The 72,089-nt window shown below is 38.3% G+C and overlaps 2 protein-coding genes, 2 non-coding genes and 1 pseudogene across 4 annotated transcripts; 2 read left to right on the top strand and 3 right to left on the bottom strand.

Moving 5' to 3' along the window:
- Window positions 1–6,864: 6,864 nt before the first annotated feature.
- Window positions 6,865–7,944, bottom strand: LOC130981268 (uncharacterized). The gene has a single exon (XM_057904873.1). It carries the CDS (start codon window positions 7,942–7,944, stop codon window positions 6,865–6,867), a length of 1,080 nt encoding a protein of 359 aa, XP_057760856.1.
- A 5,050-nt stretch (window positions 7,945–12,994) lies between these two features.
- LOC130981258 (uncharacterized) lies at window positions 12,995–17,812 on the bottom strand. Its single transcript, XM_057904865.1, has 8 exons — window positions 17,729–17,812; window positions 16,610–16,952; window positions 15,852–15,917; window positions 15,613–15,656; window positions 15,473–15,519; window positions 14,759–14,849; window positions 14,519–14,594; window positions 12,995–13,523 (listed from the first exon to the last, which is right to left on the bottom strand). Exons 1-6 carry the CDS (start codon window positions 17,810–17,812, stop codon window positions 14,837–14,839), a joined length of 597 nt encoding a protein of 198 aa, XP_057760848.1. The 3' UTR covers window positions 12,995–13,523; window positions 14,519–14,594; window positions 14,759–14,836.
- Window positions 17,813–32,010: 14,198 nt separating this feature from the next.
- Window positions 32,011–41,985, bottom strand: LOC130981233 (ABC transporter C family member 13-like; annotated as a pseudogene).
- Window positions 41,986–52,838: 10,853 nt separating this feature from the next.
- LOC130951563 (small nucleolar RNA R71) lies at window positions 52,839–52,942 on the top strand. Its single transcript, XR_009074023.1, has one exon. It is a non-coding gene; the product is annotated as a small nucleolar RNA R71 (small nucleolar RNA).
- An 18,354-nt stretch (window positions 52,943–71,296) lies between these two features.
- LOC130956046 (small nucleolar RNA R71) lies at window positions 71,297–71,404 on the top strand. Its single transcript, XR_009076992.1, has one exon. It is a non-coding gene; the product is annotated as a small nucleolar RNA R71 (small nucleolar RNA).
- Window positions 71,405–72,089: the final 685 nt, after the last annotated feature.

The raw sequence follows: 72,089 nt of genomic DNA, 5'->3' as shown, positions 1-72,089 counted from the left end.
ACATCCTCTACAAGTCCATAAGCATGTTTCCTTGAAGTGTCTGCCATCTCCAGTGGGATTCTTACAGCTTGTACCTCAAAGATCCCTAGTTTCTCTATTACAGAGAGTGGCATGAGGTTTACACTTGACCCCAGGTCACATAGAGCCTTCTCAAAGGTTGGTGCACAAAATTTTGATCATCAACAATGTGCCAAAAACTTGGTGGCGCTCTCAAACGTGAATCACACTTTGTCACAACTTCGCACAACTAACCAGCAAGTGCACTAGGTCATCCAAGTAATACCTTACGTGAGTAAGGGTCGATCCTACTGAGATTATTGGTATGAAGCAAGCTATGGTCATCTTGTAAATCTCAGTTAGGCAGATTATAATGGTTATAAAGGTTTTCAAATATAAAAATAAATAAAACGTAAAATAGAGATGGAAATACTTATGTAATTCAATGGTGGAAATTTCAGATAAGTGCATAAAGATGCTAGTTCCTATTGAATCTCTGCTTTCCTACTTCCATCCTTCAATCCTTCAAACTCCTTTCCATGGCAAGCTGTATGTAGGGCATCACCGTTGTCAATTGCTACATCCCATCCTCTCAGTGAAAATGGTCCAAATACTCTTGTCACAGCATGGCTAATCATCTGTCGGTTCTCGATCATGTCAGAATAGAATCCATTGATTCTTTTGCGTCTGTCACCACGCCCAACAATCGCGAGTTTGAAGCTCGTCACAGTCAATCAATCCCTGAATCCTACTCGGAATACCACAGATAAGGTTTAGACTTTTCGATTCTCAAGAATGGCCGCCAAAGGGTTCTAGCTTATACCACGAAGATTCTGATTAAGGAACCCAAGAGATATGCGCTCGGTCTAAAGTAGAACGGAAGTGGTTGTCAGTCACGCGTTCATAAGGATGGATGATGATGAGTGTCACAGATCATCACATCCATCAGGTTGAAGTGCAACGAATATCTTAGAATAAGGATAAGCTGAATTGAATAAAAGATAGTAGTAATTACATTAAAACTCGAGGTACAGCAGAGCTCCACACCCTTAATCTATGGTGTGTAGAAACTACACCGTTGAGAATACATAAGTGATGGTCCAGGCATGGCCGAATGGCCAGCCCCCATAAACGTGATCAAAGGATCATAAGGTAATCCAAAAATAATCCAAAGATGTCTAATACAATAGTGAAATATCCTATTTATACTAGACTAGTTTATAGGGTTTACAGAAATAAGTCTAAATGCAGAAATCAACTTCCGGGGCCCACTTTGGTGTGTGCTTGGGCTGAGCTTGAGCTTTACATGTGCAGAGGCTTCTTCTGGAGTTAAACGCCAAGTTGTAACGTGTTTTGGCATTTAACTCTGGTTTGTGACGTGTTTCTGGCGTCTGACTCCAGAATGCGGCATGGAACTAGTGTTGGACGCCAGTTTTCGTCGTCTAAGCTTGAACAAAGTATAGACTATTATATATTGCTGGAAAGCTCTGGATGTCTACTTTACAACGCCTTTGAGAACGCGCCATTTGGAGTTCTGTAGCTCCAGAAAATTCATTTCGAGTGCAGAGAGGTCAGAATCCAATAACATCAGCAGTCCTTTGTCAACCTAAATCAGAGTTTTGCTCAGGTCCCTTAATTTCAGCCAGAAATACCTAAAATCACAAAAAAAACACAAACTCATAGGAAAGTCCAGAAATGTGAATTTTGCATAAAAACTAATGAAAACATCCCTAAAAGTATCTAGATCCTACTAAAAACTACCTAAAAACAATGCCAAAAAGCGTATAAATTATCCGCTCATCAAAGGTCATGGTGCCAATGGTGCAAGGTATTAGGAACCTTTCGGGATCCGGTTTCTTTTGAGGTATCTTCAGCTGAACCAAGGTGTTTATTTCGTTAATGAGCAATGGAGGTTCATCCTCCCAAGTCTCATTACCAAATAATTTGGCATTCAGTTTCATGATTGCTCCAAGGTACTTAGCAACTTGCTCTTTAGTAATATCTTCATCCTCTACAGAGGAAGAATACTCATCAGAGCTCATGAATGGCAGAAGTAGGTTCAATGGAATCTCTATGGTCTATGTATGAGCCTCAGATTCCCTTGTTTCCTCAAAGGGGAACTTCTTTTCGTTCAGAGGACATCCCATGAGGTTTTTCTCACTAGGAATCACGTCCTCCTCACTCTCTCCAGGTTTGGCCATGTTGGTCATGGTTATGGCCTTGCACTCTCTCTTTGGATTTTCTTCTGTATTGCTTGGGAGAGTGCTAGGAGGAGTTTCAGTAACCTTCTTACTTAGCTGACCCCTTGTGCCTCCAAATTTCTAATGGAGGATCTTGTTTCATTCATGAAACTTAGTGTGGTCTTAGATAGATCAAAGACTATGTTTGCTAAGCTAGAGAGGCTCTGCTCAGAATTCTTTATCTGTTGCTAAGAAGATGATGGGAAAGGTTTGCTATTGCCAAACCTGTTTCTCCCACCATTATTGTTATTGAAGCCTTGTTGAGGCTTCTGTTGATCCTTCCATGAGAAATTTGGGTGATTCCTCCATGAAGAATTGTAAGTGTTTCCATAGGGTTCTCCCATGTAATTCACCTCTTCCATTGCATGATTCTCAGGGTCATAAGCTTCTCCTTCAGAGGAGGCTTCTTCAGCACTGCTAGATGCAGCTTGCAATCCAGTCAGATTCTGAGAAATTATATTGACTTGCTGAGTCAATATTTTGTTCTGAGCCAATATGGCATTCAGAGTATCAATCTCAAGAACTCCTTTCTTCTGAGTTGTCCCATTGTTCACAGGATTTCTTTCAGAAGTGTACATGAACTGGTTATTTGCAACTATTTCAATGAGTTCCTGGGCTTCTGCAGGCTTTTTCTTCAGATGAATAGATCCACCTGCAGAATGGTCCAATGACATTTTGGATAACTCAGACAGACTATCATAGAAGATACCTATGATGCTCCATTCTGGAAGCATGTCAGAGGGATACCTTCTACTCAATTACTTGTATCTTTCTCATGCTTCATAGGGGGATTCACCTTCCTTTTGTTTGAAGGTTTGAACTTCCACTCTAAGCTTACTCATCTTTTGAGGTGGAAAGAATTTAGCTAAGAAGGCATTGACCAGCTTTTCCCAAGAGTTCAGGCTGTCTCTAGGTTGTGAGTTCAACCATATACTAGCTTTGTCTCTTACAGTAAAAGGGAAAAGCATGAGTTTGTAGACCTCGGGATAAACTCCATTGGTCTTAACCGTGTCACAGATTTGCAAAAATTCAGCCAAGAACTGATGAGGATCTTCCAATGGAAGTCCATGAAACTTGCAATTTTATTGCATCAGAGAAACTAATTGAGGCTTAAGCTCAAAGTTGTTTGCTCCGATGGCAGGAATAGAAATGCTTCTCCCATAGAAGTCGGGAGTAGGTGTAGTAAAGTCACCAAGCACCTTCCTTGCATTGTTGGCATTGTTGTTATTTTCGGCTGCCATGTCTTCTTCTTTTTCGAAAATTTCTGTCATGTCCTCTCCAGAGAGTTGTGCTTTAGCTTCTCTTAACTTCCTCTTCAGAGTCCTTTCAGGTTCAGGATTAACTTCAACAAGAATGCCTTTATCTTTGTTCCTACTCATATGAAAGAGAAGAAAACAAAGAAATAGGAAATTCTCTATGTCACAGTATAGAGATTCCTTGATGTGTCAGAGGAAAAAAAGAATAGAAGGATGAGGTAGAGAATTTGAACTTATAGAGAGAGAGGGGGTCCAAATTATCAAAGGAGGATAAGTGATAGTGATTAAATAGAAAGAGATGAGGGAGAGAGTTTTCGAAAATTAAAACAACTTTTGAAAAAGTGATTAGGTGGTTTTTTTTTAAAGATAAGAAATAGTGATTATTTGAAAAAGATTTGAAAATTATTTTGAAAAGATAATAAGTTAGAAAAAAAAAGTGAAATCAAATTAGAAGAGATATGATTGAAAATTTTGATTTTAAAAAGATGTGATTGAAAAGATATGATTGAAGAAAATTTTATTTTTAAAAAGATATGATTGATAAGAGAGGATATGAAAAAGATAAAATTTTGAAAAATTAGTTTTAAAACTTGAAAAATTGAAAAAGATTTGAATTGAAAACAAAACTTCCTCCTTGGTGCTATCCTGGCGTTAAACTCCCAGAATGGTATCCATTCTGGCGTTTAACGCCTACTTGTCTACCTCCTTGGGTGTTAAACGCCCAGCCAGGTACCCTGGCTGGCGTTTAAATGCCAGAATTCCTTCTTCACTGGCCGTTTTGAACGCCCAGCTTTTTCTTTGTGAATCCTCTGCTATATGTTCTGAATCTTCAATTCTCTGTATTATTTACTTGAAAAGACATAATTTTGAAATTTTTTTTGAATTTTTAATGATGAGAGAGAAAAACAACAAAATGAAACTAATCATAAAAAACTAAGATCAAATAAACAATGCATGCAAGAACACTTTGAATGTCAAGATGAACATCAAGAACATATTTTTTTGAAAGTTTTTAAGAAAAGAAAGACATGCAAGACACCAAACTTAGAAATTTTCATACTATAGACACTAACAAATTGAGAATGCACATGAGAAACAACAAAAGACACAAAATAAGAGAATTTAGAGATCAGACAAAGAAAATCATCAAGAACAACTTGAAGATCATGAAGAACACCATGCATGAGTTTTCGAAAATTTGCAATAAAAAAGAAAATATGCAATTGACACCAAACTTAAAAATTGACATTAGACTCAAACAAGAAACACAAAATATTTTTTATTTTTATGATTTTATAAAAAAATTTGAAAATTATTTTGAAAAGAAAATAAGAAACTAAAAATTTTTTTTCATAAAAATTCCAGGAATCATGCAATGTTAGTCTAAAACTTCAGTCTAAAAAGATTAGACATGGCCAGCCAAGCTTCAGCAAGATATTACATACAACAGCCAAATTGATGGGAATCAACTAGCCCTTGTGATGATAAAAGCATCATCTGAAACTCTAGAACGTTCTTACAAATTCTGAAGAACAAAATAAAAAAGAAAAATACATAATCTAAGCAACAAGATAAACCGTCAGTTGTCCAAACTCGAACAATCCCCGGCAACAGCGCCAAAAATTTGGTACACAGAATCGTGATACACAACTCCGTGCAGCTGACCAGCAAGTGCAATAGGTCGTCCAAGTAATACCTTACGTGAGTAAGGGTCGATCCCACGGAGATTGTCGGCTCGAAGCAAGCTATGGTCATCTTGTAAATCTCAGTCAGGCGGATTCAAATGATTATGGGGTTTTAATAATTAAAAGCTGAATAAAACATAAAATAAGATAGAGATACTTATGCAATTAATTGGTGGAAATTTCAGATAAGCGTTTGGAGATGTTTTATTCCTCCTGAATCTCTGCTTTTCTACTGCCCTCATCCAATCATTTATACTCCTTTCAATGGCAAGCTGTATGTAGGTGGATCACCGTTGTCAGTGGCTACCATCCACCTCTCAGTGAAAATGGTCCTCTACGGTTTCCCGCATGGCTAATCAGCTGTCGGTTCTCGATCGTGTTGGAGTAAGATCCATTGATCCTTTTGCACACTGTCACTGCGCCCCACAGTCACGAGTTTGAAGCTCGTCACAGTCATCCCATCCCAGATCCTACTCGGAATAACACAAACAAGGTTTAGACTTTCCGGATCTCAAGAATGCTGCCAATTGATTCTAGCTTATACCACGAGGACTCTGATCGCACGGAATGGAAGACTCTGTTGTCAGGAGAGGCAACCATGCGTCATGAACCAGGAGGCCAAGAGATACACACTCAAGCTATAGCATGTAGAACGGAAGTGGTTGTCAGGCACGCGTTCATAAGGGAGAATGATGATGAGTATCACGGATCATCACATTCATCAGGTTGAAGTGCGAGTGAATATCTTAGAACAAGAATGAGCTTGAATTGAATATAAGAATAGTAGTAATTGCATTAATTCATGAGGGACGGCAGAGCTCCACACCTTAATCTATGAGGTGTAGAAACTCCACCGTTGAAAATACATAAGAGCAAGGTCTAGACATGGCCGAATGGCCATGCCTCCCAAATAACATGAAATAATCGAAACAGCTTTCAAAGACCTGATCCCAAGATCAAAGATGATCAAAAGATGAGAATACAATAGTAAAAGGACCTATTTATAGTAAACTAGTAACCTAGGGTTTATAGAAATAAGTAAATGATGCAGAAATCCACTTCCGGGGCCCACTTGGTGTGTGCTTGGGCTGAGCATTGAAGCTTTCACATGCATAGGCTTTTCTTGGAGTTAAATGCCTGCTCTGGTGCCACTTTGGGCGTTTAACTCCAATTCTGGTGCCAGTTTGGGCGTTTTACGTCAAAATTTTTATGCTGACTTAGAATGCCAGTTTGGGCCATCAAATCTCAGACAAAGTATGGACTATTAGACATTGCTGGAAAGCCCAAGATGTATACTTTCGAAAGCAATTGAGAGTGCACCAATTGGGCTTTTGTAGCCCCAGAAAATCTATTTCGAGTACAGGGAGGTCAGAATCCAACAGCATCTGCAATCCTTTTTCAGCCTCTGAATCAGATTTTTGGTCAGGTCCCTCAATTTCAGCCAGAAATTACCTGAAATCATAGAAAAACACACAAACTCATAGTAAAGTCTAGAAATGTGATTTTTGCATAAAAACTAATAATTATATACTAAAAACTAACTAAATCATACAAAAAACTACCTAAAAAGAATGCCAAAAAGCGTATAAATTATCCGCTCATCAAGAGACCACACCGTTTCTCCTGTCGCTTGACCTCATCCATGTCATTCTGGAATCTAGTAGACATGGGTCACCTAGTCGTCTTCTAGCACATGAGTGGGTTAGGATGGAGCATTATCCCATACCACTCTGGCCACAAGGACTCATCCGGTATCGGTGGGAACTCCATCTTGTACACCTTGAAAACTGCTTCCTGTCTATAAATTGGATGAACATATGGGGCCCACTCGATGCTAGCAGCGGCACACCCGGCAAGAGCATGGCGGCACGGATAGTGGAGAGACTGAAAGAGGCCACAGTCACACGTACCCGCTGAAAGGCTGACACAGAAGGAACTTTGCGACCAACCCATGAACGACTCTAACTCCTCCACGACAAACACAGAAGCCTGCCTATCACAATGAGTAACACGCATCTTCGAGATGCCTTCTCTGTTCTTCTCAATGGATGCCATCAACCTCTGAGAGAAGCAATTTCCAGCAGCCAACTGTGACTGTGCCTCCCTGCCCTTTGTGATGAATAACTTCTGCAATCGTTCGTACGTGATGCACACGATGGCAGAAATCGGCAAGTATCGTGTACCCTTAAGAACTGAATTGATGTACTCAGATAGATTTGTAGTCATGTGACCAAACCGCCTATCACAATCGCAGTGTTGTAACCATATCTCTTTGTTGAAATGACCAGCCCAGTCTGCAATCCCTGGGGACACTCCTCTCAAGGCCTCCATGTACCACTCATACCTAGCCTTGCTTGGACTGTAAGTGGTGTTTAAAATGACTAACTTAAAATGAGTCATGAAGTTAGCGGCCATGTGTCTGATACAGTAAGCGTGGAACGCCCTAGGAGGATGCCAACCACTATCATCAGCACTGAATGTAGCCTTGATGGCTTGCGATCTGTCGGTGATAACCAGCAGACCTTCTTGTGGAGTGACATGGCACCTCAGATTAGTAAGGAAGAACGACCATGACTCGATACTCTTAGACACCACAATGGCAGAAGCAATAGGCAGGATATTGATGTTGCCGTCTTGTGCCATCACTATAAGCAACACGCAATCGTATCTGCCATACAGATGCATGCCATCGATGGAAACAAATGGCTTGCAATGCTTGAAAGCCTCAACACAGGATGGAAAAGTCCAAAATACTTTATCAAACATGCTACAGACGCGTACCAGAAGGTGACCATCATAGTACAGTACTGCCCTTGCTCACAAATAGTTCCCGGGAAATAACTCTGCAGCGTTTGAAGTAGTTTTGGAACCTTATTGTATGACTCCTCCCAATCCCCGTAGATTTGAGCAATTGCCTTCTACTTCGCCATCCACATCTTTCTGTAGAAGGGTTTGAAGTGATAGCTCTATCGAACCACACCTTGCAGGACAGGGATGCTGACGGAGGGGTTGGACTGTATCAACAGCAAGATGACCATGTAGATGAGACTGCTAGCCAGTTGTCGATGGTCCTAGGACATGGTGGGTGCTAAACAAGTGTGCGCTCCACCAACCATCCGGACCTCCCTGCCGAAATAAAATAGCTATGTTTAGGCGTCATGGATCAAAAGTACTTAATATATGGCAACCATAAATGAGTAAGTACGCCTCAATTAAACTTAAACTCACCAGTATCCGAGGTTTTATGAAGGGCAACACGGAGACTCCATGGACAGCCATTTGCAGCTTGACGACATTGCACATGGTACTTTAATCGGTCTGATTCGATTACCTGGTACTCTGCACTCTAGCGAATACTGTAGTTCTTCACACCCTACATCACTGCATCTCGGCATTTGAATCTGTGGCCAACTCGAAACTCTACCCTACCGTCTAGGTTGTAATCCTCCTCCTCTCCCATGTTGGAAAATGGAGTTCTCTCATGCATGGCGTCGAGATCCAACGTATAATATTGACTTGGTACATCTGATAACGTTGGAATTGGGTGGAGGGGAGGCAAAACATAGCACACAGCTGCTGATAAACCACTATTTTATGGTTTGTCTTGTGCTAAATTGAGTGGTTTTTATCAGCTTTTCACCCTCTTATTCATATGAATTGCATGATATTACAATTCCTTCCCAAAATTGTTCTATGATTGAAAACTTGCTTCCTAAAGATCTTTTAATTGTATATTTTTATTCTCCTTTATACCATTCGATGCCGTGATCTGTGCGTTAAGTGTTTCAGGCTTCATAGGGCAGGAATGGCTTGGAGAATAGAGAGGAAGCTTGCAAAAATGGAAGGAACACAAGAAACCAAGGAGATGACCAGCGAGAAGCGACGTGGACGCATGGCTCACGCGACCGCATGAAATGGAGGAAATCGCAGTGACGCGCTCGCGTGCCTGACGCGAACGCGTGGATTAGAAGCTGCACGAGTGATGCGAACGCGTGGACGACGCGTACGCGTAGCAAGGAAAAATGCTGAATGACGCGCACGCGTGGACGACGCGTACGCGTGACTTGCGCGATCTGCAGAAATTACAGAATACACTGGAGACAGTTTTGGGCCGCATTTTAACCCAGATTTTGGCCCAGAAACACAGATTAAAGTCAAGGAACATGCAGAGACTCAGGATATCAGATCATACACACAATTTTAGGTTTAGATGTAGTTTTTAGAGAGAGAGGTTCTCTTCTCTCTCTTAGGATTTAGGATTAGGATTCCTATTAAAGGAATTAGGATTTCATCTTTTCAATCACAGGTTCAATGTTCCTTTTATTTATTTTCCCAATTTGATTTATGAACTTTTCCATGTTAGAATTGATATCTTCATTTAATATAATTTGAGGTATTTTTGAATTATGATTGCTTTCTTTTATTTATATAAATAATTTAGATTTTTCCCTTTTGGCTTTGGTTGAGTCATTGGAGACACTTGAGTTATCAAACTCATTGTTGATTGAAAATTGGAATTCTTCAAGAATTAATTCGAGTTCCAATAACTCTAGCCTTTCCCAAGGAAAGACTAAGACCTGAGGAATCAAATCAATTCATCCACTTAACTTACCTTCATAGTTAGAGGTTAACAAAGTGGGAGAAAAATCCAATTCTCATCACAATTGATAAGGATAACTAGGATAGGATTTCCAGTTCTCATACCTTACCAAGAGCTTTATTAGTTATTATTTTTACGACTTGTTATTTTACATTACTTGTTCCTTATTTTAAAAACCCAAAAATACTATTTTCCATAACCAATAATAAATCATACTTCCCTGCAATTCCTTGAGAAGACGACCCGAGGTTTGAATACTTCGGTTATAAATTTCATTGGATTTTGTTACTTGTGACAACCAAACGTTTGTACGAAAGAATTTTCTGTTGGTTTATAAGATATACTTACAACGCGATTATATTTTAAATTTCTTTACCGAAAGAAAATCCATTCGTCAGCTGCCTCGGCGGGCGTCTCTGCAACAAACTCCTCGTCATCACCCCCTCAGAAGAATCACTGTTGCCACTATCGGCAATGTACTTTTCGTTAGAGTCTTCCTCACCCATCTCCATGTCCTCCACTGGAATGGCGACATGAATGGGTGGTGGTGCGAGAGGTTGGTAGTCTTGTACATAGGTCAAGTGTACAGAACCACCACCACCAACATCTCCAACCTCCGCAGAAAGCTCCATCACTTGCTCCGCCATTATTCTCCCATGGATGTCAAACATGAGTCACACATGCTCATCCCCTAGAAGGCGAAATAGTCGAAACCGGAAAACTCCATTACCCAACGATGCCAGCAACCTATACCCCCACTCTTCCGACCACCTTCGTTTCTGTGCCACCAAGGTTACTCAAAATCAAACTCTTCAACTCGGACAACAAACTCACACGCTAAGTGCGCAACAGAATCGAATTCTCACACTCAAATATCACCCCATTGTCGTCATTTCTCATACGACAATTGTTGCCATTTCTCAAATATTACTGGCCATTGTTGCTTTCTTTTTGTGAGAAAAACGGGACAGAAGAAGATATGAGATGAATATGGAGAATGTCAGTAGTTAGACATCCTTTTATAACGGGTGAAAAATTGTCACACTGTATCTCGTTTACAGTGTAAACGAGATATACACGTGTCACTCCCACGTGTCTTATCTCGTTTACACTGTAAACGAGATACGTGTCAAATTATCTCATTTATAGTGTAAACGAGATAAGAGAAGGTGACGAATTTCGATAATAAATTTTAAAATTATTTATTTCAATAATTATTATATTTATTTTATTAATTAAAATAAAAAATCCTCCATAACATGTGTTTTTTTATTTATCTATTGTGATAACCGGCTAAAAAGTACAATAAACTCTTTTGGGAATTCGTGATTTCTTCTATGATCTCTATTGTGGTGTGTACATTTTTTCGTGTATTACCGGAGCAGCTAAGAAAGGCATATCAATTGAAATACCATGATGATAATGTTGATCGGATATAGTCAAATAAACATCATAGCATTTTTGGAATGCTTAATGCCCTGTAGTTACTTTTTCGTGATAGCATTTTTAGAATGGGTTATGTTTTGGACGATGGATTAATTGAATAGATTATGAGGTGTTTGTAAATTTCCATGGTTAATGCTTATTTTTGTGTATGCTTATTTGCTTTTATGTGTAAATAACTGAAGATTAAGAGATGGAGCTTCATTAAGGTTCTGTAATTGTGTGCTTGACTCAATGAATGAAATATAATTTAGTTACTATAGTATAATTTTTTTGTTGTTCTGTTTTTGGAGTCATTCAAAAATCTGTATACAATATTTTAGTTTAACAAGCAACAAATTGCGAGAAAAACATAATTGTAAGTAGCCTTCTCTTTGTTAATTACTGTTATATAAAAGATGTTATCTAATTTTGAAAATACCCTGCTAATGGTTTTATGGCTTCTTTATATGATAGTAGAATCTGGTGTTCAAAATTGTAAGTATTACAAATTTAAAATGTACATAAGAATTATTTTAATTCAATCTTTGTAACCAATGTGTTTGCAAGCAATTGTGTTATATAATGTTAATGTGCCAAAATGTTATTTTGTGCAAGTTTTGGTTGGAGAGTCTATTGTGAAACAAAATGATCCTGGGAAGGGAATCACCAACCTCTTTGGCACATATATAATTCACTAAAAATTTCTTGAGATGAGTCAACAGATTTTGATAATGCCCTTGATCTACTCAATTCTAAAATGGCAGTTCTCTTGAAGATTTCGCGTAGCTTGATTTTTACTTTGTGATATTCTGTTTGGTTAGTCTTGTAAACTTCTTGCTTTTAATCACTTTTGAGGTCATTACTTGGTCAAATTAGGAAGCCTTTGATTTCTCCTTTCTATGAACTATGAAGCTTATGATTGAGGTGAAAAAATTTTTCATAACTGCTAATTTTTCATAGATTTGCAAAGTTGAATCTTTGGATGATGTAACTTGAATATATTACAAGCTAATTATAACAATTGGCCATGAATGGTTATGCATATCATATACTTATTCTTCATTTCTTAATGTAGATTTCTAAGGCAAATATGACCGTCTTTTAATTGATAAGCCTTTTAAGCATCACTACTAAACTTTCTTTTTGTTATCTTACTTGTATCAATCATTCTGCTGCTTTGGTTTGATGGTTTGCAGATTTTCGTAACATCTTTTATACTTATAGTTTTAGATTGTCAGCTTAAAAAGCAAAGAACATTACAGGTACTAGATTGTTAATATATAATGCTTTATTAGTGCCTAAATGAAAGATGCTTAATACTCTGGTTTATTCGTGCTGATAGTAACGGTTGATGGCAAAGGGATAAGAAACCATTTTAACTGTTGTTGGCCGTAATAATAACCTGTTTTCATTCTTCGCCGTCTCTTTCTTTTTATTGTTCTTTGAAGATTTGTTTTTTGAAGATTTGTTTAGTGATAGTAATTTCTGTAATTACAACCTAATGATAGATTTAATTACAGCCAGATTTTTTTTATTACTAACAGAATTTTTCGATAATTGTTCCCCCTATTTCGCTAAATAGTCAAATTTTTTTTTTAAATATTCTGTTAGTAACTAGCGTCATATTTTCCATCGATAACTAACGTCATATTTTTCGACAAGTAAGATAAAACATAACTTTTCTGGATTTTATTGCAAAATAAACTAGTTTTCATACAAAATAAATATAAATTTAATCAGGATAAATTTTCATCTAATTTTTATCTAACTTATATTAGAACATTCATAGTATTTTAAAAAATAAACAAGTTCATCATATTATCAAACTAAAAGAAAATTATTAAAAACAAACAAGTCAACTCAACATAAACACAAATAGTGTATTGATACATTAGATATAAACAATCGTATCAAGTTCACTTTGTTCTCATTTTTTTGTTTTTTCTTATGTTTCTTCTCGATCCTAATAACATTCTCCTGCAGAGCTAATTTCTTGTCTGTGGGCTTGTCTATCATTCTTGAGCTTTTTCTTAGTTGATTTCTTGTTATGATCTAATTTTCCTCGTCAGCGACTCTGACTTCCTTCTTGAAATCATCAACAGTTTTCTTCTTTTTCTTACTCGATTTTCTCTCAAATTCAAGATTATCAACAACTTCAGCATGATCATCCTCATTCTAACCATGGAATCTTGCCCTCTTCTTGTCTTCAAAGTAGATAGTTAGCAAAAGAAGTCTGACCCTTCAAAATCAGTGCTCGGAGGCTAACAAGTGATCTGACCTCATCCATGGATCTAAGCTTATTTTTGCCTGCGTTTAGCACCTGGTTCGCATATACATACAAATGTGACTCCTAAATTTTCAAGAAGTTTTATTAGAAGAAATCAAGCATAAAAGATTGGTTGACTTGAGATAAACTCATCACTTCAAATACACACGTAGACAAATAGCAAAGTACACAAATGGAGACAGAATGTACAATAAAACTCAATAGAATCCACACACCAGTAAGTAGCAGCAGCACAAGAAAAGGTAATAACTAGTCTTGAATTGCACATTGGTCTAGTAACTATTCATGTGATAGCAAATAATATATCAACGAGCATTGCATTTTCTCCTAGTTTCTAGACATTAAAAATAGAATTGCACGTTGGTCTCAAAACATATTTACATCAAGTACATTATTGTTATACAAATGAATTATCTGCACTTCTGCAATAGCATGAAGTGCAAGGGTACTCTTCCCACTACTTTCTGGTCCAAATATCTAGAAGTATAGCCAGAAGATAATGTCAGTTTGACCATGACAGAACAATTCAGGCATAAAGTAATAAAAAAGAATCAACAACCCTATCACGTGTAAATTAATGAACAAAAGAATCAAGGAGCAATAATGCATAAACCAGCTTTTTCTGATAGTTTTATTAGAAGCCCTCCCAAACTACAGTATCATACTCCTATACAGGTTAAGCACTGCATATGATGATTGATAAACACAGGTCATGGTACAGAGAGAAACAAAGACGAAAATGGGGAAAAGGTAAACTAAAGTACAGGTAAAAAAAAATTAAAAAAACAAGGTAACCAAGCAATCCCAACTTGTTGAAGATGCCATAAAACACCAAAACTAGTAACAAATACCAATCGAATAAAACCCCAATGACCCAATCCTTGCAGCTTACAAATATATCTCATTCTTCATAATTCACACCGAATTATTTTACTTACTCCTCACTCCAGAAACCTAAAAGTTGTAAATAAGATGGTGCGAAGAACTAAAAGAACAGTGAACACAAACATATACCAGGCAGTCAATACCTCAGCAATTCTACCTTTTGGAAGACCGCCACCTAAAGCACAGTCCAAGGTCAAACAGCCACTAGGACATGTTTCACTGCAATATTCAGGATGATGGGGGAAAAAATTCTATCAACCATAAGTCTAATTTATATGACAAAAAATATTCAGGGCACAATTGACATTTTTTCCCCTTAAATATAATACGATAGATTAGGAAAACATGTGATTAAAAATGACTACAAATATGAAGATACATACACTAAAGCTCCCCCAGCATTGCCCAACTTGTAAAACTTCCCTTTCCAAAAGAATTGTTTATGTCATTTATTGCTGCTTCTAGTGTGTTTTGCTGGAACAAATATTTCATTGTCAGATAAAACAAATTTAAAACTCATTGAGCAGAAAGTTAATACGAAATATCTATCAGCTATCCATTGATCATTCAGTAAAAATGGAACAACAACTACTTTTATGGGCAATGCTCACATCATGATTTCATTAAAACAGGTAAATAAAACCACTGTAAGAAATTATATATGAATTAAAGCATAATAGACAATGTTATAAAATGCTATTTCGAACATTAAGATATTAGGGAAGAATAGAAAAGATGATAAGGAGAAATTTTGAACATTGTAATATGACAATCTAAAAGTGCAATAATACATATATAGAAGCTATAAAATTTCACATAAAACATTGTGTTATTGAATACACATCACTCTTTTGCAATATTGTCTATCTTCTTTTGACAGACAATTGTTGACAAGCATATGATTAAAGTTTCCTTTTAAACAATTACAAATTCCCCTCTAAACAAGTGAGAAGATGAACCGTGGCAGCATCTTATGATTTGAAAATTGAAAGATAATCAAGTAATAAGAAAAACCCCTGATATGAACTAGAAAAACATAGTCAACTAAAATAAGCATGCGTCCTGTAATTAAGCCAATGCATAGCAAGAAATGTTACCATAATACTGAAGGAATCCTAATCATCTTTTCACAAACAATATTAGTCTGCAATCAAGTAAAAAAACACAAATGTTAAATAATAAATACTAGCAATTCCTTCCACTCAACATAGCAAATCCTCTTTTTTCTTAACTATACCTGCTCTGTCAAAGGCAGAAACCATGAATCCCATGATCCATTGCCTACGTCAATGGAAAAATTGGGAAACTTTATCAGTGAAGAAAGTTAAATTACAGCTTCAGCATGCTGAGTTCTAAGCATAACTGGGGCAATACTAGAAATGATGCACTATAAAATTACTGTACTCTACATATAGTGAAGAAATTAATATAAAAAAACAAGAGTAATGCAAGCATAAACGCAGTATCCTTTCACACCAGAGAAGTTGTTCAATTCCTCAGTGAACATTTTCACTCCATGATTAGAGCACAGGTCTCCAATTTCTGCCACAAGATATCATTGTAATACTAGTATAATGCAACCTAAATATGTTGAAACGATAACAAAATAAAGAACAATAATATAGCATCTTAAAAAAAATCATAAACATCCTCCTAAATACTATTCGAAGTAAAAGTTAGATAATTTCAAAATCTTGGAATCTTATAAAAGAATCACTTATTCCTTGATTTAGTAGTTCGAAGCAACATTATCGAACTTGAAAATTCACCTAAAATTCGTGGAATTTAGCTACACTTGAATCAGCAAACTTAACTAGTAAACTCAATCAATCTAAGGCCTAAACTTGTCAATCATAAGAGTCATGAGATTTAACTTGATAGTTTCATAACCTTCTCTAGGAGGATTTATTTAGAAAGATAATCAATAATTTAACTAGAAATAGAATAAATTCCCAAAAAATCAAACATGTAGCGCAGGCTGCAACCTATGAGTAATAGTATATGATATGATATGAAACATGAAGGCTTTTCAGAAACCGAATCCGTGTAAAATCGGAAACTTATGTGGCAGAAATTGAAAAGGAGTAACAGAAATTAAACTTATGTGGCAGAAAAATCCTAATTAAATCAGAAATTGTGATATCAAACCCTAATTAAATTTAACACAAGCTAATGATTAAGAATTCGGGATTAGGAACCTTAATTGCCTAAATAAATAAAAAAATAAAGCCTACCTATTGTGATGATGGAGAGTGAATCGAGCAGCGATGGATGGAGCTGAGGTGGCACGGCAACAGAGGAGCACGACGGGGAGCACAATAAAGAAGTGGAGGAAAGTGAAGCAGAGGAGCACGGCGAGGCGGCGATGGGACGCAGCAAAGCTGCAGCGACGGCATCACATTCCAGAGCCGCGGCGTCGATGTGGTGCAACGAGGAGAGGAAGGTACGGAGGGGATTGAGAAAGAAAAGATGAGAGTGAGAAATGGTTTGTGTATTTTGACAGGGGAGCTGGACACATGGTGAATATGTGTTTTGATGCTGAAGACTAGCCTGTGATTTTGGATTTTGGATTTTGGACTAGGTATATGAAGCAAGGTGAATTCTGCTATGTTTATAGTATGGTGTCTAATTTTTGTCTAATTTATTTGATATCGTAAATTTTAAATATTTAATAATTTTTTATTTTTATACTTTTAAAATTAAATATTAGTTTTTAATTCTTTTAGAGAGTTAGGCAAATATTTATAGGTACTATAGCAATCACCAGCAAGCAAACCGTGTAAAAGTGTACAATTTATTATTTATAATTTTTTAAGAAAGATATATCTTTTGACATTATGTAGTGATTTTTAAAATTTTGACTCTAATAATATTTTGTTTCTTATTTCAAGTTGTACAACTTTAAATTAAGTGAGTTTATAATGAGATTTTTTAGCAATTTTCAGAATAAGAAGGATTAGTGGATTACACACAAAAATATAGCAAAGAAGATGAGAAAAATTTTAAATGTACCAAGAATATGGTGTTTCAGTCGTTGTAATGGTTGATTTCAATTAATATATATTATATATATTTTTTATAATTTAGATCTAACGGTTAAAATAATTAGAACATCAGTATTTTCGATACACTTAAAACTTTTTAAAAAAAATAATATATCTAAAGAAGGTTATTTATGTATAATTTTTTCAATTCTCTTCTCACTCTTTTCTCAACTTTTTAGGTACTAATTGATCAAACATATCAATTTTAATTTCTTCTACCAATTTTTTTATGTATTAATTGCATGCTAAAGTTTGGATTATTAATAATATTAATATTTTTTATTATTTTTAATTTTTTAAAAACAATACATGTATCTCATTTACACGATAAACAAGATATACATGTTTTGCGTCTACCTGTCTTATCTCGTTTATAGAGTAAACGAAATACATGTAAAATTATCTCGTCTACCGTGTAAACAAGATAAGAGAGATATTTATTTTGATAAATATTTTTTTAATTATTTATTTTAGTAATTATTATAATTAATTTATTTATTAAAATAAAAAATTCGATATTCAAGAACACTTATATACATAAAAGATATTTTTTAATTTTAAAATTAATATGATATAATTTAAATAAATATTATTTAATTTTGGTTGTTTTACTGGATAGAGAATAAAGATATCATAATTATATTTTATAAAATGATTTTAGAAATAAATGTGTATAGAATGATTATTTATTGGCCAAATAAATTCTCTACTGTTAAAGCATACTTTCAAAATCTGAAACTGCAATAAAAGTCACATAAATAGTTTTTTTGGTCTGTAGAATATATTGTAAAGTATTAAAAAACATAGAAGCAATGAGACATACGTGGCCAGGATTAAGGTGGGATATATTTTTGGATAATTTATTTATAAGTTGTTATTAATAAAAATCTTTATACGTTAAGTATTTTTTTTTCAAAAGAGTTTATTTAAATTGTTTATCCAAACTGAGCCTTATTAAGTAATTTTTTGCTTCTTACTTTTTATTTATTTGGACTAACCAATCTAGCTACCATTAATTACTTAGTTTTTTATTTTTGTATTCTTCCCTGTGTATGTGATTTATAGTTATAAATACTCAATGGAGTTGACTCTAGAGTTTCATATTCTGATGATTACTATGAGATATGGCCTGAAAATTGTTTATGAGTTAGCTACAAGGGACCCTTATGCTATAGCAATGAGATTAGATAACAATTTAATCTTCATAATAGTTTTACATTTAAGTAGTGGTTTGTTTTTTTATTATTATTTTCATTGTTACGTTGAACAACAATTTCTGTTTAATATATCATAGTCAATACTTAAAAAAGTATTTGATATTCTTATTTAAGATTAATATTTTTTAAGAATAGATTATTTATTTTTTTATTAAAAAAATTATCTTAACATAGTTTTTAACCTCTTTCTTGAACATCTGTTGTGAATTGATGATATGAGAGGCATGACATGGTTTTTTTTTTCTTCGGATGAATTTATTCTTGAAGTAGTAGGAATAAAAGTCTGTTTGAAATGTTTTAAAAGTAACTTTTTTTTTCTTTATGAAAAGTAGTAATATTAATATCTGATACAATTTTTAAAACTAAATTGCGGCTTTTTAAAAAACTATTTAGGAGATTATAGAGAAGTTAAAATAAATAACTTTTTTTATAATACTACTACTTTTTATCACATTTCTATAAAATAAGTATTTTTAGAATAAAAAATTCAAATATAAAATAACTTATTTATAAAGTATTTTTAATATAGTTATTTATTGTTTAAGTTATTTTTTTAAAAAAAGTTTAATTAAGTTATTTACCCAAATTAGACCTAAGTATCCCAGTAAAAATTTAAAAATATTTTTAATAATTCTTAATAATATAGGTTAGTTATCCCACCACAAAACTAATTTTGTCCCCTCCACAAAACTAATATAGGTTATTGGTAATTTTTGTATACATTTTCATATTTGAAATCAGACTGAATAACAATTTTAGTCTTTTTTTTTAATGAAAGATAGAGAAATTTGAACTCGCAATCTTTTAGATTAGTATAGAAAGATTATGGGCCGTTCGGAAAACTTCAAAAGTTACTTTTTTGAGCTTTTCACTTATGAAAAGTAGTAGTATTAATGTCTGGTGCAATTTTCAAAACCAAATTACAGCTTTCTAAGAAGTTATTTTGGAGCTTATATAGAAATTAAAAAAAATGACTTTTCTCATAATACTTCTATTTTTTATCATATTTCTATAAAATAAGCCCTTTTAAAACTAAAAAACCAAATACAAAATACTTATTTATAAGTTACTTTATATATAGTCATTTGTTATTTAAGTTATTTTTTCAAAAGGAGTTTAATTAAGTTATTTACCAAAAATGTCATTTGAACTTTAGCTTCTTGACAACAATTTTAACCTTTTAATTTGTTAAAAAAAATAAAAAATAAAAAATCTATTTCTAAAATTATATATTAGGTTCTGATATCAGACTTATCGAAATTCTTTAAATTTTAAAATCTTAAACATAAAATTATTTTTAGTAATATGTTGGTTAAATATTTAAAAAATAATTATATTTTAAAATTATAATATTATTAAATATATATTTGCTTCTATTGTCAAAATTTTTTTGAACCGATCGTTTTTCATATAATCATACCCCAAGTCTAATTAATAACCATAGCTTCTATTTTACAATTCATTATATTTAAATCAAGAACTAAGTCCCCACCAAATCTAAACAAGAAAATTTTAATAAGGAGCTTTTGTTGCAACTTTGTCTATATGCATGAGCCAACAAATGACAATACTTTAGTTTTTCTTTAAGTGAAAAGTTTAGCTAAAATTGGTAATGATCATTTTACCAAAAAACCTTTTATATCAATAACAAAATCAAATCCACGTCCTTATAGAATATAAATCATCATGAACGATTGGCTACAGGTAACCCATATATGTACAAACCAAAAGTACTAGATTCTTTTCATAACTTCATCTTCAATCAATTTCAATTAAATAACAAATCATTTAAACTTTTGTTGAGATGCTGATAAATCATGTTAAATGTAAAGGTCATTGTTTTTTTTTTAATTGTGAATTTCACATAAGATGATACAAATATTGTTGAATATTTATTATTTTATTTGTACTGTCTTTAAGCCAAATATAAGCACAAGATTAGAAAATTAAAAAAATTAATACAATATCGTGTACAGGATGTCTCTTGAGGGATGGATTGGGAACTTGGGATCGAGGCGGACGCCGAATAGCTTGACTGCAGCAATGGGGGGAAGTACATGCAAAGACACTCCGACGCTCAAGTCAGAATGGATCTCAGAGGTCTAAGGTGTGTGGAATGAATGAATACCTGGAGAGACCTGGGTCCTCTATTTATAGGTGATGGTAGTTATCTTATCTTATCTTGCTTGGCTAAGATAAGGGAGACGTTTGAATTCGAAAGTCGGTTAGGAATTCTAGAGGGCCGGGTTCGGGCCCTCTAGAAGGGCGAGGCGGGTTGGACCCGGGTAATCGGGTTTGGGCGTAATCCCGGGTCATGGATCCGTGGGCTACATCCGTAACAGTTGCCCCCGCAGCGGGAGAGCGAGCAAGGTCGGTCTGTCGCTGGGAGGTGTGATCTTGATCGTGAGCTGGGTCTTTGGTTCTTCTCGGGTAGTCATTTGGCTTTTGGAGGGGAAGTTGGTGTCCCAGTCCTGGCTTTGATGTGCTGAAGATTGGCCGTTCTGGTCCGGCGCGGTCCTTCCGTGTCCAAAGCGCCTGTTGCGTTTTTCGAGGTGTGTTTTATTGGTTTCTTTTTCCCGAGGGGCATTTATTGTGAGGGGACGTTTTTAGGTGTCTTTCCCTTTATTGCCCCTATGCGCCTTTTTGTTACTTAGGGCTATTTGCGTCTTTTCCTATTTCTTTTGAAACGGTTTTGGCTTTCCATCTTACTTCCCTCGTTCATTTCATTTTACTTTCGTTCTCTCTTCTGAAAAATTTTTCCTTCTCTCTGTGGTGCTTTCTGGTGTTTCTTCGAGCTACTACTTCTTCCTCTACGCTTTTTTCAGGCCCCTTTTTCTGCATTATCAGGTTGGTATGCCTTCATTTTTCTTGCTTATGTGATGTTTTGGTGGCATTGTATTTTGTTATGCGTTATTCTTGTTGTTTTCCTTTCGTGCTGCATTTGTGTTTTTTGGGGTGGTGGTATTCGTGTTTGAAGGGGCTGAGCACCGTCGCGTTGGTTCGATAGTGGGTAGTAGGTTTTTTTCTTCCTAGCTTCTGCGTAGGATTGGTAGGCTGATGGTAGTGCTCCTCCCTGTTTTAGGTATGCACCGGCGGAGGAGTGAGAGTGTGGGTACTCTGATAGCCCCTTCCCGGGGCGTCCCCGCTCGTTACGCTTGGGTGACTAGCGATGTGTGGGGCGTTCCGTCGTGGATGACGGAGGCCGATCTTCAGAGGCTCCGTGATCAGGGGGCGATTTGTGGTGGCGGCAATGCGGAGCGGCAGTACGAGCTTGCCCTCCCGGATGCCGACGAGCGTGTTTGTTATCTAAATCTTGATTCACCCACTGTGCCGGACTGGATGTGGGTTTATGAGTCAATGTTCACTTGGCTCGGCATGCGACTTCCCTTTTCGCCGTTTGTTCAGGACTTGCTGAGTCGGTGTTCTGTGGCGCCGTCTCAGCTCCATCTGAATAGCTGGGCCACCGTCCGGTCTTTTGAGCTGGTGTGTCAGTATCTTGATCTTCCGGTGTCTGTGCTTGTGTTTCTCTTTCTTTTCTTATGCACTCTTCCGACTAAGGAGGGGAAGCATAAGAAAGGGTATATGTCGTTCCGGGCTCAGCCTCACCGTCGTATTTTTGGTTTATTTGAGGATTCTTTCCATGGTTTCAAGAGAGAGTATTTTAAGGTGCGCCCTGTTCGGGGGCATCATCCATTTTGGCTGACCTTAGAGGGTGAGCGTCGATTTCCGACCTACTGGAACTTCGGTGCCGGTCCGTCGGTTTTGACTAAGGTTACCTATGATGGCTTGTCTCCCAAGGATAAGGATATTGCTAGTGTCTTGTGGCATTTGTTCGGGGAGAGCCCGTTAAATCCTCGGGATGTCATGGGAGATCATGAGGCTTGTCGAACGTATATTGGTATGTGGTTTTGCTTCCTTTTTCATGTTTGCTTCCTGATTTTGTGCCTTTGTTGTTTTTTGATGTTTTTGATGTTTTCTCTTTGGTTTCTCTTCAGTTGAGATGGTTGGTGGTTTGACTTCTCTGGCGAGGCTGAAGGCTGCGATAGATCGGGAGGAGGGGTCGTCGGCTTCTCCTGCCACCCCTGTCTCTCATCCTGCTGTGGGCTCCCAAGCTGTTTCTTAGGAAGTGGTTTCGGCTGGGGTTAGGGCTGACATCCAGGTTCCCCCCAGTCCCGTGGACTCGCTTGAGGAGGAGGTCGTTGTGGTTTCGGCTGCTGAGGCTTCTCGGAAGAGAAAGAGGCTTGAGGGGCCTAGTAGTGAGACTTTGGGGGACGAGGGTGCCGTTCCTACTGTGATGGATCGACATTTTGATGCTTCAGGGTTCATAGATCAGCACTTGATGCCTGGCACAGAGCCATTTTTTGATGAATGTGATGTCTCTTTTCAAGCCAAGTCGGTGTATCGTGCCCTTCTCCGGTCTGCCGTTATTGTTCGGAAGGCCGAGCCCGTGATGGCTCAGGTCGGTTTATTGGATAAGAAGCTTCGCCACTCCCAAGCTGATGTGACCAAGTTGAAAGAGCAGCTTGAATCTACCGAGGTAGCGAGGGAGAAGGCGGTGAAGTATTCTGAGGAGGCCAGAGCAGAGATCCTCCGTCTTTCCGAGGTCGAGACTTCGCTTCTTTCGCAGCTGAGTGTGGAGAGGCAGCGGGCTTCCGATGCGGGTTCTCAAGCTACTGTGCTTCTCGATGAGGTGGAAGATTTGAAGGCTGAAGTTGCTGTTCTAAAAAAGGAGAAAGTGGAGTTATTGGCTGATGCGAAGAGTGCGATTGCGGCTACCGAGGAAACGATGAGGGCTCAAGCTTTGGTATTGGCCCCGAGTGTGGACGTGTCCGTGATGGGGGCTTTCAAAACCGTCCGTGATGGCTGAATTGTGGACCTCGAGCAGCTTCCTTTGTTATCTTGGTTTGTTTTGTTTATTTTGGATATTTGGTTTGGCCTTGGGCCGTATACTTGGTATGTTTTTGAACTTCGGTTTGTGCCTATTGTGGCTGTTGACATTTTGCTTTTGATGACTCGTGTGCTTTTTTGTTTTATTTTGAGCCATTATGTGTTTAAGCCGTTATGACTTTAAGACCTTTGGTAGGCCGTTAGTATTTTAGGGATATTCGTTTGTTAGGCCCCGAGGATGATCAATTCTCGATGTCGCGGCCGTGTCTTTATTCCGTTTTGGGGGAAGAGAAAAGGAAAAACACAATGGAATTTTCTTGGGCCTCATTAAAACCCTCCGTTTCTGGCGGGAAAGAGTACCCGTGATTAAAAAGAAGGGAAATAAATGTAGCGTGATAGAAGGGAAATGAGTAAAATCTAAGAAACATTTAGAGAGATAAGGGACGACCTAAGGAGGTCGGTCTAAGTGTAGTAGCGTCATAGGTTGGCGGCGTTCTATGTTCTCGGGACTTCGTCGCCGTTGAGTCGTTCGAGTTTGTATGCTCCCCTTCCGACAGTGGCTTTGATTCTGTATGGTCCTTCCCAATTGGGGGTGAGTTTTCCCTCTCCTGGGGTCGGAGCTCCGACGTCGTTTCGTCGTAGGACAAGGTCGTTGGGTGCAAAGTCTCGTTTGATGACGCCGTGGCTGTACCTTAAGCTGATTCTTTGTTTTAGGGCTAGTTCTCTGATATGAGCGATGCTTCTTGCTTCGTCGATGAGGTCGCATTCCGCTTCTTCGTCGTTCCTTCCGACCGTTTTTCTGGGGCTTGGGTCTCCTATCTCCACTGGGATGACGGCCTCTATATCGTATGTTAATCAGAACGGTGTTTCCCCTGTGGTCGTTTGAGGTGTTGTTTGGTATGACCATAGGACCGAACCGAGTTTGTCGGCCCATAGTCCTTTGGCTTCGTCGAGCCGTTTCTTGAGTCCTTTGACGATTATTTTGTTTGCGGATTCCACCTGTCCATTTGTTTGGGGGTGTTCTACCGAGCTGAAACGGTGGGATATGCGTAGTCCTTCTAGGAATTCTCTGAATTTTTTATCAGCAAATTGGGTTCCGTTGTCTGAGATAACGATCTCGGGGATCCCGAATCGGGTGATGATCCGTCGCCGAAGGAATTTTCGGCATTGGGTTGCCGTGATGGAGGCTAGGGGCTCGGCCTCGATCCACTTGGTGTAATAATCTATGGCGACGATGAGATATCGGAGTTGGCTGGGTGCCGTAGGAAAGGTCCCAACGAGGTCGATTTCCCAGGTGCCGAATGGCCGCTCTGCCGATATGATGCTGAGCTGGTGCGGGGTGGCCTGGTGGATGTTGGCATGCCTTTGGCATTTATCACAGTTTTTTACTAACTGCGTGGAGTCCTGGATAACCGTAGGCCAGAAGTAGCCGGCTCGGATGACTTTTTGGGCGAGGGTTTTACCTCCGATGTGGTGGCCACAACAACCTTCGTGGATTTCGCGGAGTATGTATTCCATGTCCCCGGGTTCGACACATTTGAGAAGGGGTTGCGAGAGTCCACGTTTGTATAGTTGTCCTGCGACAACCGTGTAGTTGGCGGCTTCTCTTTTCGTCCGTTTCTCCTCTTTGGGGTCTTCAGGTAGTGTTCCGTTGAGGAGGTATTGTAGGATAGGGTAGGTCCATGATCCTTGGCTAGAGAGTGTTAGGCAAGCATTAGCCGTAGTGGATATGGACGGCGATTTGACGACTTCCTGAATTAGCGATTTGTTGCCGTGTCCTGGTTTGGTGCTGGCTAGCTTGGAGAAGAGATCTGCTCTGGTATTTCGTTCTCTGGGAATGTGTTGTATGGTGATGTGATTGAACCCTTCTTTTAATTCGTTTACCTTGGCGAGGTATTATTGGAGTAGAGGGTCTCGTGTTTGGTAGTCTCCGTTGATTTGGGAGCTGACTACCTGCGAATCGGTGCTTACTTCCAGGACTTTTGCTCCGACGTCTTTGGCTAGGGCTAGGCCTGCCAGGAGGGCCTCGTGTTCTGCTTGATTATTAGAAATTGGGAATTCATATCGTACTGACTGTTCGATTATGACCCCGTTTTGGTTTTCAAGTATGACCTCGGCACCTCCGGAGGTGACGTTTGATAAGCCGTCGACGTGCAGCTTTCATGACTCGGGAGTGGGGTTTCTGGGAGTCATTTCGGTGATGAAGTCAGCCATGGCTTGTGCTTTGATTGCGTTTCGGGGTTCAAACTTGATTTGGAATTGGGACAGCTTGATGGACCATGCTAGCATTCTTCCCGCTAGGTCGGGCTTTTGTAGTACTTGTTTGACCGCTTGGTCGGTTCGGACCGTCATAGGATGGGCCTGAAAGTATTGTCGTAAGCGTCGGGAGGCCGTGAGGAGCGCGAAGGCGAGTTTTTCTAGACGTGAGTAGCGAGTTTCTGCGTCTTGCAAGACTTTGCTTATAAAGTATACGGGTTTTTGTTCTTTCTTCTCGTTTTCACGGATGAGTGCTGTTGCGAGTGCTTCTTCCGTTATGGAGAGGTATAAGTAGAGTGTCTCCCCTGTTTGGGGTTTGGCGAGGACTGGTGGTTTTGCTAGGACTCCCTTCAAATGTTGGAATGCTTCTTCACATTCTGTCTCCCATTTGAAGGGGGATCCTTTCTTCATCAGTTTGAAGAAAGGGATTGCTTTTTGAGCCGATGCTCTGAGAAAGCGTGATAGCGCCATCAGTCGGCCAGTGAGCATTTGGATGTTGTTAAGGTTTTTTGGGCTCGTCATCTCAAGGACGGCGCGACATTTCTCCGGGTTTGCTTCATCTCCGCGTTGTGTGATCATAAAGCCGAGAAACTTCTCTGCCTCCATCCGAAGGCACATTTTGCCGGGTTGAGTCGCATTTGGTGCTTTCGTAGGGTGTTCATTATGACCTTGAGGTCGCCAATGAGTTGTTTGCCGGATTCGGTCTTGGCGAGCATGTCGTCTATGTAAACTTCTAGTTTGCTTCCGGATAGGTTTTGGAATATCTTGTTGACAAGTCTTTGGTAGGTGGCTCCGGCGTTTTTCAGGCCGAAGGGCATCATTGTGTAGTAGTATGTCCCGTCTGGGGTGATGAATGCTGTTTTTTTCTCGTCAGGTCGGTGCATCGGAATCTGGTTGTAGCCGGAGTACGCGTCCATGAAGCTGAGGTATCGATGGCCGGATGCGGCATCTACTAAACCGTCGATGTTTGGTAGTGGAAAGGCGTCTTTTAGGCAGGCTTTGTTGAGGTCCGTGTAATCGACGCACATCCGCCACTTCCCGTTAGATTTCTTCACTAGTACGACATTGGCTAGCCAGGTCGTGCAGGGGAGTTCCCTGATGACGTTGGCTTCGAGTAGGGCTTTAACTTACCTTTTGACCTCGGCGGCTCGGTCTAGTGACATCTTTCGTCTCCTTTGTGCTACTGGTTTGGCTTTCGGGTCCACGGCTAGCCGGTGGGACATTAGGTCGGGGTTTATTCCCGGCATGTCGGCTTGTGTAAATGCAAACAAATCTCTGTTTTGTTTCAGGAGTTGGGAAAGGTCTTCTTTAAGGTCATATGGGAGGTTCCTGTTGATGAAGGTGTATTCTTCTTTGGTCGGCCCTATTTGTAGTTTTTCCATGTCGCCTTCTGGCTCTGGCCTGGGTTGGCCGTCTTGTCGAGCATCCAGGTTGTCTAGGAATATTCCGACCGCATCTCGCGATTTCTTTCGTAGAGCTAGGATGGTTTGTCACACTCTGCTGCGACCTCCCGGTCTCCGTGGATAGTACCGATGGAGCCGTCTTCGGTTCTGAACTTCATGAGGAGGTATTTGGTAAAGATGACGGCGGAAAAGTCGTTGATTATTTTTCTTCCGAGAATCACGTTGTAGGCGGTGGAGTCTTTTAGGACTACGAATTCAGATAGGATTGTCTTCTTCTGGTTACTTGTCCCTATGGTGATGGGGAGGGTGATTGAGCCGTCCGGTTTAAGAAAGTTGTCTCCGAGTCCGGTGACACCGTTGCGGTGTATTTGGAGGTTGTTGTTGTGGAGCCCGAGTTTGTCGAAGGCTCCTTGGAAGAGGATGTTTGAGTCTGCACCGGTGTCCACAAGTATCCTTCGTACTAGTCCTGTTCCGATCCTTGCCAAGATGACGAAAGGGGCGTCTTCATCCGAGGTGCCGTGCTGGCAGTCCTTAGGTAGGAAGGTTATCGTATTGGCGGTCACAGTGGTTGGAGTTTAGTTTCTGACGGCGTTCACTTTGAGATCTTTTTTCAGTGTTAATTTTGACTTCCCCGATACGTTTTTGCCTGTGATGACGTTTACTATGATGGTTGGGTCTTCCTCTGGGCTTTCCCTTCGGGGTTGTTTTTGCGTTCTTGGGTTGCGCCCTTCTCTTTCTGGTGACCTGTCTCTTTCCACACATTTTGGTTCTCTGATGAATTTGGCGAACTCTGAGAGCTTGCTGTCTCGTATGGCTTGTTCGAGGGCGTCTTTAAGGTCGAAACAGCCTTGTGTCATATGCCCGTAACTTCGGTGGTAGTCGCAGTAAAGGGTTTTGTTGCCTCCCGTTCTTTCTTTGAGTTGTCGGGCTTTCGGTATGATGCCTCGATATGCTATTTGGTGGTATATCTCGGTAATTGGTGCTGTCAGGGGCGTGTAATTAGAGAATTTGCCGATTCTTGGTGGTCAGCTTATGTTTGTCAGTTTGGGGTGGTCCCTTTGGTTTTCTCTAGGTGGTGGGTTATGTCGTGGTGCCGGGTTGCCGTGTTGGGTGTGGTTGTGTTGCCGCTTGTTGGCAGCGACGACCTGGCTGACCTCTTCGTCATTTATGTAATCTTTGGCGATATTTTGGATCTCGTGCATGGTCCAAACGGATTTGGTGGTGAGGTGTTTGCGGAAGTCTTCGTTCATGAGCCCGTTGGTTAAGCAAAGGCTTGCGACTGAATCCATGAGCCCGTCGACCGTTACGCATTCGTCGTTGATGCGGTCGAGGTATTTCCTTGTGGATTCGTCCTGTTTTTATGTGACTCCTAGCAAGCTGATGGGGTGTTTAGCTTTAGTGATTTTGGTCGTGAACTGGGCCATGAACTTTCGTGTGATGTCGTGGAAACCAGCTGTGGATTCGTTCGGGAGGGCGATGAACCATTTGATTGCTGGCCCGGCTAGGGTCACCGGGAAGGCCCTGCATCAAATTGCGTCGGCCGCTCCTTCTAGGTTCATCCTGGTCTCGAAGGCCGTTAGATGTTCTTTGGGATCTTTGGTTCCGTCGTACTTCATATCAGTGGGTTTATCGAAACCTTTGGGGAGTTTTGCTTTCAAGATCCTTTCCGTGAAAGGTATGGCTCCCATTATCGTGTGGTTGTTTCTTGTGCGCTTGGTCTCTCGGTGCCCCCGATCTTCGTCCAAGTCGTGTTGACGACTCAGGTCTCGAGAAGCGCTGCGGTTGTGCCTTTTGCTGTATCGCCGTTCTGGCGATTTTTCTCGCCTGTGATCGCGCGAGGTGCTGCGATCGTCTCTCCTGTCGTGTCGCTGAGTTGGCGATCTGCCGTGGCGAGATTTTGATCTGGAAGTTGCATGGCTTCCGTGTTCGTTATTGTATCATTCCTTGGCAGTCAATCTGCCTTCGAGTTCCTGGACCCGGAGGCAGAGATCTTGGATGATTTGTGCCGCCTTGTCCCCTGTTTTGTCAGGGTGTCGCGGTTCCGTGACGATGTGGTCATTTTCCTTATTCTGTGTATGGTGGATGGTGCTTGCTATCCTTCCTTGGTTTGTGACATCCTGATGTGTTCTGGGGTCGGATTTCTTATTCGAGAGTCATCCCGGCTTGGGAGGCTTCTTCAAGTACGTCCCCCATTCCGGTTTAGTCGGCACAAGTTCCCCACAGACGGCGCCAATGTACAGGATGTCTCTTGTACGGGTTGAGGGATGGATCGGGAACTTGCGGGTCGAGGCAGACGCCGGATAGCTTGACTGCAACAATGGAGGAAAGTACCTGCAAAGACACTCCGACGCTCAAGTCAGAATAGATCTCAAAGGTCTAAGGTGTGTGGAATGAATGAATATCTGGGGAGACCTGGGCCCTCTATTTATAGGTGATGGTAGTTATCTTATCTTATCTTGCTTGGCTAAGATAAGGGAGACGTTTGAATTCGAAAGTCGGTTACGAATTCTAGAGGGCCGGCTTCGGGCCCTCTAGAAGGGCGAGGCGGGTTGGACCCGGGTAATCGGGTTTGGGCGTAATCCCGGGTCATGGATCCGTGGGTTGGATCCGTAACATATCGCTTATTATTAAATGAAATTTTGGAAAAGGAAAAAAATTGGAAGTAAATTATTCTGTAGCGCTATTATTATCATTAATGGTAAGAGAAATAAATAATATTTAATATATCATTTCTCTGTTAATTATGTATTATTTTGAATTAGAAGATCTTTTTTCGAATAAAAATATATATTGTGTTGCTAGATTTTTCATTTAAAAAAATGAGTATATTTCTTACTGAAAATTAATATTTGAAATAATTGATTTAGTAGAATGGTATTTTATTAGAGAATATCAAAATAAGAATTACATTACATAGTCAAACGTATTCAAATTTTAACTTATATCTTTTTAAAACTACTTTAAAAATTTTCAATTTCTACACATGTATCCTTATAATAGTTACAACTTTTTTTATAATTAATAATTGTATTTAGTTTTAAATATTTTTTTAGATAAACAATAATTTTTTTTTTATATTTTTAATGTTGTTTAGAGAGAACAGCAGTCACATACAAATACAACCCTTGTATCTTAGGGAAGATACTGTAAAGTGGTGATGGGCATGAAAGTCAAATGAAAGAAAGCTCGCATGATATCATTTTCAGTAGGGAATTCATCTCAATTTTTATTTTAGAAAAATTCTACATCCATGTAAAAATTACATGGATGGTATCCAAGTACCTTCCACTCCACGCCCCCACACACTCGTTTGTTTTACACACGCTTCTTATAACGTATATAACATAATCCTTATTTTGTGTGATCAACATTTCTCAACGTAAACCTTTCCATACAACGTAAACGTTCTTCTTCTTCCTGTTCTCCTTCGTTGTTTTCCTCTTTCACGTTTTTCTTCTCTGCATTATGGATATGGATTGACTTCAACGCAATTAGCTTCGTCGTTCATCTTCTTTTTCGTTTTCTTCTTCGATCTGCACTTTTGAATTGGAACAATGAATGAATCAACTTCAAATTAGTTGAATAAGTGCGATTTGAATAATTCTTTTGAAACGCATCAATTTGATGAGGTTTGAATTATTGAATTTTGAATAGAATTCAATGGAATGAAATTGCTAATTTTATTTGAAGTGAATTGAATGGACTGAGGTGATCTATATCTGAATTGAAATGAATTAAATTGATAATATGTAACTTTGAGTAACTGTGAGTGTGAGTACCTGTGAGTAACTGTGAGTAAATATGAGTAACTTTTCGGTTCGGTAATTACCAAAGAGTTGATTCACCATGTGCATGTTTTCGGTTCGTTATGCAGAAAGGAGTCTAAAAATAATTAGACGAATATAGTGTTTAAAGTTTAGGGTTCATGGTTTAGGGTTCAGGGTTTAGGGTTCAAGGTTTAGGGTTTAGAGTTTAGGGGTTTAGGGTTTAGGGTTTAGGGTTTAGGGTTTAGGGTTTTAGGGGTTTAGGGGTTTAGGATTTATGGTTTCAGGGTTAACGGTTTAAGGTTCTGGGTTTAGTGTTTAAGGTTTAGAGTTTAGGGTTCTGGGTTTAGTGTTTAGTGTTTAGAGTTTAGGGTTTAGTGGTTCAGTGTTCAGGTTTTAGAGTTTAGGGTTTAGGGTTCAGGGTTCAGGGATTCAGTATGTTTCCAACTTTTGGTTCGCCAAGTGTATCAATTTCGGTTCATCGTGTTCAGGGTTGAGGGTTTATGGTTTATGGTTTAGAGTTAGGGGTTTAAGGTTTAGGGGTTCATGGGTCAGGGTTTAGGGTTCAAGGTTTAGGGTTTCAGGGGTAAGGGTTTTAGGGGTTTAGGGGTTCGGGGTTTAGGGTTTAGGGTTTATGGTTTTAGGGTTTAGGGTTTTAGGGGTTTTAGGGGTTTAGGGGTTTATGGTTTATCGGCTCAGGGTTCAGTGTTCAGGGTTCTGGTTTTAGTGTTTAGGGTTTAGGGTTTAAGGGTTCATTATGTTTCCATCTTTCAGTTCTCCCAGTCTATTAATTTTGGTTCACTGTGTTCTTTTGGAGTTCATAATGTATTGGTAAATATAGTGATTGCAATCACTAAAAACTTGGAATAAAACAGCAGCCAGACAGTTCCAACAGATATATAAATTAACATCTCAGATGAGTAATCGATGTTTAATCAAATATAAATATTAACATTAACATTTAGATTAATATTCACATATATACATTTGAAGTAAGCATTTTTTGCTTTTTAAAAAAGTTAAACAAAATATTGTTAATTACAAACAGCCAATCCTAGTATATGCTATTTACTATCTAAATCCCCAGATGTGAATTTACAATAAGGGTTGGAGAGGGCAGCAGATGGCTTCGGGAGTCTTATTGCTTCAGATTCCCAAATCACTTGGTCTCTAATTTTGTTCAATTCATGCAACAGAATGTGCGGACCATATTGGTATCTGAAGCTATCAATCTCTCCCTACATTTCAATTGAAAGGAATTAGTTACATAAGAAATAAACCCAACTGAAATCAGAAAAGAAAGAAGTTTATAACTTTAGAAAGTACTAACTTGTGTTCAAGCTCTATATTTATATCTCTTTCTGCTTCTGATACTTTGTGGATGAATTTTTTCAAGCCATTTCATGACGTATATCCCACAATCATAGCTAAGCAAGAATTGAGTATAATATGATTAATAGTCTACAAAATAAAACATATTAAAAGTAGCACTATAGAAGAGAACGATTCTTACTCTGTACGTTGACCATTTAGTAAGATATACTCTACTTCTACTCCTAGTCCATCCTCCATTAACAGTTCCCCCCAGCATAAACCCTCATTTGAGAAATTATTAATCCCTGAAAGGTATGCAAAAATTGAACAAAATAAATCAACAACACTCAACCGAACTCACTTCATTTACTGAATAATTTGAATAATTTACAGAAAAATAACTTACAACAAATTTGTTCAGTTTCTTCCTCGAATCAGGTATATTTTCTGGCAGCTTATTGATAGGGTCAAGCACATAGAATTTCTTTTTGTTCACATCGGCAATCCACAACCACCAATGTGCTCCATTGCAAATTGGCACAAATAGCTGAAGTTTGGAAAAATAATAAAATATTTCAATCAAAACAATAGCAAACAAGAGAATTATTGAATAATTTTTAGAAATTACAACTTACAAATGGGTGCGATGCAAGTTTTCTTTTGTCAAGAAACTGACGGTGGTGGGCATACGGTTCAATATCGAACCGGTAGGCCTTGTTTGTACTTTTATCAATGTAGGACTCGCCATGTGTTCCCAACATAAAATTCTACAAAAAAAAATATAAGTTAAATCACATTTGCACTAAACCCAACACAATTCATGCACCGAACCGAAAACAATTCATGTGCTGAATAATACTTGAAAAACATTCAATTATCATGAGAAAAGTTTTCTTTATGCAAAAGAACTCAACAAAACACATAACAATGAGGTGAATCAATATTAACATTCCCACTCTACCAAACAGTAATCAACAATGAATAAGAAATTTAGCTTATCACAATATCCAGCGGCACAATATATATTAGTTCTTGATACCACCGAACTTTTATTTCGTTGAGAATCATGTTGTATATACAAACCACCTACAGGATGAAAATTTATGAGATATACTATATAAGATTGTTTAGAAAAATCATTAACGTTAACGCAAATGGTAAAGCATTTATCGTGGCATGTACTTGTTCTTTGAACATTAGAGACATGAAATATATTCTCTTAATGCCTCGTAAAGTGTCTCGTGTTTCAAGACAAATATTGGATCATATTCATTACTACCATCTTTTGTCTTTTTCACATGTGTTATCCAATGATAACACTTTTCAATCAACTCATTTGTGATTTTTTCATTTTCTCCGGGGTTTTGTAAACTTCAGAAACTGGTAAGGTTAGTTATGAAGTTGTTGCTTCAGCAAAGTTTAATACTGCTGTCACTCCGCATCTACCACTGCCTCTTTCAAAATTTCAAACTGTGAAACATTCAGTTGAGAGGGCTAATCTAGTTGAGATGCTGGTGGCAAAAGCGGATCTAAGGGGGCCTAAAGTGGCCATGGTCTCCATTTTTTAAAAAAAAAAAAGTAGTATTAATACTTCTATACTTATCACTTTAAAATAAAACTATAACATTCGTTTTGCAATCAGTTTCAGGAATTAATTCACTACAAGAAAAACACTCATTCAGGTACATTTGAAAAGTGTAGTTAAAAGTGAAAAAAATGATGCCTTAGGCAAAGGCTACGTTTTTCAGGCTACGGAGACGCTTGAGTAGGGGATTCCTATTCAGCCGTTGCCTATTCTCAAAGGCTACGTTTTTCTGTACCAAAGTCTACGCTTTTGGCGTTTGGGAATAGGGTGCGCTTTTCAAGTGATGTTGTTCAGGACCAAAGGTTACGCTTTCCAGCTTCTATGCTTACCAGAATAGGCTACTATAACAACCCTAATTTTCGAGTACGTGAGATCTTTTCTAAAGATACGGAGAACTCCGGAGGATCGGTAAAAGGATAACCTTTGATATATCATCAAGTATCTCAATCCTCATTGTCATTATGTCATCTTTAAGCTAGAACCTTTTCCGAGTCAAGCTCGATAACGCAGTCACGAAGAACATAGTTTTTGAACCGTATTGGTTAGGAGTTTTGATCCGGTTTTTCGTAAATAGTCTCAGTTTGATGAACCGGACTCGATTCATGAGAGAAGAGAGATAATAGGGTAATATCATCATTATATGAGTATTAGAAGCTTCTTGAATGATATTATAAGGTTACCTGGTCAGTTTTAGTTAAAAACAGAAAATCGGTTTAACCGGGTTCACAGTTTACTGGTGCAGCTTAGCACCAGCACTCTCTGATGACTTTAGCAATGCTAAGGCCTCATCATACATGTTCTATTCTCATAATAAATATGTTACTAGTGTCATTTATGCTAGTAGCTCAGAAAATAATTTTTAGAGATGTTTTTACGAGTGTTCCGATACACCTAGTTTTAGTTGTTATACACCTGAGATATTTTAATATTATTTTAATCCACCTCCAAGCCAACCAATCACAACTCACCCTACACCCCCAAAACTCCCAAGGCTGCCTCATTTGCTCATTGTGGCCGAAAATCACCAAGAGAAAAAGGAGAGAAAGTTCTTGGTTCATAAATCTTGAAAGCTTGATTTCTTCTGAACTAAAACTCAAATCAAAACTCCGATTTCACCAAAATGATCCTCTCTTCTTCCTCTACATAACCATGTGACTTATCAAGGCTAGAAATAAGGTGAGATGGCTGTCTCCCTCCCTCTTCAATTCGGTTTTCAAGGAAAACCATGTAAACATGTGTTTTCTTGATGTTTTTCCTTAGGAATCATGCTTAACTTGACTTGAGGGCCAAGAAACGTGAATTTCCAGCAAGTCTAAGGTGAGATATCTCTTCCTAACATACTGAGTGAGATTTGGTCAGTTGAGAGTTTTTGGATTTAAAGTTGTTCTTGATGTGATTTAGGAGGAAAAAGTGCTTAAGGACCACCTGAAAGTTTAACCGAATTAGGAGCAGCAAAACCAGGTAGGGTTTGACGAATTTAATCTTGATTGATTGTGTTTGAGTTGTGTAATTATGATATGGTTTGGCTGTGCTTGAAATTGATTGTTTATATGAGTGATTCTTGTTGAAAGTTTGTTGAAAATTTGATGAAATTTGATGATATTTAAGCTATGAATGTTGTTCTTGAGGGCTGCTGGAAAACGAAACCCTAGGTCTTAAATTGGGGTTCAATTTGTGTTAAAATCATGTAGAAAAGATGGGGTTTTAGTGGCTGCAATTTTATTTTGAATTATGGTAAAAATCGGTTGCTGAAAAGACTGAAAAACGGGTAAAAACAGAGAAAGAATTTAAAGAATATATGAAGAACATGAAGAACACTTTGAGTGTGGTGAAGAACATTGAAGAACACCTTTTAGATCTTAGAAAGGGCAAGGAAGTAATTATTTTGGTGTTTAAGGGGTTATTTGGTAATTTCTGAAAGTTAGGGTGGTAAAAGTAGAAATATTAAAAGTTACGGGTGGTAAAAAGTGAATTTTAAAGGTTAAAGGTTAAAGTAAAGTTAATTTTCGAAAATATATTAATAAAATAATAAATAATAATAAAATATTAAATAATAATATTTAATTAAAAATAATATTTTAATAAAAATAATAAAATAATGCAGAAAATGCAGTTTTCTGTAAAAGCTTTAGAAAGACAACTTTAAGTGCAGAATCTCATAATTACCTTCATAAAACACTTAGGGAGTGGTAATAACATGTTAGTGAGGCAAAGATAAAAGAAAGATAAAAAGTTGAAGAAAAGATAAAAGTCGAAGAAAAAGTCTGTAATGTTTTAATGGCAGAAAAACAGACAGAGATTAGTGAACGAACTAGGGCAACATAGTTAGTCCTTGAGTTGCGACTAGGGTTAAGTATTATATGAAAAGTTAAACTGTTTCAGTATAGACTTAATGAACCTATACTTGGGACAGGCTAACTATTCATACCGAAATTTACATAAGCTTTAAATACATGCGTTAAGCAGAGAAAAGAGTAACTAGAGCAGAGTAAAAAGATACAGAGAACAGAGTAAAGAGATAATGAGAAAAGAGTAATATAACAAAAAGAATAGAGGAGAAGAGTATAAGAATAAAGAGTTAAGCCTTGTGGCACGATGTTCTGTTGTATGTTCATCTGCTGCTTTTCCATTGGCCCTAGAGGTCCTGTAGGCCCAAGTTCACCTACAGTGAGTTGTTATTCCTGTAGGCCGAAGTTCACCTACAGTGAATATCAATTGTGCATCTCAGGGTGTTGCTCCTGTAGGCCGAAGTTCACCTACAGAGAGTTATGATACCTGTAAGCCGAAGTTCACTTACAGGGGCGCCTTTTCTGTAAGCCGAAGTTCACTTACAGAGGTGCCATTTCTATAGGCCGAAGTTCACCTATAGAAAGTTGTTATGTTGTGATTGAACAGAGAAAGAAAGAGGTAATGTATAAGAATGTGAAAGTGATGATGAATAACGAGATTAATAATGAATGATGGTAATGATAATGATTATGTGATGATCTGCTACATGAAGGCAGTCAGATAGATGGTGGTACGACCACTGAGAACGCTTTCCTGGGATACCTTGCTATAATGCTTTGCTGTAAGACAGAGGTTGCTTACAGAGGTATCAAGATGAATGTGCTCCTGTAAGACAGAGGTTGCTTACAGTGAGTGTGTTGTTGCTCCTGTAAGACAGATGTTGCTTACAGTGAGTGTGTTGTTGCTCCTGTAAGACAGAGGTTGCTTACAGTGAGTCTGTTGGGCATATATCGGCTAATAAGTGCCACCCTGCAAGACAAAGGTTGCTTGCAGTGGATACCCTGCAAGACAAAGGTTGCTTGCAATGGGTATTGCCAACAGGAAAGCCTTATCCAGACAGAGGTTGCTGGGTAACGTCGGGAGCGGGTATGTAACCGACAGATGAGCTCATTACCTGCGCTAGGACTAGACATGCATCATACTTGGTTGTGCATTTTCTCTATTATGATCGTTGCATGAATGTATGCTTTCTTTGTTTGTATTCTATTCTCTGTGTTTGTGTCTGTGTTTTACTTTCTTGTATTCTTCTGTTTGTGATCTTTTTCTGTTTTCTCTATTTTCTCTATTTTTCTGTCTTCTATTTACTACTTCTCTATATTCTGGTATTAGTCTGCTAAACAACACAAAATTAATGAACGTAACTAATAACCCCGGCCCTACTAAGAACTCCCCAGTTCTTACCCCTTCTCTCTCCTTCCCCCTTCAGATGGAAGTAAGAGTACCTTACCGTAGTTCGCTGATGACTGTTCGTAAAGAGGATTCTGCTCTAGGTAGTCTTCTGAGTCTAGGGTGAATTCCGTTTTCTGTTCATATGTATATACGGTGAGGCCAGCCAACGTCTGCACCCCGCTTATCTACAAACTTTAGCCTAACTCCTTCGTACGATGTTGCTGTTATGTGGCCACTCGATGAAGTACTTGAGAGATGCTCTTTGATGTCATATGATCGTGCAGAGGAGTAGTATACGACCTTCCACCTTTTGATGACGTTCCACCTGACTTGAGTTTTGAAGACTTAGAACGTACTTTCCCTCGCTTTAGTAGTTTAGAGGGACTAGGCGAGCATAGAGTCTAGGCTAGCCTGGGTGCCAGCTTAGGGACCTCTTGAACAGGTCAGGACCTGGGATGTTGTATGTATATATATGTATATAGTTATTATCTAGCTATATCTAGGGGTGTTCTAACTAACAGTCTATATTCTAATAAAGGCTGAATCACCGAATGTTGTCAACTACTTGTGATGTGTTTATGTGTGGTTGTTTATAACTGTTTATATATTATTAGTTGTGAATTGATTATGAATGATACTGTTTGTTAATCCAAATGTTTTAAAAAAAAAAGTACCTCGTAAAATAACTACGCTTTTAACAACGAATCAGGCTCATATAGTAAATAATAGATAATAATTAGGAAGACAAGTTGGTAGCGCTCAGTTTCTAGTATGATCATGACTTACCAGAAATTGGGTCGTTACAGCTACACTTATCCTTGCTACTGCATCACTTGTAAAGCGTAACCATATTGTATACCATAGCTACTCTATATAAGTGTAGCCTTAGGTCCCTGATTTTTTTTCTATATATATTCTAATAATCTTTTTTTCTAAAACCTAATATTTAGTAATATGATTATATATATAATCCTATTTTTAAATTAAATTAATAAAAAATTATAAAATAAAAATAAATATATAATAATATCATACAATATTCTTTAAGCAATAAAAATTATCCTTTAACAAAATATATTTATAATAAACTAAAATTATTGGGATGATCATAAATGATTATTCATACATCTCACACTAAATTAAGCATACCCATATTAAAATATACATTAAACCACTTAGAATTTATTATTAATAAACTACAAAAACTAAAATATTGTATCTTACATAAGTATCTTCTAATAAAAGTCATTAATCTTCTTATAGAAGAGAAAAACAAATTGATGTCAAATAGAGAATCTAACATCTGCGACTGAATTGAACATATATTGAAGCAAATTCTTGGCTTCTCCCATTGAACGCAACTGATTCCGGCGTCCTCTATTCATAAATGACCGTTCTCATTTTTTTGCTTCGGAAAGTTGAGAAGTCATTGCCACAAATAAATTAGATGATATGCTTAACATGCCTTCAAAAAAAAAAGTGCCGGTGTCTCCATATGTCAGCGATCATTAGTGACATAGTAGTAAAGTTAACTTACCAACTTGACTCATAGTGATATCTTTCAGGAACTAAATTGAAAGTATTGAATTTTTAATCAGTTTAATGGACCATATCGGACCATATCGACTTATGTGTGATTTTTGATAATCCAATTTAAATATTATCTCGTGAATCAAGTCACGTGAGACCAAATAGGTTAATTGACACTACTTACCAATACCTTTAATGATAGTTTTTCATTACTTAGAACAGGCACTTTGCTTCCGAAAACTCGCTTTGATACATCAGATGCCTTTGATGACCTGCATTATTATCCAACAACTCATATATATTTTGTCACTTTCTCCTAATCAAGAAAGAGACAAATATGAATGACGATGATTCATCAGTTAATAGTACCTAGTTTTATCAACAGAGAAGGAAGAAGAAATAGAAGTAGAAGTAGTAATAGTTGTAGTAGTTGAGGTTCCATTTCCATAATTTGAAAGACGGAAATAAATTGGTGTTAGTTCAGAAAGTTGGTCATTTGCAATAGCCAAAATGCCAAATGATCCAAAAGCACTTCTCTCAACACCACCAACTTCACACCCTTCAAAATTTAGAGTCCTCCTTATTCACAATTCCTTCTGATGCCAACAATTCTATTTCAAATTCAGCAAATATGTCCAACCGAACAACCAAAAATAAATAAATAAATAAAAATCAGGAACATATAAAGTAAAAATATGATTACTGTGAGATACAAGTTCTAACAATGCAACCAATAACTATGGACAAACCTGTGTTGCAGGGCCAATGTGTAATGGCACTACTGTGCCAGGTTTAACCAATAATTCCTTAAATTCATCACTAAAACAATATTTATCTCTTTTAAGTTACTAACATGTAATTTTTTTTAGTGTGTAATATATTAAAATATAATTAATCTATAATTAATATAATAATAATAAACTAATAATACTACTTTTTTATAAAAAAAAATGGGGGGACCATGGTCCAATAACAGCCATCAACAACCATGTACCTAGGTAGTAGTACACAAGAATCTCAGCGGATTTTTGAGGTTGCTTGATAGCGATTTCTACGACGGAGATTCTTTATATAGTACAACCATGCATATTCACTTGGCTTGATTTCAATAACAATTGATGAATTTTTTGAAGTGTGCTTGTTCATAAACTGGTTCTGATCCTCTTCATTGATCAACTCTTGGATTCGATCAAGAGAGACTTTTGTTTGAGCTATCATGGAAATCAGCTCAGGAAGATTGCAGATTGGTTCCTTCAGAATCCGAAAAGTTGCCAAGGCTGAGAGGACAGTAGCCGCAGTCAGTTCTGTGTTCACCAGTATGCAGATGCCGGAAGTAACAACAGAAACCAAAGTTGGAGAAGTCCAGAAAAGAGTGGCTACTGCTGAGCCAGTGTAGAGGTACTTCTGCAGCCAACTCTTCTCAGTGTCTCTCAATTGGAGGAGTTTCTGTAAGAATGTAGATTCCCATGAATGCAATTTCAGTATCCTTATGTTCTTCATTATCTCTCAAGTCATCTTGATTCTTGTATCCTTAGCTTCCATGATCTTGGAGTGTAAATTTTCTTGCATATGGCCAAAGGTGTTTTACACACCATAACCAAAATGGTGACAGCAAGTGCAGAAATTGAAGGCAAGAATCCCAAGTTTATGTACAATATCACTAAGCCCAAAATAACCTGAACTGGAAGCAACCAAACTCCATGAATGTACCAGCAGAAATCCCCAATTCTTTCAACATCCACATTCACCAAGTTTATGATTTTTCCATGGGTTGGCCCTGCACACTCGAATTCCAATTCTCTGAGCACCAAAGTACCATTGTCTTTGGCTCAGTGACTCCAATGTCTTTGAGAGGAAGAATATGAATGCAAGAATGAGGCCGCATTGGATGCTTGAATTGGAATTATCATCCCCCAAGAAATTCACAAAGTATGTAATCAACAATGGACCCATATAGGATGCAATTGTATTAACCCCTTCAAATATAAAACAAAAACAAATCAGTAATCACCATAAACAATAAATGTAAAAAAGTACATAGCATCCAAAGAGTAATAAAATATACCGGCAAAAACTGCATTTAAAGCCAAGGACTTCCACACAGAACTGGTTATAGCTTTAGTCAAGGAAGCCCCTTCAAGTTTCTGTTTGCCAAGCGATTCTTCCAATAAGGAAGAAGCATTTTCTGCAGTGTCAGAATGAGGAACATCAGGAATGTGAGCAAGCTCAAGCTTCTGAACTCGACCCTTTCTAAAAATGGGATTCAGCCATCGAAATGTGAGTTGGCTCCAAATGCCTGCAGTTGTGAAGTTCTCTCCATCTTCATCATCATCATCATCATCTTCTTCTCCAGGGTGAACCAAGAGCTGTTCCATGTCAGTGTTGTGTTGTTCTTCTCTTGCACATAAATTCGAACACAAAAGCTACAACAACATAGGCAAGGAAACCACACCAACTATGTTATCATCCTCTGACAAGAAATTCCAGAAGTCCAAGTATTCAAAGTTGTTCTTCATTAGTCCAGACCCACCAGAGAACCAGAACAAAAGGGAATCTTTTGTTGTCTCTTGTTGTCTTCTTCATTGAATAGAATGAAACCAAGCTTGCCATAACCCATGTTAGAGCAAATGTAACAGAACTATATCTCACTATGATCAGATCTAGAATTGATCAAAGGAGATAGGACCCAACAAGAACAAATTCAACCAAGTGGCTTTATCATGTGAGGAAAGTTGAGATGGGTATCCTGTATCAGAATCAAATTATATATCTTTTTTGTTTTTTCATCAAGTTAATTATATAACCTTTTTGTTTGTAAATTAAACTACTTTATTGGTCCTACTATTGGCATACAGGTGACATGCATATTATTGGAACTAAGGTAGCTAGGTTTAGTAATGCAGCTCCACTTGCTCAACAAGTACTGTTTCATTATTGTTATTGGAACTTATATATATATAGACAACACATATATATGGAAAGTGTTTCCTAAATTCATTAAACAGTCAAGAGATAAGTCACAAAATAAAGCACGTGCATGTTGAAATAGGAAAAAAAACCAAAATATACTTATGGAAAGTTGCTTTAGTTTGGATCAGTGCTAATGCGTGCACTAAATTAATGCTGGGATATGGTGGATAAGTAAAACCTAAAATGCATTTATATACATGAGTCATCAGCATTTCTGTTCTTAGCTTAATATATAATTAACTTTTTGAAACTATCTTAAGAAGAGGTGGATCTAAGGGGGCTTAAGGTGGCATGGTCCTCCCATTTTTTTTAAAAAAAAGTAGTATTATTAGTTTATTATTATTATATAATTAATATATATATATATATATATATATATATATATATATATATAGATTAAGTATATTTTAATATATTACACACTAAAAAAAATTACATGTCAGTAACTTAATATGTATAAATTATAATGTGTATTATAATATATTAGTAACAAATAAAAAAATAAGTTTAAAAATAATAAAAGCTTATGAATATATAAATAATTGAAAAGTTATTGAAATATATAGGGTTGAATTAATGTAAAAAATCAACAACTATAAAAAAAATTTATTTTGACTTTTTCTATGACAACAATAACAATTGAATAGACTTTTTAAACAATAAAAATTATTAAAATAAGATAAAAAATAAATTTTTAGCAGATTATTATATGATTGTATATGTTGAAAAAGAGAATGTTTCAAAATTTATTCCAGATAATAAATTGATAATTTTAGTTATATGAAATATCACTGAACAAATTTAAAAATACCAAAACTTAAAGTATGTAGTTGAATGTTGATTTTTATATAATATATTCTTAATTTTGACCTATATACTATAAATTATATTTTGTTGACTTTTTGTTATATTGTATTTTAATTTATTTTATATTTAATTTGGTTTCCCTCTTATAAAATTTCTAGATTCGTCACTGGATGGATAAGTAAAACCTAAAAGGCATTTATATGCATGAGTCGTCAGCAGTTCTGTTCTGAGCTTAATATATAATCAACTTTTTGGAACTATCTTAAGAAGAGGCGGATTTAAGGGGCGGATCTAAGGGGCCTAAGTTGGCCATGGTCCCTCTATTTTTTTTTAAAAGTAGTATTATTATTTTATTTTTATTATTATTATTATTATTATTATTATATATATATAAATTATAGATTAAGTATATTTTAATATATTACACACTAAAAAATATTACATGTTAGTAACTTAATATGTATAAATTATAATGTGTATTATAATACATTAGTAGCAAATAAAAAATAACTTTAAAAAACAATAAAACTTATGAATATATAAATAATTAAAAAGTTATTGAAATATATAGGTTTGGATTAATGTAAAAAATCAACAACTATAAAAAAAACTTTTATTTTGACTTTTTCTATGACAAGAATAACTGTAAGAACCGCAACTAATCAACCGGTTAATTAAGTGATTAACTTTTTCATATTAGATTCCAAAGAGTTAGAGAGAGAATTTGAGGATGTAAAGGTAATTTTTTGATTCAGTGGGTCTTTTTGAGTCAGAAAATGTACTTTCTGCGAAAAATCGTGAAAAACTGCGAACCAGCAGTTGAACTGGTTGAACCGGTTCAAGTCTACCCGGTACTGCACGAGAAAAGTGAAAACCGTAAAAAACCTTAGAAAAACATTAGAAGTTGAAAACCGAGCGTTAATTTTAAAGATTTGGCCCGAAGTTGGGCCAAACGGGCTAAAAACTCTAATGGGTTGGACCGGGCCCAAATTAGACCCAAACCCAACATATATAAGGGTTTATTAATGAACCCAATCACTCATAATATACTAACAAACAGACACACCCAGCTGAAAGAGAAAGGGGAGAAGAGAAACCCTTGAATACTATTCACCCATCTCTTCTCTTCGCGATATCTCGAGTTACGGTGCTCCAATTTGCGTGTCGTCAGTGGCTACGCGTTCCTCGTGAAGAGCTCTACAAATCCATATAAAAAATTGGTAAGAAAAGCTCGAATCCCTCTTAGTTTCTCTCTTCAAAATTTCGGGTGATTGGGGCTTTGGGTTAAATGAGATTTTGTAATTTTGGATGTTTAGGTTCACTCTAATCTTTGCTTAGCTTGGGATTTTTGACATCCAAATCTATGGAAAAGATAAGAGACCTTGAACCCTTGTGAAATTTTGATTTCTGATGAACCCTAGGTTGATTTATGATGGTTTATGCATATATAGCTTGATTATTGTGGCTTTGGGAGCTATTGGAACTTAATTGTGCTTATTGGAGTGGAATTGAAAGCTTGGATTGTGGTTGGAAGCTTGTTTGTGCTAATTTGGAGATTTGGTGCATATAGAAAATCGGTCAAGATATGGTTTCGGTTTTCTCTATGTAGTATATAATATTCATAGACACTTAGGCTAGTGACCCATAGGATAGGTTTAGAAATTTTATATTGTTGATGATTGTTTGTGTTGATGAGGTATAACAATTTGATGTCGTTGTTATGGTTAAATGATGAATTTGAGATATGATGAGTGTGGATGAATGAGTATTGTTAAGTATAGATTTGAAATCATGGTTGGTTTGATGATGAGAATTGATGAGGATATGATGATGATTGGTGGATATGTTGCATATGTTATGATTGATATTGTGGATAGTGAAATGTAAAAGAAAATATGATATGATTGAATGTAATATGCTCCAAAGGTTAATCTTGATGAAAAGTGGGGTTTTGAATGGTTTGGTATGGTTTTGGAAGGTATATGGTAAGAAAATGAGGAAATTGTGAAGTTTGGTAAAATTGAATTTTTGGTGAACTTTGTTCGATCATAACTTTTGACTCCATTTTCGAAATTGATTGAAATTTATTTAGAAATAAAGATCTTTAAAAACCCTTTAAATCAATATAAAGTTTGCAAAATTTAAAATTTTGTAGAGGAAGTTATGATCATTCAAAGTTGATGTTAAAAATTTGAAATTCTGGAAAGTTGCAGAATTTCATGATTTCTGATATGTGCGGACGCACACCCTTGTGCGGGCGCACACCCTGCGGATATTTTGATCTGTGCAAATGCACACACCTGTGCGCACGCACAAGCAGGGAAGTGCATTCTGGTTGTTGCGCTAGCACAGCTTGTGCGCACACATATCTAAGGAAAAATTTTAACCTGTGCGGACGCACACGTTGGGAAGGCCATTCTGTTAGGGGCGCTGGCACAGGTTGTGCGAGTGAATAGATTCTATAAGTTTTGCTACCTGTGCGTACGCATACATTTTGAAATTTCCTGGGCATGCGCAAGCATAGACCCCTGTGCGGCCGCACACGTCCTGTTTCTCAAATTTACTTGTTTTTTCAACTATTTTACCTTCCCAACAAGGTTGTAAGATTCTATAACACCATTTTAAGACTTTTGGGCTTGGTTTTGAGTATTAAAAAACAGAGGCCCAGGTTTCTGGCGTGCTGAGAATGGTTTGACATTAGGTGAACGATGCTTGATATATGAGATGAGGAATGATGAACCTTTGATATGTGGAAACTGAGTTATGAATGGACAGTGGTTAATATTTTTGAAAACCACTGAGATAATATTTTTACTAAGATTGTGAGACGCTATGCTCCCGGCAGGGACGGTGGTTAATCCCACCTGTCGAGGTAGCGGCGGCGGTGTAAGGACAGTGGTTAATCCCGCTTACGTTAAGATGTGAGGTCTGAGGCAAGAGTTTCCCGCTCACATCCCTTCGAATCTATAGAGCGTGCAGGCGCCGGTACCTGGACAGTGGTCCGAATACTATATCTCGAGGGTTCCCATATGAGAAAATCCGAAGGGCGACGTCTCCATGGAGATGTGTCGAGTTGGCAGTTGAACCGACAATGTGATATCACAGCCAGTAGGGCAGGCATTCATCATATGCATTTTCTATATGCTTGTATGCTCTGTTTACTTGTAATGGCTTTCCTAATTGAATAACATGCTTACTTGCTATCTGAATTATTTGCCTTATATGCTTCTACTTGTGCTTTACTTGCATTGTTGGTGGACGAAATTGTGATCATCAATATTGGCTCTTTGGTATGTACACAAAAACTATTGTGGCTCTTGGTTAAATTCACAACTCCGTTCAACTAACCAGCAAGTGTACTGGGTCGTCCAAGTAATAAACCTTACGTGAGTAAGGGTCGATCCCACAGAGATTGTTGGTATGAAGCAAGCTATGGTCACCTTGTAGATCTCAGTCAGGCGGATTAAACATGATACTTGATTAGATTCAAATAATAAAATAGAAATAATAGAAGGGATAGAATACTTATGCCGATTCATTAGTGAGAATTTCAGATAAGTGGATGGAGATGCTGTATGGCTCAAGGACGCCTGCTCTCCTACTTCTTCTACTCAATCCTTCTTACTCCTTTCCATGGCAAGCTTTGTTTAGGGGTTCACCATCAGCGGTGGCTACTTTCAATCCTCTCGGGAAAATGATCCTATGCGGCTGTCACTCGCACGGCTAATCGTCTGGAGGCATCACCCATGGTTGATGGCTACATCCCATCCTCGCAGTGAAAACTAATGCTCACGCACTCTGTCACAGTACGGCTAATCACTGGTTGGTTCCCGCGCCTACTGGAATAGAATCCCTTGATTCTTTTGCGTCTGTCACTAACGCCCAGCACTTGCAAGTTTGAAGCACGTCACAGTCATTCATTACCGGAATCCTACTCGGAATACCACAGACAAGGTGAGACTTTCCGGATTCCCAGGATCCTACTCGGAATACCACAGACAAGGTGAGACTTTCCGGATCCTCATAAATGCCGCCATCTATCTAGCTTATACCACGAAGATTCTGTTGGGGAATCTAAGAGATACACATTCAAGCTCTGTTGCATGTAGAACGGAAGTGGTTGTCAATCACGCGCGTTCATAAGTGAGAATAGTAATGAGGGTTATCTAACTCATCACATTCGTCATGTTCTTGGGTACGAATGAATATCTTGGAATAAGAATAAGAGAGATTTGAATAAAAGAAAATAGAACTTCATTAATACTTGAGGTACAGCAGAGCTCCACACCCTTAATCTATGGTGTGCAGAAACTCCACCGTTGAAAATACATAAGTAAAAGAGGTTCAGGCATGGCCGAATGGCCAGCCCTCTCCATGATCAAGTGATCGAATATTCCAGGAGATTAAACTATCAAAAGATGTCTAATACAATAGATAAATGTCCTATATATACTAGACTAGCTACTAGGGTTTACATGAGTAAGTAATTGATGCATAAATCCACTTCCGGGGCCCACTTGGTGTGTGCTTGGGCTGAGCTTGATCTATCCACGAGCTGAGGCTTCTCTTGGAGTTGAACTTCGAGTTATGACGTGTTTTGGGCGTTCAACTCCGGATCATGACGTTTTTCTGGCGTTTAACTCCAGACAGCAGCATGTACTTGGCGTTCAACGCCAAGTTACGTCGTCATTCTTCGAATAAAGTACGGACTATTATATATTGCTGGAAAGCCCTGGATGTCTACTTTCCAACGCCGTTGAGAGCGCGCCAATTGGAGTTCTGTAGCTCCAGAAAATCCATTTCGAGTGCAGGGAGGTCAGATTCCAACAGCATCAGCAGTCCTTTTGTCAGCCTTCTTCAGAGTTTTGCTCAAATCCCTCAATTTCAGTCAGAATTTACCTGAAATCACAGAAAAACACACAAACTCATAGTAAAGTCCAAAAATGTGAATTTAACATAAAAACTAAGGAAAACATCCCTAAAAGTAGCTTGAACTTACTAAAAACTATCTAAAAACAATGCCAAAAAGCGTATAAATTATCCGCTCATCACAACACCAAACTTAAATTGTTGCTTGTCCCCAAGCAACTGAAAATCAAATAGGATAAAAAGAAGAGAATATACTATAAATTCCAGAATATCAATGAATATTAATTATAATTAGATGAGCGGGACTTGTAGCTTTTTGCTTCTGAACAGTTTTGGCATCTCACTTTTTCCTTTGAAGTTTAGAATGATTGGCTTCTCTAGGAACTTAGAATTTCGGATAGTGTTATTGACTTTCCTAGTTAAGCATGTTGATTTTTGAACACAGCTACTTATGAGTCTTGGCCGTGGCCCTAAGCACTTTGTTTTCCAGTATTACCACCGGATACACAAATGCCACAGACACATAACTGGGTGAACCTTTTCAGATTGTGACTTAGCTTTGCTAGAGTCCCCAGTTATAGGTGTCCAGAGCTCTTAAGCACACTCTTTTTGCTTTGGATCACGACTTTAACCACTCAGTCTCAAGCTTTTCACTTGGACCTTCATGACACAAGCACATGGTTAGGGACAGCTTGATTTAGCCGCTTAGGCCTGGATTTAATTTCCTTGGGCCCTCCTATCCATTGATGCTCAAAGCCTTGGATCCTTTTTACCCTTGCCTTTTGGTTTTAAGGGCTATTGGCTTTTTCTACTGCTCCTTCTTTTTTTTTTTCTATTTTTTTTCGCCATTTTTTTTCTTTTTTCACTGCTTTTTCTTGCTTCAAGAATCAATTTCATGATTTTTCAGATCCTCAATAACATTTCTCTTTGTTCATCATTCTTTCAAGAGCCAATAATTTTAACATTCATAAACAACAAGATCAAAAGACATATGCACTGTTCAAGCATTCATTCAGAAAACAAAAAGTATTGTCACCACATCAATATAATTAAACTAAATTCAATAGCTATTTTCGAAATTTATGTACTTCTTGTTCTTTTGAATTAAAACATTTTTCATTTAAGAGAGGTGAAAGATTAATGGAATTAATTCATAGCTTTAAGGCATGGTTACTACATACTAATGATCATGAAATAAAGACACAAAACATAGATAAACACAATAATTAAAAACCGAAAACAGAAAGAAATAAAGAACAAGGAATGAATCCACCTTTAGTGGCGTCTTCTTCTTGAAGGACCAATGATGTTCTTCAACTCTTCTATGTCCCTTCCTTGCCTTTGTTGCTCCTCCCTCATTGCTCTTTGATCTTCTCTTATTTCTTGGAGAATGATGGAGTGTTCATGATGTTCCACCCTTAGTTGTTCAACATTATGGCTCAAATCTTCTAAGGAGGTGTTGAGTTGCTCCCAATAGTTGTTGGGAGGAAAGTGCATTCCTTGAGGCATTTGTTGATGATGAACTTCCTCATGTTCTTCTTGAGGGCCGTGAGGAACTTCTCTTGTTTGCTCCATCCTTTTCTTGGTGATGGGCTTGTCTTCTTCAATGGAGACATCTCCATCTATGATGACTCCAGCTGAGTAACATAGATGGCATATAAGGTGGGGGAAGGCTAGCCGTGCCATGTGTGAAGGCTTGTCGGCTATTTTGTAGAGTTCATTGGAGATGACTTCATGAACTTCTACTTCCTCTCCAATCATGATGCTATGAATCATGATGGCCCAATCCACAGTAACTTCAGATCGGTTGCTTGTAGGGATGATGGATCTTTGGATGAACTCCAACCATCCTCTAGCTACAGGCTTGAGGTCCAGTCTTCTTAGTTGGACCGGTTTGCCTTTGGAGTCTATTCTCCATTGGGCGCCTTCCACACAAATGTCCATTAGGACTTGGTCCAACCTTTGATTAAAGTTGACCCTTCTTGTGTAGGGGCGTTCATCACCTTGCATCATGGGTAAGTGAAACGCCAACCTCACATTTTCCGGACTGAAATCTAAGTATTTCCCCCGAACCATTGTGAGATAGTTCTTTGGATTCGGGTTCATACTTTGATCATGGTTCCTAGTGATCCATGCATTAGCATAGAACTCTTGAACCATCAATATTCCAACTTGTTGCATGGGGTTGGTTATGACTTCCCAACCTCTTCTTTGGATTTCATGTCGGATTTCCGGATACTCATTCTTTTTGAGCTTGAAAGGGACCTCAGGGATCACCTTCTTCTTTGCCACAACATCATAGAAGTGGTCTTGATGGCTATTGGAGATGAATCTTTCCATCTCCCATGACTCGGAGGTGGAAGCTTTTGCTTTCCCTTTCCCTTTTCTTGAGGAAACTCCGGCCTTAGGTGCCATTGGTAATGGAAAAACAGAAAAAAGCTTATGCTTTTTACCACACCAAAATTAAAATTTGCTCGTCCGCGAGCAAGAAAGAAAAGAATAGTAGAAGAAGAAGAAGATAATATGGTAGAGAGGGAGAGAGTAGGTTCGGCTATATGGGAGAAGAAGGGGTTTGTGTTGTGTGAAAATGAAGAAGAATGGGAGGTTATTTATAGGGAGAGGAAGGGTGGGAGTTCGGCCATTTTGGGTGGGAAGGGGTGGGAAATTGAATTTGAATTTTATGAGGGTAGGTGGGGTTTATGGGGAAGGGGAGGTTGATGTGAATGGTGAATGGGGTAATTGGGAAGAGGACTTGAGGTGATTTGGTGAAGGTTTTTGGAAAGTATGATATGGGGAAGAGTGAAATGAGATTTGGATTAGGAGAGTGTGATTAGGATTAAAAGGTAAGGTGGGAATATGGTAGGTGGGGATCCTGTGGGGTCCACAGATCCTGAGGTGAGGATCCTGTGGGGTCCACAGATCCTGAGGTGAAAACAAATACCATTCCTTCACCATATAGGCATGTAAAATGCCTTCATGCATCATTCTGGTGTTCAAACGCCCATTGGTGCATGTTCTGGGCATTCAACGCCCATGTAATGCATGTTTCTGGCGTTGAACGCCAGTTTCATGCTTGTTCCTGGCGTTCAGCGCCAGTTTGTCCTCTCTGTGCACCATCCTGGCGTTTAACGCCAGGTTGTTGCTTGTTTTGGGCGTTCAGCGCCAGAATGGTGCTCTGTTCTAGCGTTGAACGCCGGCCAGATGCACCTTACTGGCGTTGAACGCCAGTCTGCGCTGCCTCCAGGGTGAAAAAATTTTTTCTTCTATTTTTGACTCTGTTTTTAATTTTTTTGATTTTTTTCGTGACTCCTCATGATCATGTACCTAATAAAACACAAAAATAAACAAGAAACAAAATAAAATGAAATTAGATAAATAAAATTGGGTTGCCTCCCAACAAGCGCTTCTTTAATGTCAATAGCTTGACAGTGGCTCTCATGGAGCCACATGGTGATCAGGTCAATTTAGTGTGTAGTCCCAACACCAAACTTAGAGTTTGGATATGGGGTTTGAACACCAAACTTAGAGTTTGGTTGTGGCCTCACAACACCAAACTTAGAGTTTGACTGTGTGGGTTCTTCTTGACCTTGAACTGAGAGAAGCTCTTCATGCTTACTTTCTTTTGTCACAGAGGGATGGCCATGTGCCTTAAACACAAGGTAGTCCCCATTCAATTGAAGGACTAACTCACCTCTGTTGACATCTATCACAGCTCCTGCTGTGGCTAGGAAAGGTCTTCCTAGGATGATGCATTCATCATCTTCCTTCCTAGTGTCTAGGATTATGAAATCAGTAGGGATGTAAAGGCCTTCAACCCTTACTAGCACGTCCTCCATTATTCCATAAGCTTGTCTTATGGACTTATCTGCCAATTGTAATGAGAACAAGGCAGGTTGTACCTCAATGATTCCCAGCCTCTCCATTACAGAGAGTGGCATAAGATTTATCCCTGACCCAAGATCACATAGAGCTTTTTCAAAGCTCATGGTGCCAAGGGTGCAAGGTATTAAGAACTTGCCAGGATCTTGTTTCTTTTGAGGTAGAGTTCTCTGAATCCAAGTATCTAGTTCACTAATGAGCAAGGGAGGTTCACTTTCCCAAGTCTCATTACCAAACAGCTTGGCATTCAGTTTCATGATAGCTCCTAAGTATTGAGCAACTTGCTCTCCAGTCACATCTTTATTCTCTTCAGAGGATGAATATTCTTCAGAGCTCATGAATGGCAGAAGAAGATTTAAAGGAATCTCTATGGTCTCTAGATGAGCCTCAGATTCCTCAGGATCCTTAATAGGAAACTCCTTCTTGCTTGAGGAACGTCCCAGGAGGTCTTCCTCACTAGGATTTTCGTCCTCCTCCTCCTTTGTGCATTCGGCCTTATTGACTATGTCAATGGCCTTGCACTCTCCTTTTGGATTCTCTTCTGTATTACTTGGGAGAATACTAGGAGGAGTTTCAATGACTTTCTTACTCAGCTGGCCCACTTGTGCCTCCAGATTTCTAATGGAGGATCTTGTTTCATTCATGAAACTGAAAGTGGCCTTTGACAGATCAGAGACTATATTGGCTAAATTAGAATTGTTTTGTTCAGAGTTCTCTGTCTGTTGCTGAGAAGATGATGGATATGGCTTACTATTGTTCAGCCTATTGCGTCCACCATTGTTAAAGCCTTGTTGAGGCTTTTGCTGATCCTTCCAGGAGAAATTTGGATGATTTCTCCATGATGAGTTATAGGTGTTTCCATAAGGTTCACCTATGTAATTAACCTCTGCCATGGCAGTGTTCTCAGGATCATAAGCTTCTTCAGAAGCTGCCTCTCTAGTACTGTTGGATGCATGTTGCAATCCATTCAGATTTTGAGAGATCATGTTGACCTGTTGAGTCAACACTTTGTTCTGAGCCAATATGGCATTTAGAGCATCAATTTCAAGAACTCCTTTCTTCTGAGGTACCCCATTATTCACGGAATTCCTCTCAGATGTGTACATGAACTGGTTGTTTGCAACCATGTCAATGAGTTCTTGAGCCTCTTCAGGCGTTTTCTTCAGGTGAATAGATCCACCTGCAGAATGATCCAATGACATTTTCGAAAATTCAGAGAGACCATAATAGAATATGTCTAATATCGTCCATTCTGAAAACATGTCAGATGGACATCTTTTGGTCAACTGCTTGTATCTTTCCCAAGCTTCATAGAGGGATTCACCATCTTTTTGTCTGAAGGTTTGAACATCCACTCTCAGCTTGCTCAGCTTTTGAGGAGGAAAGAATTTATCCAAGAAGGCAGTGACCAGCTTATCCCATGAGTCCAGGCTATCCTTGGGTTGTGAATCCAACCATATTCTAGCTCTGTCTCTTACAGCAAAAGGGAAAAGCATGAGTCTGTAGACTTCAGGATCAACTCCATTCGTCTTTACAGTCTCACAGATCTGCAAGAATTCAGTTAAAAACTGATAGGGATCTTCAGATGGAAGTCCATAAAACTTGCAGTTTTGTTGCATTAATGCAACTAGCTGAGGTTTTAGCTCAAAGTTATTGGCTCCAATGGCAGGAATGGAGATGCTTCTTCCATCAAACTTGGACGTTGGCTTTGTGAAGTCACCAAGCATTCTCCTTGCATTATTATTATTATTTTCGGCTGCCATTTCCTTCTCTTGTTCGAAAATTTCTAAAAGGTTGCTTCTGGATTGTTGTAATTTAACTTCTCTTAATTTTCTCTTCAGAGTCCTTTCAGGTTCTGGATCAATTTCAACAAGAGTGCCTTTATCCCTGTTCCTGCTCATATGAAAGAGAAGAAAACAAGAAAAGAAAGAGGAATCCTCTATGTCACAGTATAGAGATTCCTTTATGTTAGTAGAAAAAGAAAGGGGGTAGAAGAATGAAGAAGAATTCAGATTTTTTAGATGAAGAGAGGTGAAGAGAAGTGTTAGTAAACAAATAATTAAATAGAAGAAGAAAAAAAGAAAGAGAATTTCAAAAATAATTTTAAAAAGGGTTTAGTGATTTTCGAAAATTAGAGATAAATGTAATTGAAATTAAAATTTGAAACAATTAATTAATTAAAAAGAATTTTTGAATATTTTTCGAAAATAGAAGAGGGAGAAGTAGTTAGGTGGTTTTGAAAAAGATAAGAAACAAACAAAAAGTTAGTTAGTTGATTGAAAAAGATTTGAAATCAAATTTTTGAAAAAGATAAGAAGATAGGAAGTTAGATAAGATATTTTGAAATCAAATTTTGAAAAAGATAAGATAAAAGATAAAAAGATTTAATTCAAAAATTTTAAAATTATTTACTTCACTAACAAGAAACTACAAGATAAGATTCTAGAACTTAAAGATTGAACCTTTCTTAACAAGAAAGTAACAAACTTCAAATTTTTGAACCAATCACATTAATTATTAGTGAATTTTTGAAAATATGATGTAAAGACAAGGAAAAGATTTTGAAAATAATTTGAAAAATATTTTTGAAATTTTCGAAAAATAGAACTAAATGAAAAAGATATGATTTTTTTGAAAAAGATTTTAAAAAGATAAGATTTTTAAAATTGAAATTTTGACTTGACTTGTAAGAAACAACTAATTTTTAAAAATTTTTGACCAAGTCAACCCAAAATTTCGAAAATTTGGAGGGAAATAAGGAAAAGATATTTTTTTTTTGACTTTTTGAATTTTTAATTATGAGAGAGAAAAACAACAAAAGTACTCAATGCATAAAATTTTTAGATCAAAACCATGAGTGCATGCAAGAATGCTATGAATGTCAAGATGAACACCAAGAACACTTTGAAGATCATGATGAACATCAAGAACATAATTTTGAAAAAATTTTTTATGCAAAGAAAACATGCAAGACACCAAACTTAGAAATCTTTTAATGCATGGACTCTAATAAACAAAAAATGCATATGAAAAACAACAACCAACACAAAACAAGAAAACATCAAGATCAAACAAGAGGACTTATCAAGAACAACTTGAAGATCATGAAGAACACAATGAATGCATGGGATTTTCGAAAAATGCAAGAAAAATTTTAAAAGCATGCAATTGACACCAAACTTAAAAATTGACTCAAGACTTAAACAAGAAACACAAAATATTTTTGATTTTTATGATTTTCTAATTTTTTTTTGAATTTTTATTAATTTTTTCGAAAATAAAGTTTAGAAAAACGAAAAATAAAAGAAAAATTTTGAAAAAGATTTTGAAAAGAAAATTACCTAATCTGAGCAACAAGATGAACCGTCAGTTGTCCATACTCGAACAATCCCCGGCAACGGCGCCAAAAACTTGGTGGACGAAATTGTGATCATCAATATTGGCTCTTTGGTATGTACACAAAAACTATTGTGGCTCTTGGTTAAATTCACAACTCCGTTCAACTAACCAGCAAGTGTACTGGGTCGTCCAAGTAATAAACCTTACGTGAGTAAGGGTCGATCCCACAGAGATTGTTGGTATGAAGCAAGCTATGGTCACCTTGTAGATCTCAGTCAGGCGGATTAAACATGATACTTGATTAGATTCAAATAATAAAATAGAAATAATAGAAGGGATAGAATACTTATGCCGATTCATTAGTGAGAATTTCAGATAAGTGGATGGAGATGCTTTATGGCTCAAGGACTCCTGCTCTCCTACTGCTTCTACTCAATCCTTCTTACTCCTTTCCATGGCAAGCTTTGTTTAGGGGTTCACCATCAGCGGTGGCTACTTTCAATCCTCTCGGGAAAATGATCCTATGCGGCTGTCACTCGCACGGCTAATCGTCTGGAGGCATCACCCATGGTTGATGGCTACATCCCATCCTCGCAGTGAAAACTAATGCTCACGCACTCTGTCACAGTACGGCTAATCACTGGTTGGTTCCCGCGCCTACTGGAATAGAATCCCTTGATTCTTTTGCGTCTGTCACTAACGCCCAGCACTTGCAAGTTTGAAGCACGTCACAGTCATTCATTACCGGAATCCTACTCGGAATACCACAGACAAGGTGAGACTTTCCGGATTCCCAGGATCCTACTCGGAATACCACAGACAAGGTGAGACTTTCCGGATCCTCATAAATGCCGCCATCTATCTAGCTTATACCACGAAGATTCTGTTGGGGAATCTAAGAGATACACATTCAAGCTCTGTTGCATGTAGAACGGAAGTGGTTGTCAATCACGCGCGTTCATAAGTGAGAATAGTAATGAGGGTTATCTAACTCATCACATTCGTCATGTTCTTGGGTACGAATGAATATCTTGGAATAAGAATAAGAGAGATTTGAATAAAAGAAAATAGAACTTCATTAATACTTGAGGTACAGCAGAGCTCCACACCCTTAATCTATGGTGTGCAGAAACTCCACCGTTGAAAATACATAAGTAAAAGAGGTTCAGGCATGGCCGAATGGCCAGCCCTCTCCATGATCAAGTGACCGAATATTCCAGGAGATTAAACTGTCAAAAGATGTCTAATACAATAGATAAATGTCCTATATATACTAGACTAGCTACTAGGGTTTACATGAGTAAGTAATTGATGCATAAATCCACTTCTGGGGCCCACTTGGTGTGTGCTTGGGCTGAGCTTGATCTATCCACGAGCTGAGGCTTCTCTTGGAGTTGAACTTCGAGTTATGACGTGTTTTGGGCGTTCAACTCCGGATCATGACGTTTTTCTGGCGTTTAACTCCAGACAGCAGCATGTACTTGGCGTTCAACGCCAAGTTACGTCGTCATTCTTCGAATAAAGTACGGACTATTATATATTGCTGGAAAGCCCTGGATGTCTACTTTCCAACGCCGTTGAGAGCGCGCCAATTGGAGTTCTGTAGCTCCAGAAAATCCATTTCGAGTGCAGGGAGGTCAGATTCCAACAGCATCAGCAGTCCTTTTGTCAGCCTTCTTCAGAGTTTTGCTCAAATCCCTCAATTTCAGTCAGAATTTACCTGAAATCACAGAAAAACACACAAACTCATAGTAAAGTCCAGAAATGTGAATTTAACATAAAAACTAAGGAAAACATCCCTAAAAGTAGCTTGAACTTACTAAAAACTATCTAAAAACAATGCCAAAAAGCGTATAAATTATCCGCTCATCAATTGTATATTACCTGTGTTTTCTATTGGGATTGAGGAGGTTCAGAAGGTAGTGGTAATAGGATCGCAAGGAGGATCGGTTGGTGGAGGCTGTGGGACAGCGGTGCTTGGTTAGAATAGAAATTCCTTAAGATAGATTACCTAGTTTATTTATGTTAAGGTTTATGTTATGCTTATCTGTTTCAGAATGCTTTAAGCTTGAATCTTGTGATGGATATGGAGTCTAGGATTGCCTTTGGCGTCCCGGAGTCTTATATCCTACATCACTGGGCATTGTTACCATACTGAGAACCCCCGATTCTCATACCATATTTTTGTTCTGTTTTTCAGATGCAGGTCGCAACCCACCTCGGTGAGTTGTTTTGGATGGTGACAGAAGCGGAGGATCTTGGAGTCTTTTGGATTCTTTTGTTCATTTTGTTTATACATCTCTCGAATTTTGTATTTTGCTTTGCCTAGAGGCTTGTATCTGAGAGAACAAAACTTATATAAGTTGTTTTTACTATCTAGTTTCTGTATAACTGTATATGGCTAACCGGCTTAAACTCCGTGAGTCGTGGCTAGATTCTTATGATATTATACTCTATTATTTTGTTATATCATATCTATATCTTGTGCTTTATGCTAGTAGCTTCGTTAGTACATTTTGCGCTTTTCAAATCTTGTTTTGAGCAATATCCTTCATCGGGCTTCTAGATATTATAAATTCCTTCTATATATGATATGTATGAGCTTAGGACTGTTGATGCATGAGCATCTTATCTATCTTTTCCTAGTGAATTTGCATCTAAATTGTTGAGTTTAATTTAGAATTAATTATATTTTAGCCACTATGGATGCTATTTTGAGTTTTGTGCAATTTTATTCATTTTAGGTAGCATTCAGATGGATTTGATGAAGTTTCTGCAGAGAAAAAGAAGAAACCAAAAGGATGACCAGCGAAGACCGACGCGGACACATGGCTCACGCGACCGCGCGGAATGGAGAAATTGCAATGACGCGATTGCGTGCCTGACGCGAACGCGTGGACTAGAATCCGCACAAATGACGCGAGCGCGTGGACGACGTGGACGCATCACATGCGCGATCTGCAATAATACAGAAAACGCTGGTTTCGATTTCTGGGCTGTTTTTGACCCAATTTTCAGCCCAAAAAATACAAATTAGAAGCTGCAGAATGGACAAATCAAGTGGTCCCCACCCATCAACTGAAGATCTGTTAATTAATTCGAATTTAAATTCAAATCTTATCTTTGAGGAAAAGATATTATTTTTAATTTTAGATTTTAAACATATTAGGATTAGTAATAAATAGGAACTATGTACATTTAGACAGATAGGAGATTGTTACCAGAACCCTTATTTTTCTTCTTTGAACCATGAGCAACTAATCCTTCATTGTTAAGGTTAGGAGCTCTGTCTATTTGTATGGATTTATTCGTTTGATCTTTCTAATTTAATTCATGTCTTGATTTATATTTCAATAATTGTTTTCGTTCTTCATTTTATGAAATATGGGTGGAACGGAAGTATGACCCATGTTCTAATTGAGTTCTTGTAAAACTTGGAAAAGCTCTTTACTTGAACAACAACTTGAAAACATATTATACTGAATTTTAATTGTTTGTATTTAACGGGATACGTGACATATAATCCCCTTATTTTTGGATAATTAGAATTCTTTTGGCATATAAACTAGAAATTGATCATCACCCTCTAATTGGAATTAATTGATCAAGGAATTGGCAATTAATGAATTTTAGAGGAGACTAGGAAGGTCTAAGGAATTAGGGTCTAGTCATATATAGTTTGCCATGAAATTAAATCTTGCATGATTAAAATAGTTAGTAAGAAAATAAATCTGGAAAAATAGATAACTCTAAAACCTTAACTGTTTCCTCTAATATTTTATTCCCAACTTATTAATCTGCCTGTCTTTGATATTCTGAATTTACACTTAAACTTTTTGAACATCTCAAAACCAATTTCTGCTTACCTAACTAAGCTTATCACTTAATAACTGTTGCTTAATCCATCAATTCTCGTGGGATCGACCCTTACTCACGTAAGGTATTACTTGGTACGACCCGGTGCACTTGCCGGTTAGTAAGTGTGGGTTATAAATACCGCATCAAGTTTTTGGCGCCGTTGCCGGGGATTGACTGTGATTAACAACTATTAGTTGTTTGATTGTTTAGATTAGGCGTTTTAATTTTAATTTTAATTAAAAATTGTTTTACTATTTTTCAAAAAAAAAAATTCCTTGTCTTTCGTTAGCACCCGTATCCCCCGTTTTAATTTTTTTTTACTTCATTTAACGTTTGAATTTTGTTTTTAAAACCTGCGTCCATTTTTTTATTTCCCTTTTTATTTTATTTTATTTTATTTTTATTCTGTTTTTTTCGTTATTTTTTTAATATTTTATTAGTTTTATTTCTATTTTTAACCTTCAAAAAAAAATTTTTCAAAAAAAAATTTTTAATAAATAAATAGGACCAATATTTTTCTTAATTTCTGAAATTAAGTTTAGTGTTGACTATTTATTATTTTTCTATTTATTTTATTCAATATTTTTTTCTCTTTACACAAAGTTACCTCACTGGGAATTCTCTGCACTCTGACGTAGAGATTGTTTTCTGTTTGTTTATGCGTGGAAACAGAGACAAAGAACATCTCTTAGACTTTGATCCTGAACCTAAAAGGACTTTCAGGTGGCGTTTACAACAAGCAAGACTATACAAGGCTGCAGAATCCACTATGGATCCGACTAATAATGATAATACCAATGCGGCAAACCCGAAGGGGAATGAACAAAGGAGAGTACTTGGCTCTTTCTCTGCTCCTACTGCAGATCTGTATGGAAAGAGCATTGTGGTGCCTCCTATTACTGCGAACAACTTTGAGTTGAAGCCTCAACTGGTCACCCTGGTGCAACAAAACTGCCAGTATCATGGTCTTCCCCACGAAGACCCAAATCAATTCATTTCAAGTTTTCTGCAGATTTGTGATACTGTGAAGACAAACAGAGTGAACCCAGATGTGTACAAACTAATGCTCTTCCCATTTGCTCTGAGGGATGGATCAAAACTATGGCTAGATTCTCAACCCAAGGACAGTTTGGATACTTGGAATAAGGTGGTTACTGAGTTTCTCACAAAATTTTTCCCACCAAAGAAGCTGACTAAGCTTAGGATGGAGGTTCAGACCTTCAGACAAAAGGATGGTGAGACTCTGTATGAAGTTTGGGAGAGATACAAGCTACTGACTAGGCAATGTCCTCTAGACATGTTCTCCAAATGGACACAAATAGACATATTTTATGAAGGCTTAGGTGAAATGTCCAAAATGTTCTTAGATAATTCTGCAGGAGATTCATTGCACAAGAAGAAGACATCGGAGGAGACTATTGAGCTTATTGAATTGGTTGCTAGCAACCAATATTTATACTCCTCTAACAGGAATCCTGTGAACTCTAAGGCTCCTCAGAAGAAGTGTGTCATGGAAGTGGAAACTCTTAATGCTATTCTTGCTCAGAACAAGCTTATGTCTCAGCAAATAAATCTTCTTACTCAACAGATGGGTGGCATGCAAGTCTCAGCTATCAACACCCAAAATCCCCTTCAAGAAGCCTCTTATGACATGACAGGTAATTTTGTGCAGAATGATAACTATGATTATGCTCAAGCTTCTTCTGAACAGGTCAATTACATGGGGAGTGCTACTAGAAATCCCAACAATGATCCCTATTCTAAGACCTACAATCAAGGATGGAGGAATCACCCAAATTTTGGGTGGAGAGACCAATATCAGAGACCTCAGAATTTTAACAATAATTCTCGGGGCGACTTCCAACAGAATAATTACAATAACCGCCAATTTCAGGCTCAATAGCAACAACCACCTCATCAGGCAAACTCTAAATCCAAGAAAGATTCTAATTGGGAGATGATGATGAGTTTCGTGCAGGAAACCAGAGCCTCCATTAGTAACTTAGAAATGCAAATGGGCCAAATAAGCAAGCAATCACCTGAGAGGTCTGCAAGCACATTTCCAGGTGATACAGTGGTGAACCCAAGAAAAGACTGCAAGGTTATTCAGTTGAGAAGTGGTAAAGTAACTGGTTCTGAGACCAAGGCCAATAAAGAATTAGTTGAAAAAGAAGCCCCAGAGGAGAAGAAGGAAGAATTCGAGCACACACCTCCTTAGCGTGCAGACAATCCTTTCCCTGATTCTCTTGACACTTATCCTACCTTGCCAAAGGCTCCTGAATATAAGCCGAAAATGCCATACCCTCAGAGGCTTCAGAAGGCTTCCAAAGAAAAGCAGTTCTCTAAATTTGTAGATGTCTTCAAGAAGCTACAGATCAACATTCCCTTTGCAGAGGCTCTGGAGCAAATACCTCTCTATGCTAAATTTATGAAAGAATTGTTGACCAACAAGAGGAACTGGAAGGAACAAGAAACAATGGTATTAACCAAGGAATGCAGTGCCATTATTCAACACAACCTTCCTGAGAAGATGCCAGACCCAGGGAGCTTTGTCATTCCTTGCACCATTGGAGATGTCACCATTCAGAGAGCTTTATGTGACCTTGGAGCCAGCATCAATCTCATGCCCATTTCAGTGACGAAAAAGCTTCAAATTGAGGAGGTAAAACCCACTCGTATTTCTCTTCAACTTGCTGACCTTTCTATTAAATTACCTATGGGTGTTATTGAGGATTTACTTGTAAAAGTATGACCATTCATCTTTCCTGTTGATTTTGTTGTATTAGACATGGAAGAGGAAGTAAAATCCTCTATCATACTTGGTAGACCCTTTTTAGCTACAGGTAAAGCTCTGATTGATGTACAAAACGGTGAATTAACCCTGAGGGTCAATGAAGAACAGGTGGTCCTTCATGTTTTTGAAGCTCTCAAGCACCCTAATGATTCTGAAGGGTGTATGAAAATAGATGTTATTGAACCACTTGTTAAAGAGGTACTGAAAGCTGAGGTACTTGATGACATTCTGGATCCTATCTCTGAGTATGAATTAGTTGAAATTGATAATTCACCACCCCAGAAGGCTATGGTCCACACGCCTAAAGCAGAGGAGGAAGTCCCCAAGCTCGAGCTCAAATCTCTATCCCTTCCCTGAAATATGTATTCTTGGGTGAGAATGACTCATATCCGGTGATTATTAGCTCTTCCCTGAAGCTTGCAGAGGAAGAGGCGCTTATTTTAGTGCTCAAGAACCATAAAACAGCTCTTTGGTAGACCATTAGTGACTTAAAAGGGATTAGTCCAACCAAGTGTATACACAAGATCCTCCTTGAAGATGATGCTAAACTAGTTGTACAACCACAAAGGAGACTCAATCCAACCATGAAAGAGGTGGTCTAAAAAGAGGTAATGAAACTATGGGAAGCAAGAATTATTTATCCTATTTCTAACAGTCCTTGGGTAAGTCCTGTGCAGGTAGTTCCCAAGAAAGGAGGGTTGACAGTGATCAAGAACGAAAAGAATGAGCTTATCCCCACAAGAACAGTCACAGGATGGAGAATGTGTATAGACTACACGAGGCTCAACACTGCTACAAGAAAAGATCATTTCTCCCTGCCTTTCATTGATCAGATGCTTGAGAGGTTAGCTGGTCATGCATTTTATTATTTTCTAGATGGATATTCTGGATATAATCAAATTGCAGTGGACCCTCAAGATCAGGAGAAGACAGCATTCACATGCCCCTTTGGAGTATTTGCCTACAGAAGAATACCTTTTGGACTTTGCAATGCTCCAGTAACTTTTCAGAGGTGTATGCTTTCAATTTTTTCTGATATGGTTGAAAAGTTTATTGAGGTATTTATAGATGACTTTTCTGTTTTTGGTAATTCTTTTGAAACCTTCCTTAAACATTTATCTCTTGTCTTGAAACGGTGTCAAGAATCAAACCTTGTTTTAAATTGGGAAAAATATCATTTTATGGTTACAGAAGGTATTGTTCTTGGACACCGGATTTCAAGTAAAGAAATTGAGGTTGATAGAGCAAAAGTAGAGGTAATTAAAAAATTACCATCACCAACTAATGTTAAGGCAATCAGGAGTTTCTTGGGTCATGCAGGATTTTATAGAAGATTTATAAAGGATTTTTCTAAGATTGCAAAACCTCTAAGAAACCTTTTGGTTGCTGATGTCCCTTTTGTCTTTGATTCTGATTGTCTGCATGCTTTTGAAACTCTGAAAGCTAACCTTACCTCTGCCCCCTCCCCCTGACTAGAATCTACCATTTGAATTAATGTGTGATGCTAGTGATTTTGCTATAGGAGCTGTTTTAAGACAGAGGCATGGTAAGCTTGTACATGTCATTTACTATGCCAGTCGTGTGTTAAATGATGCCCAAAAGAATTACACAACTATAGAAAAGGAATTATTAGCTGTTGTGTACGCTGTTGATAAGTTTATGTCCTATTTACTTGGTTCTAAGGTTATTATTTATACTGATCATGCTGCTTTGAAGTACCTTCTAACCAAACAGGATTCTAAACCAAGATTAATTAGATGGGTGCTGCTCCTTCAGGAGTTTGATATTGAGATAAAAAACATAAAAGGGTCAGAGAATCAAGTAGCTGACCATCTCTTCAGAATTGAGTCGGAAGCAAGAGTACAACCACCCACAGCTATGACTGAGACGTTCCCAGATGAGCAATTGTTCCTCATTCAGCAGGCACCATGGTTTGCAGACATTGCAAATTATAAGGCCATGAATTTTATCCCAAGGGAGTACAGTAGGCAACAGGTGAAGAAGCTACTAACTGATGCAAAGTACTACATTTGGGAAGAACCATACCTTTTTAAAAGGTGCTCAGATGGAATAATCCGGAGATGTGTCCTGGATGAGGAAAAGCAGAAGATTCTTTGGCACTGTCATGGGTCTGATTATGGAGGCCACTTTGGTGGTGAAAGGACAGCTGCAAAAGTCCTTCAGAGCGGGTTTTACTGGCCGGCTCTTTTCAGGGACTCAAGGGCATTTGTGAAGCACTGTGGCAAATGTGAAAAAGCTGCAAATCTCCCCGCCAACCATGAAATGCCACAGCATGGAATTCTTGAGGTTGAGTTGTTTGATGTGTGGGGTATTGATTTCATGGGACCTTTTCCACCCTCACATTCAAACAACTATATTCTAGTGGCAGTCGACTATGTGTCCAAATGGGTGGAAGCTGTGGCTTTGCCCACCAATGATGCCAAAGTGGTAATGAGCTTTCTTCAGAGGTATATTTTTAGCCGGTTTAGTGTTCCAAGGACACTTATTAGTGATGGAGGAAGCCATTTCTGCAACAGACAGTTGGACTCTCTTCTGCAGAGATTTGGAGTCCGTCATAAAGTGGCAACCCCCTATCACCCTCAGACAAGTGGACAGGTTGAAGTTTCCAACAGGGAATTTAAGAAGATTCTAGAGAAGACTATCAGTATTTCCAGAAAGGACTGGTCTAGGAAGCTTGATGATGCTCTCTGGGCATACCGGACAGCGTACAAGACTCCTATTGGCATGTCCCCTTATCAGTTGGTCTATGGCAAAGCCTGTCACTTGCCAGTTGAGCTGGAGCATAAAGCTTACTGGGCAATCAGGTATCTGAATCTTGATTCAGAAGCTGCAGGAATCAAGCAAATGCTTCAGTTGAATGAGCTTGATGAATTCAGATATTCAGCCTATGAGAATGCCAAACTCTACAAGGAAAGAACCAAGCTACTACATGACAAAAAGATTGCCATCAGAGTCTTTGAGCCAGGACAAAGAGTACTTTTATATAATTCAAGGCTCAAATTCTTTCCCGGGAAGCTGAAATCCCGATGGTCAGGACCGTTTGTGATTACCAGAGCTTCACCATATGGTCATGTGGAAATACAAGAAGAGAATTCTGACAGAAAATTTACAGTGAATGGCCAGAGGCTGAAGCACTATCTTGGAGGCGAGATTGATCGCCAGAGGTCCACTCATCTGCTGAACTAGCAGAACTGACCGTCAAGCTAATGACGTTAAAGAAGCGCTTATCGGGAGGCAACCCGATAACTTCGTATCCTTAGCTATTTTTCATAGTAGTAGTTTTCTTATTTATTTTATTTGAGTTCTTACTAATTTTCTGATCATGCAGCTATATTATTCCAGGAACTGAATACTTCAATATTTCAAAAAAAAAAGCGAGAGAAGGCACACGACGCGATAGCATCACTGACGCGGACGCGTCACTTATTTGTGCGTGAAAAATGATATCTGACAGAGAGTTGCGCGGGAGTGGCGCAGGAATGGAGCCTTTCACACAAACGATCCCACGCGTTCGCGTCGTTTGTGATTTTTGCCAGTCACGCGGGCGCGTCACCGACGCGAACGCGTGACCTGCCAATTCGACGTAAAAGAGTGTTTGGGCAGAGAGTTGTGCTAGCTTGGGGCAGGAAGTGTGCTAAAAGCACAAATTAGATCACGCGGACGCGTGACTGACGCGTTCGCGTCAGTCACACATATGGCCATCCATGCGAGCGCGTGCATGACACGAACGCGTCGTATCAATAATTGGCTCCCAAGCCATGTGAACAGAGAGTCGCGCGGGCGTGCGGCTGGCTTTGCGCAAATTGCACAAAAACCAGGGCACGCGGATGCGTGCCTGACGCTAACGCGTCATTAAGAACATTCGCGACCCACGCGTACGCGTGCTGCACGTGTCCGCGTCGCTTGCGCCGCCCAGTTTTCTTTCTCTCTCTCTCCGAATCCTAATTCTCTCTTATTCTTTTTTCCTTTTATTTTATTTTTCCTCATAATATTTGTCTCTTCTATTTTCAGTTCTTCTTTGCTTAAGGACAAGCAAACTTTTAAGTTTGGTGTTGACGCTGCGCTTATTGTTTCTCTGGCACAAAAGGGAGGCGAATCATCTTTACTGAGGAGCACAACCTGAAGAATAAAGCGACAGCTAGGATAACTAAGGTGGTTGAGTTCCTTTCATTTTTATTCCTCCCCTCTTTTTCTATGTTATTGGTGCACGAAATTGTGATCATCAATGGCGCCATCAACATGGTACGCTCATTGCAATCTCAACTCTTTATCACAACTCCGCACAACTAACCAGCAAGTGCACTGGGTCGTCCAAGTAATAAACCTTACGCGAGTAAGGGTCGATCCCACGGAGATTGTTGGTATGAAGCAAGCTATGGTCACGTTGTAAATCTTAGTCAGGCAGACTCAAATGGTTATGAATGATATATGAATAAAACATAAAGATAAAGATAGAGATACTTATGTAATTCATTGGTGGGAATTTCAGATAAGCGCATGAAGATGCTGTGTCCCTTCCGTCTCTCTGCTTTCCTACTGTCTTCATCCAATCCTTCTTACTCCTTTCCATGGCAAGCTTATGCGAGGGTTTCACCGTTGTCAGTGGCTACCTCCCATCCTCTCAGTGGAAATGTTCAACGCACCCTGTCACGGCACGGCTATCCATCTGTCGGTTCTCGATCAGGCCGGAATAGAATCTAGTGATTCTTTTGCGTCTGTCACTAACGCCCCGCCTTCAGGAGTTTGAAGCACGTCACAGTCATTCAATCATTGAATCCTACTCAGAATACCACAGACAAGGTTAGACCTTCCGGATTCTCTTGAATGCCGCCATCAGTTCTTGCCTATACCACGAAGACTCTGATCTCACGGAACGGCTGGCTCGGTTGTCAGGCGAGCGCTCGGTTATCAGGCGATCAACCATGCATCGTGCATCAGGAATCCAAGAGATATTCACCCAATCTAAGGTAGAACGGAGGTGGTTGTCAGTCACACATTCATAGGTGAGAATGATGATGAGTGTCACGGATCATCACATTCATCAAGTTGAAGAACAAGTGATATCTTGGAACAAGAACAAGCTGAATTGAATAGAAGAACAATAGTAATTGCATTAATACTCGAGGTACAGCAGAGCTCCACACCTTAATCTATGATGTGTAGAAACTCCACCGTTGAAAATACATAAGAACAAGGGTGATCATTGGCTTCGGTCCCAGAGAGGGAACCAGAAAAACCAAGATCTGATCTAAGAACTAGATGTCCAAAGATGAAAATACAATAGTGAAAGGTCCTACTTATAGAAAACTAGTAGCCTAAGGTTTACAAAGATGAGTAAATGACATAAAAATCCACTTTCGGGCCCACTTGGTGTGTGCTTGGGCTGAGCAATGAAGCATTTTCGTGTAGAGACTCTTCTTGGAGTTAAACGCCAGCTTTTGTGCCAGTTTGGGCGTTTAACTCCCACTTTGGTGCCAGTTCCAGCGTTTAACGCTGGAATTTCTGAAGGTGACTTTGAACGCCGGTTTGGGCCATCAAATCTTGAGAAAAGTATAGACTATCATATATTGCTAGAAAGCCCAGAATGTCTACTTTCCAACGCCGTTGAGAGCGCGCCAATTGGGCTTCTGTAGCTCCAGAAAATCCACTTCGAGTGCAGGGAGGTCAAAATCCAACAGCATCTGCAGTCCTTTTCAGTCTCTGAATCAGATTTTTGCTCAGGTCCCTCAATTTCAGCCAGAAAATACCTGAAATCACAGAAAAACACACAAACTCATAGTAAAGTCCAGAAAAGTGAATTTTAACTAAAAACTAATAAAAATATACTAAAAACTAAACCAAATATACTAAAAACATACTAAAAACAATACCAAAAAGCGTACAAATTATCCGCTCATCACAACACCAAACTTAAATTGTTGCTTGTCCTCAAGCAACTGAAAATCAAATAAGATAAAAAGAAGAGAATATGCAATGAATTCCAAAAACATCTATGAAGATCAGTATTAATTAGATGAGCGGGGCTTTTAGCTTTTTGCCTCTGAACAGTTTTGGCATCTCACTCTATCCTTTGAAACTCAGAATGATTGGCTTCTTTAGGAACTCAGAATCTAGATAGTGTTATTGATTCTCCTAGCTAAGTATGATGATTCTTGAACACAGCTACTTATTGAGTCTTGGCTGTGGCCCAAAGCACTCTGTCTTCCAGTATTACCACCGGATACATACATGCCACAGACACATAATTGGGTGAACCTTTTCAGATTGTGACTCAGCTTTGCTAAAGTCCCCAATTAGAGGTGTCCAGGGTTCTTAAGCACACTCTTTTTGCCTTGGATCACAACTTTCTTTCTTTCTTTTTCTTTTCTTTTTCTTTCTCTCTTTTTTTCTTTTTTTTTTCGTCTCCTTTTTTTTGTATTCACTGCTTTTTCTTGCTTCAAGAATCATTTTGATGATTTTTCAGATCCTCAGTAACCTGTCTCTTTTTTCATCATTCTTTCAAGAGCCAACATTCATGAATCACAAATTCAAAAGACATATGCACTGTTTAAGCATGCATTCAGAAAACAAAAGTGTTGCCACCACATCAAAATAATTAAACTGTTATAAAATTCAAAATTCATGCAATTCTTTTTCTTTTTCAATTAAGAACAAATTTTTTTTTTATTCAAGAAAGGTGATGGATTCATAGGACATTCATAACTTTAAGGCATAGACACTTAAGACACTAATGATCATAAGACACAAACATGGATAAACATAAGCATGAAAATTCGAAAAACAAGAAAATAAAGAACAAGGAGATTAAAGAACGGGTCCACCTTAGTGATGGCGGCTTGTCCTTCCTCTTGAAGATCTTATGGAGTGCTTGAGCTCCTCAATGTCTCTTCCTTGTCTTTGTTGCTCCTCTCTCATGATTCTTTGATCTTCTCTAATTTCATGGAGGAGGATGGAATGTTCTTGGTGCTCCACCCTTAGTTGTCCCATGTTGGAACTCAATTCTCCTAGGGAGGTGTTCAGTTGCTCCCAATAGTCTTGTGGAGGAAAGTGCATCCCTTGAGGCGAATCTTTCCATCTCCCATGACTCAGAGGTGGAAGCTTTTGCCTTCCCTTTCCTCTTTCTAGAGGTTTCTCCGGCCTTGGAGGCCATAAATGGTTATGGAAAAACAAGAAGCACTGCTTTTACCACACCAAACTTAAAAGGTTTGCTCGTCCTCGAGCAAAAGAAGAAAGAAGTGAGTAGAAGAAGAAGAAATGAGGAAGAAGGGAATGTCTTTGTGTTCGGCCAAAGAGGGGGAGAAGTGGTGTTTAGGTTGTGTGAAAATGAAGGGGTGAGGAAGGGTTTATATAGGAGAGGGGGGCTCATGGTTCGGTCATGTATGGGTGGGTTTGGGAGGGAAAGTGGTTTGAATTTGAAGGGTGAGGTAGGTGGGGTTTTATGAAGGATGGATGTGAGTGGTGAAGAGAAAGATGGGATTTGATAGGTGAAGGGTTTTGGGGAAGAGGTGTTGAGGTGATTGGTGAAGAAGAGAGAGAGTGGTGGGGTAGGTGGGGATCCTGTGGGATCCACAGATCCTGAGGTGTCAAGGAAAAGTCATCCCTGCACCAAATGGCATACAAAAATGCATTTTTAGCCAATTCTGGCGTTAAACGCTGGGCTGGTGCCCATTTCTGGCGTTTAACGCCAAGTTCTTGCCCTTTCCTGGCGTTTAACGCCAGTCTGGTGCCCCTTTCTGGCGTTAAACGCCTAGAATGGTGCCAGACTGGGCGTTAAACGCCCAACAGCTAGCCTTACTGGCATTTAAACGCCAGCACGCTCTCCTCCAGGGTGTGCTGTTTTTCTTCCTGTTTTTCATTCTGTTTTTGCTTTTTCAATTGATCTTGTGACTTCTCATGATCATCAACCTACAAAATAAAGTAAAATAACAAAGGAAAATATATAAAATATAACATTGGGTTGCCTCCCAACAAGCGCTTCTTTAATGTCAGTAGCTTGACAGAGGGCTCTCATGGAGCCTCACAGATGCTCAGAGCAATGTTGGAACCTCCCAACACCAAACTTAGAGTTTGAGTGTGGGGGTTCAACACCAAACTTAGAGTTTGGTTGTGGCCTCCCAACACCAAACTTAGAGTTTGACTGTGGGGGCTCTGTTTGACTCTGATTTGGGAGAAGCTCTTCATGCTTCCTCTCCATGGTGACAGATGGATATCCTTGAGCCTTAAACACAAAGGATTCTTCATTCACTTGAATGATCAGTTCACCTCCATCAACATCAATCACAGCTTTTGCTGTGGCTAGGAAGGGTCTGCCAAGGATGATAGATTCATCCATGCACTTCCCAGTCTCTAGGACTATGAAATCAGCAGGGATGTAATGGTCTTCAACTTTCACCAGAACATCCTCTACAAGTCCATAAGCTTGTTTTCTTGAATTGTCTGCCATCTCTAGTGAGATTCTTGCAGCTTGTACCTCAAAGATCCCTAGCTTCTCCATTACAGAGAGAGGCATGAGGTTTACACTTGACCCTAAGTCACACAGAGCCTTCTTGAAGGTCATGGTGCCTATGGTACAAGGTATGGAGAACTTCCCAGGGTCCTGCCTCTTTTGAGGTAATTTCTGCCTAGATAAGTCATCCAATTCTTTGGTGAGCAAAGGAGGTTCGTTCTCCCAAGTCTCATTTCTAAATAACTTGTCATTTAGCTTCATGATTGCTCCAAGGTATTTAGCAACTTGCTCTTCAGTGACATACTCATCCTCTTCAGAGGAAGAATACTCATCAGAGCTCATGAAAGGCAGAAGTAAATCCAATGGAATCTCTATGGTCTCATTTTGAGCCTCAGATTCCCATGGTTCCTCATTAGGGAACTCATTGGAGGCTAGTGCACGCCCATTGAGGTCTTCCTCAGTGGCGTTCACTTCCTCTCCTTCCTCTCCAAATTCGGCCATGTTGATGGCCTTGCACTCTCCTTTTGGATTTTCTTCTGTATTGCTTGGAAGAGTACTAGGAGGGAGTTCAGTAATTTTCTTGCTCAGCTGTCCCACTTGTGCCTCCAAATTTCTAATGGAGGACCTTGTTTCAGTCATGAAACTTTGAGTGGTTTTGATTAGATCAGAGACCATGGTTGCTAAGTCAGAGTGGTTCTGCTTAGAGTTCTCTGTCTGTTGCTGAGAAGATGATGGAAAAGGCTTGCCATTGCTAAACCTGTTTCTTCCACCATTATTGTTGTTGAAACCTTGTTGAGATCTCTGTTGATCCTTCTATGAGAAATTTGGATGATTTCTCCATGAAGAATTATAGGTGTTTCCATAGGGTTCTCCTAGGTAATTCACCTCTTCCATTGAAGGGTTCTCAGGATCATAGGCTTCTTCTTCAGATGAAGCATCCTTAGTACTGCTTGGTGCATTTTGCATTCCAGACAGACTTTGAGAGATCAAATTGACTTGTTGAGTCAATATCTTGTTCTGAGCCAGAATGGCATTCAGAGTATCAATCTCAAGAACTCCTTTCTTCTGATTAGTCCCATTGTTCACAGGATTCCTTTCAAAAGTGTACATGAATTGGTTATTTGCAACCATTTCAATTAGTTCTTGAGCTTCTGTAGGCGTCTTCTTCAGATGAAGAGTTCCTCCAGCAGAGCTATCCAAAGACATCTTGGATAGTTCAGAGAGACCATTATAGAAAATACCTATGATGCTCCATTCAGAAAGCATGTCAGAAGGACATTTTCTGATCAATTGTTTGTATCTTTCCCAAGCTTCATAGAGGGATTCTCCATCCTTCTGTCTGAAGGTTTGGACTTCCACTCTAAGCTTACTCAATTTTTGAGGTGGAAAGAACTTTGCCAAGAAGGCATTGACTAGCTTTTCCCATGAGTCCAGGCTTTCTTTAGGTTGAGAGTCCAACCATGTCCTAGCTCTGTATCTTACAGCAAAAGGGAATAGCATAAGTCTGTAGACCTCAGGGTCAACCCCATTAGTCTTGACAGTGTCACAGATTTGCAAGAATTCAGCTAAGAACTGATGAGGATCTTCCAATGGAAGTCCATGGAACTTGCAATTCTGTTGCATTAGAGAAACTAATTGAGGCTTAAGCTCAAAGTTGTTTGCTCTAATGGCAGGGATAGAGATGCTTCTCCCATAGAAGTCAGGAGTAGGTGCAGTAAAGTCACCCAGCACCTTACTTGCATTGTTTGCATTGTTGTTGTTTTCGGCTGCCATGTCTTCTTCTTTGAAGATTTCTGTTAGGTCCTCTACAGAGAGTTGTGCCTGAGCTTCTCTTAGCTTTCGCTTCAAGGTCCTTTCAAGTTCAGGGTCAGCTTCAACAAGAATGCTTTTGTCTTTGTTCCTGCTCATATGAAAGAGAAGAGAACAAGAAAATGTGGAATCCTCTATGTCACAGTATAGAGATTCCTTGAGGTGTCAGAGAAAAAGAAAAATAGAAGGAAGAAGGAGAAGAATTCGAACTTAGTCAGATAGAGTTCGAATTGTGCATTGAGGA

This window comes from Arachis stenosperma, chromosome 1 (assembly GCF_014773155.1).
Source record: "Arachis stenosperma cultivar V10309 chromosome 1, arast.V10309.gnm1.PFL2, whole genome shotgun sequence".
In the NCBI taxonomy this organism is placed as follows: domain Eukaryota; kingdom Viridiplantae; phylum Streptophyta; class Magnoliopsida; order Fabales; family Fabaceae; genus Arachis; species Arachis stenosperma.
This window is presented reverse-complemented; position numbering and strand designations above follow the sequence as displayed.

What these genes read in the sequence shown, in the direction of transcription:
- LOC130981268 (XM_057904873.1), bottom strand. Translation starts at nt 7,944, where the DNA reads ATGTTTGATAAAGTATTTTGGACTTTTCCATCCTGTGTTGAGGCTTTC.
- LOC130981258 (XM_057904865.1), bottom strand. Translation starts at nt 17,812, where the DNA reads ATGTATTTCGTTTACTCTATAAACGAGATAAGACAGGTAGACGCAAAA. An exon ending in ATCGTGTAAATGAGATACAT is followed by an intron (nt 16,953 to 17,728) that starts GTATTGTTTTTA and finishes TCATATACCTAG; the next exon opens with TCCAAAATCCAAAATCCAAA. An exon ending in ACTCTCCATCATCACAATAG is followed by an intron (nt 15,918 to 16,609) that starts GTAGGCTTTATT and finishes ATCTTGTGGCAG; the next exon opens with AAATTGGAGACCTGTGCTCT.